The sequence below is a fragment of the Eschscholzia californica genome, unplaced genomic scaffold (assembly GCF_041429995.1).
Source record: "Eschscholzia californica isolate CP2 unplaced genomic scaffold, dmEscCali1.0.p SCAF_6, whole genome shotgun sequence".
Taxonomy (NCBI): domain Eukaryota; kingdom Viridiplantae; phylum Streptophyta; class Magnoliopsida; order Ranunculales; family Papaveraceae; genus Eschscholzia; species Eschscholzia californica.
In genome coordinates, this window is record NW_028238483.1 from 13601238 (window position 1) to 13672812 (window position 71575).

The 71575-nt window shown below is 36.5% G+C and overlaps 4 protein-coding genes, 1 long non-coding RNA gene and 1 pseudogene across 15 annotated transcripts in view; 3 read left to right on the forward strand and 3 right to left on the reverse strand.

The window, feature by feature from the left end:
• The window catches only part of LOC147531839 (ATPase 10, plasma membrane-type-like), a 12890-nt gene extending 8965 nt beyond the window's left edge, over positions 1-3925 (forward strand). For all 4 annotated transcript variants that reach the window (XM_086646174.1, XM_086646175.1, XM_086646176.1 and 1 more), the window contains 6 exons: positions 79-160; positions 838-998; positions 1111-1284; positions 1898-2080; positions 2193-2362; positions 3520-3925. In XM_086646174.1, the coding sequence (XP_086502300.1) occupies positions 79-160; positions 838-998; positions 1111-1284; positions 1898-2080; positions 2193-2362; positions 3520-3616 (867 nt within the window). In that variant the 3' untranslated portion in view covers positions 3617-3925. The remainder of the gene's footprint in view (positions 1-78; positions 161-837; positions 999-1110; positions 1285-1897; positions 2081-2192; positions 2363-3519) is intronic.
• LOC147531840 (alpha/beta-Hydrolases superfamily protein) lies at positions 3869-8004 on the reverse strand. Its single transcript, XM_086646178.1, has 5 exons — positions 7487-8004; positions 6057-6313; positions 5478-5511; positions 4676-5376; positions 3869-4318 (listed from the first exon to the last, which is right to left on the reverse strand). The coding sequence occupies exons 1-5, from the start codon at positions 7884-7886 to the stop codon at positions 4064-4066; spliced, it is 1647 nt and encodes a 548-aa protein (XP_086502304.1). The 5' UTR covers positions 7887-8004; the 3' UTR covers positions 3869-4063.
• Positions 8005-25467: 17463 nt separating this feature from the next.
• LOC147531841 (Tetratricopeptide repeat (TPR)-like superfamily protein) lies at positions 25468-31886 on the forward strand. Of its 5 annotated transcripts, XM_086646183.1 has the most exons (5): positions 25516-25745; positions 25840-26048; positions 26118-28953; positions 30937-31041; positions 31106-31886. In XM_086646183.1, exons 2-3 carry the CDS (start codon positions 25844-25846, stop codon positions 28775-28777), a joined length of 2865 nt encoding a protein of 954 aa, XP_086502309.1. In that variant the 5' UTR covers positions 25516-25745; positions 25840-25843; the 3' UTR covers positions 28778-28953; positions 30937-31041; positions 31106-31886. The 5 variants fall into 5 exon arrangements, with proteins under 5 accessions (XP_086502305.1, XP_086502306.1, XP_086502307.1 ...); XM_086646181.1 differs by having other exon boundaries at positions 25481-25745; positions 25840-28953; XM_086646182.1 differs by having other exon boundaries at positions 25551-26048.
• On the forward strand, positions 28816-31886 carry LOC147531842 (uncharacterized; annotated as a pseudogene). The gene is made up of 3 exons (XR_015227311.1): positions 28816-28953; positions 30937-31041; positions 31106-31886. The product of XR_015227311.1 is annotated as an uncharacterized LOC147531842 (transcript).
• Positions 29090-33448, reverse strand: LOC147531843 (uncharacterized). Its single transcript, XR_015227312.1, has 2 exons — positions 29995-33448; positions 29090-29391 (listed from the first exon to the last, which is right to left on the reverse strand). It is a non-coding gene; the product is annotated as an uncharacterized LOC147531843 (long non-coding RNA).
• Positions 33449-57643: 24195 nt separating this feature from the next.
• Positions 57644-64182, reverse strand: LOC147531844 (DNA-directed RNA polymerase I subunit rpa43-like). Of its 3 annotated transcripts, XM_086649436.1 has the most exons (8): positions 63974-64182; positions 63623-63695; positions 61176-61339; positions 59539-59690; positions 59095-59204; positions 58877-58962; positions 58143-58247; positions 57644-57995 (listed from the first exon to the last, which is right to left on the reverse strand). In XM_086649436.1, the coding sequence occupies exons 3-8, from the start codon at positions 61283-61285 to the stop codon at positions 57869-57871; spliced, it is 690 nt and encodes a 229-aa protein (XP_086505562.1). In that variant the 5' UTR covers positions 61286-61339; positions 63623-63695; positions 63974-64182; the 3' UTR covers positions 57644-57868. The 3 variants fall into 3 exon arrangements, with proteins under 3 accessions (XP_086505562.1, XP_086505560.1, XP_086505563.1); XM_086649434.1 differs by lacking the exon at positions 63623-63695; XM_086649437.1 differs by lacking the exon at positions 61176-61339 and having other exon boundaries at positions 63974-64137.
• Between the last annotated feature and the right edge of the window lie 7393 nt (positions 64183-71575).

Sequence of the window (71575 nt, forward strand, 5' to 3'; positions counted from 1 at the left end):
TTTCTTAGATGGTTATCTACTGAATTTCTTAAAGCTGGTTCGACTATTACTAATTCACTCGGATGATTCTTGATGCAGCTAGGTTTTGTGCTCCTTGCCTTGATATGGGAATACGACTTTCCGCCTTTCATGGTTCTGATAATAGCTATACTTAATGATGGTAATTCTTCTTTTTTTTTGTTTTCTCTTCTACTTTCTCTCTTTCTGAAAAAGCTGAATTACTGGGGATAAAACTTCAATATAGTGTCTTACTGAAGTTAGGACTCCGAGAACATTCTTCTAAGTCATGGTTGCTGATCTTGATCTTTGATTCCACTTTCCTACATCTATGATTTTTTTCCTGGGTCGAGCTGAGATCCATTTTTGTGCTTGTAACACAAGGCTTTCTTCTGCAAAGCATTTCTTGTTCAGCTTTTAATATCTGGAAATGCATCTTTGTTAAATATTCATCCATCTGTATGGAGATTCAGAACTAGAAATCAGCAGGTACACCAACAAAAATCAATGAAGCAAGATAGGAAACATAGAGTTTACCTAGAAAGTTTTCAACTTAGAGTTATCTTCGCAATCTGATGAAAAGACCACTACCCGGAACCTATACAATTATCTACGCGTTATTTCATGCTATTTAGATCACCACTTGGAGCTCATCTAGTCATACAAACAGAAACCAATTGTCTTTCCTCTTGAAAAGTTGTTTTGCCTATTTTGAGTTTGCTCTTTGGTTAAGGGAATTAGGATTACCAATGGCTATCTTGTTCCATAATCGATACTTATTTATTTAGACTTGGCTGGTCTCCTAGACGTGTTATCTAAACTTTTTCTTTCTTTTCACAGGAACCATCATGACTATTTCTAAAGATCGCGTGAAACCATCTCCCCATCCAGACAACTGGAAGCTGAACGAGATATTCGCTACTGGAGTTGTCTTAGGGACTTATCTAGCATTAGTTACTGTCTTATTTTACTGGGCTGTAGCAAGAACAACTTTTTTTGAGGTATCACCATTACAGATTTTATTTTACTTTTCCTATGTGTTTATATGCAAAGGAATCAACCCTTATTTTCCATCCTAAAAGTAGGTGGCTGTATTCTCATATTATTTTCTAGGACCATTTTCACTTGAGAACTCTAAGCTTAAGCAATGGAGAGATCTCGTCTGCCGTATATCTACATGTCAGCATCATCAGCCAGGCTCTTATATTTGTTACTCGAAGTCAAAGTTGGTCATTTGTGGAAAGACCAGGGGTTCTTTTGATGGTTGCATTTGTGGTGGCTCAACTGGTACGATTTGATCTCCATAAACATGTTTATCTGTTTCTCAATTATATCATCGCCAGTTAAAGGACATTTGGTGAGACTAGTTCCATTTTGTGAGGCACGGTATATCTATGGCATCTCTACACATTATTAATTGGTTTTTACTTTTTAGTTGAACGATCACAAACTTACAACTTACTGTGGTATCGTCGTTCGGGAGTTCTATGTGCACAAAAATTTTTGACTTAATTTGTGACTTGCTGACTCACTTTCACTAAAAGACAAAGGGTTCAAAGTTTGACTACAAATCAGACCATTCTTTTAGTGAAAGTGAGTCAGCAAGTCATAAATTAAGTCAAAAGTTTTTGTATCGTAGGACCAAACGAGATAGACCAAACGGTAAAACGTATTCTATGTCCCGCGAAAAAACCTATATTATCCTCAAAGAACACCACACATGAGGAGACATGTGAGAATAGTCCCATATGTACTAAGGGAACTAGCGCTTAGGCCTCCAGACACATTGTCGATCTTTTTCAAGTTGGGTGTCTGTAAACTTACTATGTCGTCCTTGCCTGCACTTAACAAGGAGATGCGTCAACTCATAGATAAATTTTATTTGAATCTTGGTATGTAGGTTGCTACCCTGATTGCAGTCTACGCACATATCAGCTTTGCATCAATTCGTGGGATCGGATGGGGCTGGGCTGGTGTGATATGGCTCTACAGTTTGGTCTTCTACGTACCGCTAGATATCATTAAATTTGTTGTTCGTTATGCATTGAGTGGAGAAGCCTGGAATCTTGTATTCGAAAGAAAGGTCAGTGCAGCAATTCATGGCGACGGTTTAACTTTTTCTTTTTGCCATCTTAGTGTGAAAACACTTGGTTTGGAATGAACCCTGAATCCTAGTTCATCTCTCAATCTTACAGACAGCTTTTACTTCTAAGAAAGACTACGGGAAGGAAGACAGGGAAGCGAAGTGGGTGGTTTCTCAAAGAACTCTACAAGGGATAAACTCCCCAGAGTTGGACTCAACTTTGAGCATCGGGAGATCGTCTCTGATAGCAGAGCAGGCTAGGAGGCGTGCTGAAATAGCTAGGTAACAAAAACATTTCATAATTTATCTGTGTATAACTCCAGCCCAGGTGTGCGGGTTTCTTTTTCTGTGTGTGATGAAACGAGTAGTTACTAGTTGCGATTGCGAGAATAGTCATACATGGATAAAAGGGAGTCGTATGACAAGAAAAGAATATCTAGGACCTCTCCAGTCAAGGCAATTGGTTATGAGTTTGATGTTCACAAACTTAACATGGTATCAGCGTGGTTGAACAAGTTATAGGCCCAATGGTCAGACGTCCTCCAACAACTCCACATCACCCAACTTTTTAGGCTCGAGAATGTCACTTATGAGGGAGCTCTGGTGGTGTCAGAATCCTCAGACTTAGAGCAAGTCCAACCTGGGGTTGGAAATTCAAATTTCCAGCCCCCAGGTCCAACCCCAGCCGACCCTTAATTAAGGGCCGGCTGAAGGCTCCAACAGACAGTTGGGGATGTCTCCAACGGTCATGTTGGGGCAATCCCTAGCCGTTGGATTTTATCCAACGGCTAGGATCTTGTCCTATTTTTTTTTAAAAAAAAATTGATGTAATTTCTTTTTTTCTTTTTTTTTAACTTTAATTAATTTTAATTTTTTAAACTCTAATAAAAAGTCACACATTAATAATTAAATATATCCCACCAACGTGTCAGTCTCCGAATAATTTCCCAACCTTGGAAAAAAAAAATTATTTCGAAAATAGTTCAAACACGTGTCTCGTACATACACAAAATCACACACGTTTTCGTACACCCACAAAAAGCCCACACACGTGTTTCCCACATGCACAAATTTTAGGCCTAAAGAGAGGCTGAGGTTGGAGCTGAATTTTTGGGGCTGAGCTGGGGCTAAAAATTTTGGGTGAAAAAGTGGTTTTTAGGGCCTAAGACAGGTTGAGGTTGGACTTGCTCTAAGAATATAGTATCCAGGATCTCTCATCTCGATTTTGATATGGGTGTCTGACAAATTTATTAGTCTCAGAGACACTGTATTTACCTTCATCTTAGCTAATTACAAGTCAATACTCATGCCTATGATGTGCATTGTTCAACAACTCTCTCCTTTTGAGTTAATTTGTTTTGCTTATTTTTGCAAGTTCAATCTCTTAAGGCGAAATCTCTGAACATAGTAGTAACTTAAACTCCGTTAATACTTCGCAGGTTGGGAGAGTTGCACACACTCCGGGGACATATCGAATCAGTAGTAAGACTGAAGAATTTGGACATAAATACAATTCAAACAGCTCATACAGTCTGAGACTGTAAAGTGGAGATCGATCGGGTCTTTCTCCAAATGAGTTAATATCACTGCAAAATTTCATTACCAAAGGCAGCAGCAGGTCTACCATTTATTTCATAAATAAACCCATGAAAATGGTTTTTCTGGGTAGATATGATCATTAGGTTATTTTTTTTTTCAGTTCAACACACTGAGATAGTGTACCATTTGGCTATAACTTTACTTCTTTTAGTCTTTCCTGCAATTTTGCTAGAGTAAGACATAATCCTGTTTTCAATGTAATGAATAAGTACCATTTCATTTTGAATCATAAATGCTTTATAACAAGCACACCGGATTACTTGCTTGCTTATTAAAATAACGTCGAAATTATAAACATGAAAACTTGCACTCAGTAGTGTGTGCAGTTTTATTCCGGATTGCAGATTGATTGCAGAGCCAGCTCTGTTTTGGAAAAGAATGATCTCAGATGGATGGAGACGATGACGACATTCTTCCAAGTCTGACCGAGTTGACATAGTCCCTGGGGCAGTGATCTGAAACTCCAGGAAGTGCTAATCCCGCCACCCTAGACAAGACGGAAAACCAACCCTCTTTGTACTCTGGTCCGTGTGTATATCCCATTATTAAGCTTCTAATTAACTCCCACATCGCATTCAGATGCTCTGGAATCAAGTATCGCATGCCAAAGAAGTTCCTATTTGGTTCCTCATCGACTTCCTTCAAATTAAGAATAAGCAAAATCAGGTAAGTTGCAACTCCAGGTCAAGCTTTTATATTCTCTTTCGGATATTGTGATCTAAGTTGTGTTTTGCCGATTGTCTGAATCTGACTAGACTGAGTCAGACTTGTCAGAATCAAAGTGGTCCGAGTCTGACATGTTCTTGTCAGGGGAAGAATAGACATTTCATATTATCTTAGTAAATGGATTCTTATTTTATGTCAGACCCAAACGAACTCAAACTCAGCCAGAGTCATAAGTATGAGTTAAATAAACAACAAACATTTGAAAGTCTGACTCTGTTTTCATATCTGAATTTGACAAGAAAAAAGAAAAAAACCTAGTATGGAGTTTACCTCTTCAATGTATAAGCTGTTGTAGTATAGGCAAGGCCCGAAATGCTTATACAAGAAAGTCTTATCGTCGTAGGGCAACCTCGGCACAAGATCGTTGCAATAGACCACCCTGAAATACCTTGGAATCGGATGGTTCAAACGGGTTTCCATGTATTTTCCTAACTTTTCATCTCCTATTCTTGGCTGTCCAAATGTGTAAATACTCAACAACCTCTGAACCATCTCCTTCTCCTCGTGTAATACTAGTACTGTTGGAAATAATATAGCAAGTGCTCCACCTAAACTATGCCCAGTCGCGACGAACTTTGCATTCTTGTGTTCATGAAGCAACTCCTTGAGCTTACTTCTGACGGCATAGTAGGCTGTCATCTCCACCATTTCAGGTAACAATTTCTTCATTCCTGTGGGTTTTTCTTCATCGGCATTGTTAACAGGCTTCGAAGTAGTAGTGTATTTTCCTCCAACTTGAAGGTGGTTATGGAAGGTGGTGACTTTATCTCTGTTGCCTAAACCTAAGGCTTCTAAGAAGCCCATATGAACCTTACCTAGTTCTGGAATTTCATACCAAGAGTAGTCGAAATCGGTACTCCAATCGTCGGCATCAAAAGGCTCAGTTCCTCTGAAGCTTATCAAGATTAAATCAGCATCTGTCGGTTTGTCGCAGAGGATGAAAACTTGAGTGGACTTCTCTTTCTGGAAATCTATAAGAAAAAGATGTCCGAATTTTGAATGCAAAACAGAAAAACAAGTAATTGATACAAGGCTATTGAACAAGAACAGATCGTTCAATATGATTTCTTACCATTCCAACCATTGATGAACTCCACAAAATGCATCTGAAATTTTACAAAAATTCATCGTTACACGTGAAGTAGACCAGAAAAGAAAAAGAAAAATTAACATGTGAAGTCTGTGAAAGTAGTAGCACATTGACCACGAGAGCTCTATTGGACTTGAGTTTAATATCGGGGAGGCATATCGAGTCGGCTGTTTTGAGTTTGATGTACACAAATTTACTTTGGTACCAAAGACTATACCCCACACTTGATAAAGCCACATCACCCAATAAAAATAAATGTATTACACTCAATGAAAGTTACGATAATTGCTTTGAGTTTGATCGATGTACACAAAATTAACATGGTATCAAACCTAAGGCCCCGCACTTGATAAGACTATGTCACCCAATAAAAGTAAACCTATTAGACTCAATGAGAACCACACATGCATAGTGTGAGAGAATAATCCCACAAGGTGTAAAGAGAAACCTCATAATCAACAAAATAATCTAAGTTATCTTTACAGATTGCAAATTGGGTTTGAGTTTCATGAATGTATGCAATAAAAACACAATAATGTTTAATATTGTTGTGGCTACTACCTTCCAATGATGAGTGACTATGTTTTGAACAACTTTGGCATTTTCATAGGCTAACTTAGAAGCCATCATGCAAAGATCCATCAGTACTTTGTCACCGATTTTAAACTCGCTTTTGTTCGTTGTCACCGTTGTCGTCGTTCCATCACCATTACTGCAAGAAGTAGGAGGTTTATGGTGGCAGAGATCGATCCGGCCGTCTAAATGCCCAATTGCACTTATGTATGTCTCTGTGTTCCTCTGCGGCCTTACTACCTTCCCTAGCTCCCATAAATAAATAAAAACAAGATTATTAAACACCCCCCAACCAAACCAAAAGTCTTTATGAAGAAATTTAATAGTCTCCATTTTTTCATATTCTTGTAGTTGGGAACAAAGATGGGATCAGGATGGGCTAACCCCATTACTCCTTATAATTGTACATATATTTACATACATATTTGTACATACATTATATATGAACAATAATAAATTGTTCATTTATAATGGTTGTCGTTTTTACAACCGTCTCTTATACTTCTTTCTCGTCAATAAGATTTCTCTAGAGATCTATATCTTTGAAGTCTGAATATCCTTGAAAGTGGTGGGGGGCATATGGGGATCAATTCGATCAACAACCAACCTCTATCAGATCCACAAACTACCCAGATAGATCGATGAATACCAACTACGTCGATTCAAATTGTTGTATTTGTCATGAGGGGCAAATGCAATGAAGCTATTTATTTTCCAAACGTAACGCGTGTCACATCGAAAATTTGTGAAAAACACCTTATTTCCTTCTAAATGTTGCTAAACTAATTAGTGCCTTAATGATTAAGTTATTTTTCTTTTCATCTTTACTAAAGTTATAATTAGCTAGCATATTTTCCCAACTAGTATAATTTGGTAACAAATTTTTTTTTTTTTTCTTTCTCTTGCACTTCTCAATTCAACCAACTTTCTTGTACTTCAAAGAAAGGAATAAATGCAGAAGTTAAAAATTTTCTCTCTCTAAATCTAGCCCCGCCACCTCACCCAGCCGGGATTCACCCGGGAGAGTAGCCGGGAAGTCTACTATTTTCCTTTAGAATATGTATACTTGCATATTAAAAAGGAAGGCAAGGTTTCTACTATCTCATTATTTTATTTTTAAGTGGCAATTTTGAGAGGGTTTTTTTTAGGTTATTGTTGAATTCAATTAGAGTCCTATCTTACCCTCAAAGATTGATAATACACGTTTCTACCCTAAAATAAGGGATTATCTTATCTCAAGAAGATCAATGTATGGCATGTACATTTTGTACATGTGTAACTTGACCTAATAAGGAAAAACAATCGGAACTATTGATGACACTATCTGTACTTAAAATGTGAGCATATATATTTATATATATATGCGAACAATATATTATTAGAGTAACACGAAATGGTAAAAGAAAGAGTAGTAGTACCTTTGAGAAAGGAATGGAATAAAGAGAAGATAGTTCCACCATTTAAAGAAAGAAGGTTGAGTATAAACTCTACCAAGTATCCACACCATTCCAATGGCTTACCCAACACTCTTATTATCTTCCTCACTATAATTGACACTATTATTACCCATCTATGGTCATCATTATCATCAATTAAGCCTCGATCCACCACATCATCACCACTATTATTATCATCATTATTATGATTGACTAATCCATAATAAATCCCACCACTACCACCAATACCCACACCATCAACCATCAACTTAAAGAGGTCAAATATCCCCACTTTCTCTGGACGAACTATTAGGTATCTCATCCTCATTAGATCATCCTCATCATCATCCTTGTAGCTAGTACTAATACTATTGCTTGTCATTTTCTCTCTCCTCACTTTCTTTCTCTCTCTCTAGAGTATGGAGTAGAGGACAAAGGTCTTCTAGGGCAGCAGTTGGGAGAGTCTAGAGAGAGAAAGATAGGGACCGCGTGTTGGGAATAGGAGGCATGAAGGCACGGGAGGGTGTTTATATAGGGAGGTCACGTGTACGTTGAAGAAAAGGAGAAAAGTGTAGTGGGAAGAAAAGAATCTGAAATCATCCATCCACTCTAACCAAATAAACAAATTTCTGTTATGCTTTGAGGGTATTTTCGTCTTTCTACTATACAACCCTCATTATGGGGTATTCTGATTTTGTTATCCCTTTCCAGCTAAATGGATGAAATACAAACCCTTCCAAGAAAAGGAAGACAAACATCAAGGTGATAAAAAAAAGGGCAGAATGTCAAAGCACATCATTAGATAGTTAGCATGGCTTTGTGATAGAGCACTTCTAATGGGACACTCAAACTTTAAACTTTAGAGCGCTACTTCGAATTGTTAGAGTTTTTGTCGAAATGATCTTAGTATGTGGATTGTCGTACATAGTATAAGGCATGATCGTGGATGGGCCGGTGCGGGCATGGCGTCCGCACTGGGCCTCCCACCGCAAGGGCCCATTAAGTTCTTTATATCTCGTCCAATATAACAGATTTATTGAAGCACGAGTAAAATCAAAGCACAAACTGATACTAGCTCAGTTGGTAAGTTGTATTGTTGGTGTACAATAGGTCTATGGGTTCAACTCCCACTAAAGCATCTTTTCATTATATTTTTAAGTTGTAACAACCAACTCTCTTTTTCGGCCTTTCCTACTTTCAAATCTTCATGTAATCTTTTGTACTTTACAATTTTTCTCTATCACCTTAGTTTTAGATTATGTCAAAAAGAAAAATTGAAACTCTGATTTTTGTTAAGTCTTGAAACAAATTGGGAGACTTTTATTTGGTTAGGACAACCACAGAGAAACGCCATTTATTTGGGTTCATCAATGATTTATTATACTAACGTTTTACAAGTAAACTATTTAAAATTTGTGTTCATTATTTCGTATGTAAAAAAAACTTGTACGTCGAATTTGTATAAATGGGCTCCAATCAAAGTTTGACACTGGGCCCCAAAATTGTCAGCCACGACCCTGGTATAAGAATAAAGAGAGATTAAGGGAAGTAAGAAAGAGATGCACTGACCAACAAAGTTTCAGATATAAATAGACATTTCGAGAAGAAAAAGACGAAAATGGGTAGAGTCTAGTCCACTTTGAAGGAGTTGAAGGAGATGTCCTTCGACCAAGGTGACAATGCGAACAATTTGTCGGATAAGACAATTGATGTGGAAGATCATCAAGTCCGATTGATTTAGGGATCGTAGAGTTGTAGCTAGAGACCAACCACGATCGTCGAATTACGAAGTAATTCGCGACTAACTTCGATCGGATCCTACAACGAGTTACACATAAGAGTGTTAAATTGATCTAGGATATGACTAGTGGGAGTGAGATATAACAATGAGAATGTCCCATAAACATATCTCATAGGCCTAAAGAAGAATTAGGCAAAGATAGTACAAAAGGACCAAAAACAGGATTTTTGGGCCTTAGCCGATTCGGGCACTTCTAGGGCTCGGACTGGGCTGAAATTTTGAGGGGAGATGTCTGACATATCCAGTAGTATGCATGAAAAATTACATGGTGTTTGGACACCTCCTCAGTAGGGAATTGAGAAAATATCAATAGTTGCTATTTTCGACTATTTCCCTAAATCTTATTCTAAAGGGTGTTTTAGGAAACCTAAAAGGAGGTGGATTCTTATTAGGGTTCTATATAAACACTCTTAGGGCAGAGAATAAGGTGTGGAATTTCTCTCTAAGCTTTCTTACTCTACCATATCAAGTAGAGAGGAGAAAGTGAGCTAATTCCCATTAACTATCTATCTAGTCAAGAAGAAAGGAGTTCTTCTTCCAACCACCATTGGTGTGCTAGCTATACAACAAGGTGGGAGATCAAATTGATTGCTCGTGTCCCAAGTAGAGGAGCTACGCTTGAAGCTCTTGGTCTTCTCATAAGCAATTGGAAAGGTTCGAGGGAAAACTGGCGAATAAGGTATTTATCTTTCTAGTTTTAATTAATGATTATTATAGGCTTATGCATGTGATCCTGGAAATACTAGTGCAGACATTAGATGTCTTATTTCCGCTATAAACACTAGTAGAAGGGTGTAAAACCCAACACACTTGTGTATACTTTAGATTAAAAAGTATGAATATTTACTAAATAATAAGCATTTGTAGGAGCATCAATGTGGTGGGGGTTTGTACGGCCCCATTGGGGAAGATTTAGAGAATTAGCCCTCTTATGCAGTAGTACAACCTTATGAAGAGAAGGTTCATTCTAAAGAAAATTAGAGGGTTTTCGACCATTTGAACGTTCAACGCTAAATTTTAATTGACCCAGTAGTACAACAAATATGAACCTGAAAAAAAGAATTGATTCAACCCATTTGAATAAAGTTTAAGGGTACAAAGATAGACCAAAAAATAAGAAGCGACCAACACCCAAAATGTTCATCTCTTCTGCCACATCCCTGGTGTGTGAAGTTCACATGTACTCAAAACGATAGATTACCATCACTTAACCAACACATGTCATAAGACATAACTTACTTTTATATTCGTATATAATTTAAATGTTAGTCCATACTTAACTAACTATTCACCTATCATCAGTCTCGGATTCAGAAATTACTTGCAGATGAGGCTAAAATAAATGAACATTTTTTCGGCGAAATTCATACCTATATAAAGTCTCAAAAAAAATATTTATAGTAAAATACATATAAATGGTAAACTAATATCTTATTTGACACAGAAGAGTTGCATTACCAAAAAATTCTATAACTGAAGTCTTTTAAAAAGAGTTACATAAATAAATTAAAAGACTTGTACTTGTTCATTTCATAATTAATTAAAAGTTTATCTACATTATATGCACGAAAGACTCAAACTTTCACCCTAAACAAGAAGAAGTCCAAAGAAATTGTGCGCTCTACTCTACGACAAAATGTACACCAATAAGATCTTATTTGAGGAATAAGCTGATAAAAATAATTACTAAACGTGTTTATTTTCGTTAATGATTCTTAGTTTTAAATAAAATAAAAACAAGTTCAAAAGATTAATCTAGTAAACAATTTTAGATTATATTATCGTTTATGTAAGTTCAAAAAGGTTGTTTTTTTTTTGGTAAATAAAAATAGTGATTGAAAGTAAGAATTTTTTTTTGTTAAACTAAAAAGTAAGAATTAGGAAGTAAAAAAGTTAGAAGTAAGAAGGAAAAAGTAGTTTTTCCTTTGCTTTTTACATCTTTCTTCGTCTTTTAGTGAAGAAGGGGGAAACAGGTTGTTGGTATGATGGATGTTCTTCGATCTTCATGAAGTTATATTTCTTCCATTTCACCAAATGAAGATGTCTTACAGAAAGGAAAGAGAGATGGCCATCATACAACAACGTTGATTGATTTTTAAACGAAGATTCGTTGATTAATTTTTTAAACGAAGATTTGCTCAAGAAGATAAAAATTATGAAATAACTCAATCTTCATCTTTAAAATCAAATGTCAATGTTTCCGGTAACATTCGAAATTCTCCTCTGAGAAATTTGGTGGTGTTCTTGATTCAACCGTCATTCGTCTCTACTTGGTTCATCCTTCTTAGTTAAGTATAATGACGTTCACGATCTTTAGGGTCTTCTCATTCGTGATCTTTAAGATCTTTTTATTTGTGACCATTAGGGTATTTTATTTTTGCAATATTGTACTCATTTTCCTTCATGTTGTCTTTACTTTTGTAAGTTTCTTGTTGTAATGTACTTTAGTAAATCCATGTTGTAATCAAAGGAGTCAAAACTCTCATACCATGTAATGTATTGGACTGAATTCCTTTGTATGAATGAAAATTCTGGGTTTACTCAAAATAAAAAACAAACAAAAAAGAAGTAAGAAGTAATGTTGGTGAGGTGAAAATCCAACGGGACTTGAACCTAAACAAAGAGATACCTCAATATCCTAACTTCCATCCAATGGGCCAACCGGCCAAGGACTACCTTTAGCTTAACCTCACGAAATGTGATTGTTATTAACGTTCGGGTACGGTTGCCTTTCAAGTATAGACCATTAGGTCATGTTTTGCTCGCGGGAATCACGTGAGAGTGAAATCTAATACCTGAGAATCACAATCCTGATTATTGTTAAGCTCGCCGGAATGCGGGGAGAATCTTATTTTTGGAAGAATAAGATTTCCACTAAATGGGGTAATAGCAAACCCAAGTGGTGGGTGGGTTCGTTATTGAATTTTTTAGTTTAAAGTTCAAAAATAGGGGGTAATTAGTCATATATCCACTCCTAAATCAATAAACACTACAAGACCAAAATAAAACATTGAATGAAAAAAAAATCCAAAAGTATACTTTTGGTGGGTCCCATGCCTCAAGCCATTTATTTTCTCCATTAATGCCCTTTTATAAATATATTTTAACCTATAGTAACCCAAAGGTTTCTTGTGATTGAGTTAATAAATATAATTTTTCCATCAATTTTAAGAGAGAAAATTCATGGTCAAAATTTACTCTCAATATTTATTTCCAAATTTTATAGTTGCCAAGACTAACATACCAAATCAACCTTTATTGTCCTAAAGACGAGATTCCCTTATCTCTCTATGTTCTTAAAATATTTCTATCTCTATAAATTATTTTGTCTTGAAAATCATTATCAAAATTATATATATGTTGATTAAATTTTGAATCTTCTTGAAACATTTATTTAATTCTAACAACTTACTTAAATGTAACACATTTTGTCACTTTTTTTCTTAAGCAAAAAGGTTGAATTTTCGATCATTGCAGTCTTGTTTTCATAAAAACATAATATAAACAGATATTTATTTTGCTGACATTTTCAACATGTTTCTAACATTTCATTGATTTTATTAGCATAATATGCGTAACATATGTTCTGACTTAGTTAGAGTATGTGAATAAAAGTTTGATTATTTATCTATCATCTTATTGATTCTAACAACATTCTTACACATAACAGAATTGTAAAAACTTTTATCATTTTATTTATTTTAAAAACAGAATTTACACTCAAAAAATACTTATGAGTTTTTAAAACAACTTAGGTGATGAATCGACGTACAGACCTCTCTCTCTAGATCTGTTTGAAGGTCGCCGACCGGAAAATTGGTCGGCCCACGACCTTCGCCGGAGAAGATGATGAGTTGGCGATAACGTGAGGTGGCAGAGAGAGGTAATGAGATGGAAGAGAGAGAAATGATGACTGGTTAACGGAAAGTTAACGGTAACTGAAAAAGGGGGCAATATGGGTATTTTTGCTAAAGTAGGGGGCCAGGCAGGAAGCTGGTCACAAAGTTGGGGGTCATTTGGGAAATAACCCTAATAAAAAAAACATTGTCGACATCGTTGTGGTATTTCTAGCAATTCTGTGATATCTTCAAGCATTTTCCATCAACTCTCAACATTTTTACCGTATTCCATGATATTTTAACTAAAACTTGGAGTAATTAAAATTAAGAGAAATCTATTACAACATAATCCACTACAAGAACTAATAACTTAAAGATTTTTTGTCATTTATCCTTCAATTCATCCAGTAACAACTAAGTTAATTCAACCCTCTTGTTTTGCGGTTGTATTGCTAAATCCTTGGCTAACATCCCGTGTGAAAAATGCTTATGGTTATATTCAACCAAAAGTTCATCCACGTGCAAAATCGCATACGTACAACCACAATCTCGTCTGTAAATTTGTAAAATTTATTAATGTTCAAACAAGTGCTTTCAATTCATGGAATGATAAAATATAAAAACGTAAAAAGAATCGAAATGTAAAACTTTACAAAAAATCTGTATAATTCTACTGCCGATAAAGTCATTTTGAGAGTAACGCTGTTATGTTTTTAAAATATGTTATTTTTTGTCAGAGTTTAGAAAATGTTGGTAAAATTTCCACAATTTGTGCAAAATCAAAGAAGTGCTATAGGAAATTTGAGGGCATTGCGGACTAAAAACAAACTCGTTCATTCAAAATTACAAAACGTAAATGATTTTCTGGATAAGTCAAAAAATTATAAACATAAATATGCTGTTAGAGTTAAGAAAATGATTTGAGAATATACAAAAAGTTCGCAAAATATATAATTATTTTTCATGGAATTTTTTTTTTGGAAAAAACAAGATTATAGGAGAGAATAGTGAGACAAGATCTGAAGGATTTTTTTAAGGAAAAGATTGATGTCCTAGCTTTAAGAATAAGACCAACAAAACCATGCACGGTGCAACAATCTATCGTTGAAAAAATAACGAGAATATGGTAAAAGAAGAAATTTAATCCATTGAGCATCATGTTCTTCTAGGTTTTCTCTAAGTGAAACTAAAAAGCTTAGATGAGTTTTCTCCACGATTTCTCTTGGTTTTTTCTCGGTGAACTAAAGAAGAAAGGGTTACGATCGATTTTCTTTTGGTCAAAATATTAGGGAAACATTGCTTTAAACTGAAAAGGCAACTTTTTGTAGAGATAGAAACTTCTTATTGAGGAATTATTCTCTTGAAACTGAAAAGATTATTTGTATCTTCTAATATGGGTAATTTTATTTAACCTGAGTAGGTTAGGTAGTAGTAGAGAAAGAGAGGTTAGACATGTAAATTACTCCTAATGGAGTTATTTTCTATTTAATATTATATTTGGGCTCTAAACCCATTGACCCTGTGATTTTGGACCTAAAACCCATCCTCCCGTTGTTATTCGCATTCTAAGAATGATTTTTTTAAAATATTTATGGACATTCTAAGAATAATTTTTTTTTTTAAATATTTATGGACAAAATTATCCTTAACAAATTAGAATGACTAATATTAAAATCGATCGTCCTTCACATAATATCACAACTAAAAAAAAATAAAAACTTAGCGTTTCAGTCACCACCATAGCATCTCTCTCCCTCGCTCGAACATTATAATATCTCTCTCCCTCTCTAGTTTTTTCCTTCTCCCGTGTTACTTGTTCATTCCAATTGATTTCATAACATTTAAAAAGAAAAAAAAATTAGCCTAGACTTTTATTTATTTTAAATAAAGTTTTGAAAACTACTTAAATTGTTGTATCGCGTTACCAGAAATTGAATTTCTATTCATGGTCAAACCAAACATCATATTAAAATAATTCGATTCCCAGGAATCGCATTATGGGAATGAGTTCCCATATTCCTACGTCCCAAAAATGGCCTTAAGGTCTGTATAGGGGTGAGGGGAGCTTATATTCCCCCTTTCCCCTATGTGGATCTGCCACTGCCTATACTTCGTTTAGTATCTCAAAATTAGATTTATTTTAATTTTAAATCTAATTTTATCTTCAAAGGAAAGAACGTGTCTATATATATATATATATCTGAAGCCATCAGATATAATAGCTTACTAAAAATCTTAATAAACATTCTCAGTCAATGTTAATGCTGTGGGCTTGTGCGCACCCCTGACCACATGCTACTCTTATCTAACTGTTAGAAATGATTTTTGATTAGTTTTCTACTTTAACTTTCAACTCCATTGAAAAAACATACATAACAAGAAGAAGAGAAACTAAAATAATGTTTATACTGTATTCTCTTTACAATGTTTACTACATCATAATAACAAGAAAACAAAGTTGGAGAACAACTAGAAATCGGTCCGACATTTGCCGCGAGGTCTCGAGTTCGAAGAAGTTAGTTGACGCCCGAAGCCTGAAAACAAGTAGTACTTGCTCAGTTGTCGACATACAAAATTTGCGATATATCGCATTCAGAGTCTGCTTGACATACCTAATAGCCAATGCTGAGGTGGCCACTAGAGAATGTGTCGGTGGAAGCCCACCTGGCTTCATCTCCACCCTATTGATATATAGTTTGTACATGTATAAATACTATTAAGTTTGTGGTTATCCAACTCAAAACCAATTGGCAATGAGTGGAGGGGACCTAGACATATTACAACTACTATCCCTCTTTTTCCCGATCCGGTTCTTCCATCACTGCGAACCCCACCTAGATTCAGGTATGATACACTTTTTAATTAGTGGGAGAATCCAAGTACCCTATTTCAGATCCATAAAACATCTCTCAGATATTCTTTTTTCTTTTGGAAGATACAAGAGCATAACAATCGACCTATTAATATTGAAAGACCAAAAGATTCTTCTAATGTATCAAGTCTAATGAAATTCTCTAAAAAAAAAAGCCCAATGAAATTCATAGGTATAAGATGAAGCCCTAACAAATAGAATTTTTTTCTGTCGACCAATTTGTTAATATGATATACAAGAACGTTTTATGTTTCTTCTCAAAATAAGAGAGAGAGAAATTTCCTTCTGGTTTGAAGACAAGAGGACAAATTTTCATTTATTAATTTTTTTTTCTTCTACGGTATTTAGAATTATATTTTAATTCTCAAACTTTATCAAAATTATTTTTTTTGTCAAATTAAGAAATGTTTTTTGCATGTCAAAAGCTTTCGACAAAATAGAGTGATCGTTCATCACTAACATTATGAGGAATCTAGGCTACTCTGATCATTGGATCAACATGATTCACAACTGTATTTCGACTTGTTCGATGGTTATTTTAGTGAACGGGCGCCCTAGCCAGACATTCTTCCCTACCAGAGGTATAAGACAAGGAGGCCTCTTATCCCCGTTCCTATTTACCCTCGCACGGGAAGGGCTCAGCTTCCCGAGTAATAACAACAACTTTGAGATAAATCACCTACTTTTTGCAGATGATTGTATCATTTTTGGACGCAACTCTCTAGAGAACATTGCGCACCTTAAAACCATCCTTAATACCTTCGGAGATGCCTCTGGACAAATGATAAACTACTCGAAATCGAATATATTTTACTCTAAGAACTCTCACCCGAAATTCAAGCGTATGATCATGAGATCCCTTAAGGTAAAATACGCCGTCCACGTCAGAGAAATACCTAGGAGCTCAGCTATTCATAGGTTCCCATAAAACTAGAGTATTCAATGACTTAGTGGATAAAATTAATCAAAAACTCTTGAAATGGAACAACGCGTTCCTTTCCCAAGCTGGTCGAACGGTGGTCATCTCAACGATCGCAGCGACCGTACCCCGATACCAGATGCAATGCTTCGCCTATGACTCTTCAAAAGTCTTTATGGTGGGGTAAGTCAAAAGGCATATGCACTAAATCATGGGATTCTGTTTGCCTCCCAAAAGACTTGGGAGGTCTCGGCATACACAGTCCTGATATTGATAACAAGGCCCTGTTAAGTAAACAAGCATGGAGAATTAAGACAAATCCGGACGCAGCTTGGGTAAAATTCTTAAAACTGAAATACTACCCAAATTCGGATAACCCAGGTCCTACAAAGCAGCACCACTCGTGGATCTGGAAGAATATTTGCAAATCTCACAACCAAATAAACAATTTTAGCATTTGGGAAGTCCACACTGGTGAGGACATCAAGATATGGCACGACATTTGGATTCTGACTACAAACAGTCCAATTACGAATCAACAAAACTCAAATCTTACAAAAGTGTCACAAGTCATCACAAATCACGAATGGAATGAAAATCTCCTGATTGACAATTTCGACGAAAACACTCGAAACCTGATAAAAGCGATTCCCATCCGACAGGACGGAAATGACGAATTGAAATGGGCCCTATCCGATTCCGGAAACTTCACGGTCAAATCGTTGTACAATCATCTCAGAAGGGAAAACCTTGACCCGAACCTCGGCCAATTAAACTGGAATTTCTTATGGGGACTTCCCGTCATCCCAATAATCAAACTATTTTTATGGAAAGTTTTCAATAAGGCGCTCCCAGTGAAAGACCGTCTAGGCAAATACATAGGGAACAACAAGAATTGTCACCTATGCACCAATATCGAGACTATCGAACACGCGCTCCTTCATTGCCCTATAGCCAAAAACGTCTGGTTCCATTTTAATATTATCTCGAAAAACATTGAATCTATTAAAGAGTGGATTTTCTTTTGGCAAAACTCTCCTCATAGATGCAATACAAAAAACAAGACCCATTTTGCTACTATTATGTGGATTATATGGAAAACTAAATGTGAAAGCTGCTTCCAATGCACTAAAGCCGAGACAAAGAATATCATTAACACCATTAAAAGTTTCCCGAAAAAACCCAATGAGAACGTCACGGAAAATCAGATTAGCATTGGAAAATGGATCCCCCTCATCGAACCGTACCTCAAAATTAATGTCGACGCTTCATTTACATCTATTGATGCCTTTATAGGCACGGGGCTAGTAGTTCATAATAAGGAAAAGTTCATAGAAGCTGCTACATTTCGAGCCTATAAACACATCATCATCAAAAGTGACAACTATAAGCTCATCAAGCACATCCAAGATCGAAAGCATATGATCAAATGACAATCAAAGATTCACATCCACAAAATTCGAGATATGATAGGAAATTTCAACATCCTTTTTCAATATACAAAGAGGACGTTAAACTCTCATGCAGACAAGCTGGCAAAGTGGGCAAGAAAGAAGAAAAGAGCCAAGATATGGAAGCACGTGCCTTATCTTTTAATTAAGCAGTATTGTAAAAGTATCTCATTATAATCAATAAAGAACAACTCTTTCAACAAAAATGAAAGAAATGTTTTTTGCGTACTTAAGTATTAATTAATTTGCTGTGGAACACCAAAATGATTCTAACCATTTGACTAAAATTTCGATAAAAAGAATGATAAATAATATGTGGGTGTTGCCTAGCAAACATAGGGTTTTGTTTATCTGTGTCTTCTGGCATAAGGGGGTGATCTCAGGTATTAGCTTTTTGTGTGTATTTCAAACATGACACACTACTCATGGGTCATGGCCCTCCCCATCTTACCCCTTCTTAAGATTTTTTTTTTTTTTTTGATGAAGGAACCCCTTCTTAAGATTGATTAACATTGGTGTTCTTTTCTTTTCCCAAACAATATCATCTTAATTCTCATAGCTAAAGCAATCTTATCCATGACTACCTGTTTTCTTTTCTTGTACTTCTAAGTTTCTTTATCTTATCACTTAATGAAAACAACAAAAATGATGACCATAAATAAATAGAAAGGGTTCCACTCCTTGCTAAATATGATCTCTCTCCCACACTTTATTCCCCGAAAACGTTCTTTACTCTCTAAACTCTCATTCGTACAATAATGTAGGGATTTCAAGTAACTAATGCTGATATGAGCCTCAGGCAAGATGCCGGGAACTACTTGTATGCAAGATGCAACTTATTAGGAGAGTATCTTTATCTTTTATGTGAAGTTAAGTTTTTTCCTTTTCATCCAAAACAAAAATTTAGGTTCTTCTTGTCTGTTTTGCAAATTTTCACATTATATATTTGTGCGTTGATGGTCACAATCGTTAACAGTCAATTTACAGGGTGACGACAGTTTAGTACAATATAATTTCACAAATGGTAGAAGAAATCGGTACAATTTTGCAAGCGCACTATGGGCGAAATTAGCAACCAATAGCAAATTTATAAATATGTCGGTTTAAAGCTCGCCCAAAACAAGTAGTTTTTCCAAATTGTTTTTTCACCATTTTTTTCATCGATTTTTTTCCCTTCTTATGAGTGAAAACCAGAGGTCGTGACCTATTTGTGTGCCAGATGCATTGTAGCTAGTAAAAGATGATACCTTACCCAGCGCCGTGGCTGACAATTTTGGGGCCCAGTGCCAAACTTTAATCGGGGCTCATTATAAAAATTCGAGGTAAAAAATAATTACAAAGCGATGTAATCAATGAGCACAAATTGAAAATAATTTATCTATAAAACATTATAATAAATCATTGATGGACCTAAATGAATGGTGTTACTGATTGTCCTAACCAAATAAAAATCTCTTAATTTGTATATGATTTTACAAAAAGTAGAGTTTGGATCTTTCTTTTTCAAACAATCTGAAATGAAGGTTTGGGAAGATAGATTGATAGAGAAAAATTGTTTAAAAACAAAAATACATAGATATTCGGGAGAGGTCTAGAGAGAGTTGGATGTTCCAGCTTACGAAAAAATGAAAAAAATACTTTAAATGGGAGTTGGTCCTAAGATCTATTAATTTAGTTTTTCATCTGTTTTTATATCTTTATTCTTTTAGTGATGAAGAAGGGGGAAAGAGGTAGTTGGCATGTTGGAAGTTCTTTGATTTTCAGGGGTTCTTTTTCTTCCATTTCACCAAATTGAAAATGTCTTACAGAAAGGAAAGAGAGATGGGCATCATACAACAACGTTGATTGATTTTTAAATGAAGATTCGTTGATATTGATTTTTAAACGGAGATTCGCTCAAGAAGATAAAAGTTATGAAATAACTCAATCTTCATCTTTAAAATCAAATGTCAATGTTTCGGGTGACATTCATAATTTTCCTCCGAGAAACTTGGTGGTGTTCTTGACGCAACCGTCATTCGTCTCTACTTGGTTCATCCTTCTAGTTTTACTCAAAAAATAACATACCATTTGAAGAACAACTAACGGATAAAAAATCGGTTGTTAACTAATGTTATGCATGGCAAGCAGGTTCATGGGTATATTTTACCGAGGTGAAACATGCTTTCACATTTACATTGGTTGAAAACAATGCTTTAATCACCATTTTTATTGGTCTACAAATCAAGAACGGAAGACGACCGCCACTTTTACCGACTTGGTATTTATATGAGATGCACTAATTAATATGTATTCTTATTTTTTAGTTCAATGAGCTGGTTGTTGCATTTTTTGGTTACTGAAAGAAAGATGATATCAGTTTGTTTGGTGTTGGTAAGGGCACAAAAGTGCTTCCTAGATCCTAGTGATAAAGTTACCACTACTCCTAATGTTCTACGCAACATACGAGAGGGTTGGGTAGGCCTTTCTGGAAAACATGATAAGAAGGGGGGGAGGGGGGGAATCGGTTCTGGACGGTTGATACCAGTCTCTAATTTTATCGGACCGGTCAACTCGAACATAAAATATTGGTGACCACCTATTTAATTGGACGTCACATTTAAGAATTGTTTGTCAATTGACCGTCCAAGACCGTTTATTTTGTCGGACCAGTCAGACACCGAACGGTCTCGGTCCGAACTTGCCATTAAAATTTACATAAACTTATAACTTTTTTTATTACCACAAATAAAATTACTCGTACAATTTAAAATTGCAATTTACAAATTGTAAATGAAATTGTTTTACCAAGAAAACACAAGTAATAATAATAAAAAAAGTTGATCATCATTTGGCACGATATAATTAAAACATGCGCTAATCATTGTATCTACTCTCATATTTCCTATAACATACATTGTCTGACACTACAAAGGTCAAGACAAAGTACATCCTTGGACAATATGTTGCTGATTCAAAGTTAGCTCCACAACCATCATATGTCTACAAAATCCGACGGTCTATAACCTCTAAAAACAAAGATGGGTTATTCGGTCACTCGTACCGATCAGTTAGTGGGCGGTCCTTCGAGACAGAATTTTGATCGTGACCGTCAACCAATTCTTTCGGGTCGGTCGGACACTAACCGTTACGACCATCGGGTGCCCATGGACACTTTTTGTCTCGGTCGAACGGATCGGGTAGCGATCTTCCAGATTTTTTTCCACCACTAGGGGGGAGACATAAACTGAACTTAGATACAAGGGATACAGGAAAGAAGATAAAGAAGTGAGAAAGATGCAGGAGCCAATTAAAAGGAGAGCTATCAGATGGGTAGCACCAATAGAGGAAAAACACGAGAAGATGAGGTACAAGAAACATCCTGCAAGGATTACAAAATATAGAGAAAGAAAATAAGAGAGGAAGGAGAAGACCTAACAAGAAAAAAGAAACTAATTAAATTACGATTGAGAGAGACTCGAGAGAGAGAGAAGAAGAAAAAAAATTTAGAGTCCATCAAAGCACCACCAAAACCAGAGCCGGAGAAAAAAACCACCCAACCTAAAGAGAAGACCGAAAAAGAAACCAAGGACCGAAGAAACACCTTTCAACAAAAAAAAAAAAAAGGACCGAAGAAACACATAACACAAAGAAATAGGAACAAAGTTATAAAACTATAAGCTGACTGGTAACAAAGAGAAAAAGAATGAAATGTTTGACAATGAGAAAAAACAAAAGTAAGGTCCAACTAGCAAATGAAACTACAGGTTAATATATTAAGAGGGTCATTGAGAGATTAACATAGAAAGAAGGGAAAATGGTTATTTAGGTCAAAATAATATTAATAATAACTAAAAGAACAAGTATCTTTTTCTATTTACTAAAAGTTATCAAAATATTATGGGTAAAGACACATTAAGCTTAAGATAATATAGATAATTAGGATTCAGGTCATTTTTTATTATTTCTATTCCAAAAATACCCTTATTAAAATTCCCTCTCTCTCTCTACAAACTCCAAAAAAAAAAATTGGGTTTTTATATTCTGCTTCTTCTTCCCGATTTTTGACTTTCGAACCTTCTTCTTCTTCATCTCGAATTCTTCATACTTCTGTCTTTAATTTCCAATCTTCGTTTAAATCCATCTCATTTCATCTCCATTGTTGTTAAGAGATTTAATTCTAATGATGAGAGATTTCATATTGTGTTGAATCGAATGTTGATGCACACCGACCTCATGATGAAGTTTCGTCATGAAAAAATCTTGAATAATCACGATCTTGAATACTCTGGTTCCTGGACAGAGGTTAACAATCTCCTATCATCCATTTCCAAGCTCAAAGAAACCTCTCTCTTGTTTTTGGTGAAGAAAAAGTTTCAAATCAAGAGAAAATTTCAAATCAAATTTAGGTTGACAAACTTTAGTTCCAGATGAAGCTTCTGCTATTTTAGAGCAAGAAGGAAGAGGTTTTAAGAGAGAGAAGATGACTCGGGAAGTAAGTTTCAATTAACAGTGGTTTCCAAAGACATGCCTGGTTCATTTGAAGTTTGGATTAGATTTAGATTTGTATGTTGTTAATGGGTTGTTTTGTTGCTATGGAGTTTGTGGGTATATGAATGATGCTCGAATACTGTTCGAAGAAATGCCTTAAAGAAATTTGATTGTTTGGACCACTACTGTAAGTGGGTATGAACAAAATTTTGATTCAAATGAGGCGTTGGTATTGTTCCATCAAATTTTGATGTATCAGTGAATATAAGTAATTATTGTATTCGCAAAAAATAATTTATTTGGGTATATAATTCTGTATCTCTTATGTCGAAATTCTGGATCCGTCCCTTGATGGAACGATCTTGAATTCTACCTTCTTTAATTTCACAATCTTTGCTCTTGAAGAAAAATGAAGAGAGAAAAGTATTTTGCTAGTTTATATGGAGAGAACAAGGGGTTGTTGCCATGATTGATTATTGGAAGCTGCATTTTGTGTTGTCAAAAAAGGATGAAGTCAAAGTTGAAGGTAGAACTGGTTAGGTAGTGATTGCAAAAAATAATAGATGTCCACCTTCTGTTGTGAAAGTTGTCTGATTCGTGCCTTTGTGGGATCAGAAATTTTTATACTGACTTGATTTTGGATCTTTTGGTATTCATATTCTACCAAATCATCTTGCAACCAAAATAACTGCGACTAGATTTTGGACTTTTGGTAAAGGAAATGTCATACACACATATTCTTAGTTTATATTCTCGATTTGCAAATCGAGCTTGCAAGATATGCAACTCAAGATCATATTTTGCAAAGTTTGCAAATCATGTTTGCAATCTATATTTTGCAAACACAGTTTGCAGTTTACATTATGCAAACACATGTTTGCAGTTTACATTATGCAAACACATGTTTTCATATAAGATTGTTGCAAACACGTTTGCATAACTGATTGTTGCAAACACGTTTGCATAACAGCTGGTTGCAAACACGTTTGCAGAAAAACGTAAAGGAAAAAAACGCCGTTTTTTTCTGAGTTTTTTTTTTTGAAAAAAAGTATTGAAAGTGGATCTTGTTAGAAAGCTAATGAATAATCATTTCTAAATATATAATTTTTATAGAAATCCGACATCTCAAACAAAAGTTATATCGATTTAAAGTTTAAAGAAAAATAAAAGAATTTAGTTACACAAAATGACAAAAAAGGGTACTTTAGTATTTGCACACTTTTTGACCTGAATAATAATTTTCAAATGTTTTGTACTTTTCTACTCATTTTCAATATTATTTTGACCTTTCTAGAAATTACCTCTAGAAAGAATCTAATCCTTTTGGTTTGCTTCGTGTGGTGAATGAGGGAGATAGGATAAGTGGTTAGAAAGACCAAGTTGATACTCAAGAACTAATCATCATTGAGAAACATACGAGGGGTTAAATCAATAACACCCAATGAAGTCGAATCAGGCCATTAAACTAATCATCATTGAGAAACATACGAGGGGTTAAAGCAATAACACCCAATGAAGTCGAATCAGGCCATTAAGAATTAGAAAACACCAAGGGTATGTTTGATAAACACTGGAAAATAGGCAGAGAAAATCCATTTTCTACTGTTTGGTTCGACCAAAGAAGTGAGGAAGTTGATTTCCCTAGTAAAAAAAGGTGTGAAAATCCAATGAAATTTTTTACCACTAGGACATGGGAAAGTCACTTTCTCACCCTCTCATAATTTTGCCCTCTCTCCTCCCGTCAAATTCTCTCTCTCGCACTCTCTCTATCTCGAAACACTCATCGACAACACAACCACCATTAACAATAGTTAAAGCAACAGTTAGTGATGCAAGACTTAGAGAGAGAAAGTCATATTTTGTACAAATCTCTTCATAATTTTGATGCATCCCTGTTAGATCATAGAGTCGAGTCCTCCCTGTTTACAATAGTTGAACCACCGTTAACAATAGCTAAGCCGAGTCCTCCAAGTTACAAGTCGTGATGCATTCCTGTCTCTCTAAAATTCATACAAATCTCTCTCAAGCTAATAAGAACCATCGACGACAAGAAATTATAGACTGAATCAAAATCTCCTATCCAAGTTTTTCTTTATATTTTTGTAATAGAAACCAAGAAGATGGACTTAATCAAATCTCCCATCAAAGTTTATAGCATTAACATCAATTTTTTTTTATCAAAAAAACTCCAGAATTGATACATGTAAATCAATTAGGTTGAGCCAACAACTGATAGCCCAGTTGGTTAGTACATTACTCTGCAATGCAGAGGTCCCACGTACGATCCACTAGAAGTGAAAATTCAGGGAATATTGAACTTGAGTTATTATAAGTATAAATAATATAATAAATTTGTGGGGCTTTAGGCTTCTTTCATCTTGTTGGGCTTCAGGCCTCTTTCATTTCTTAGTTTAAGTTAGGCGGTTATCGTGCTTACCAATGCTTTGTTACGACTATAGTTGATTTCTCGAAAACAAAAAAAAGTCAATTAAGAATTAGATTTGGGAAGAATCGATGATGGTTGGTAGATTTAGGGTTTCAGTTCTTAAAGGCGCCCCTCTTTATTGCAGTTGGCGCCCTTTTTATGTGTAAAAAAAAAGGTGCCGAAACTAATATAATCAGGTGTCTTCAAAATAGAAGTTCCCTCCCATGCCAACCCAAACACAAAGAAATTGATTTTCTGTTTTCTTCCTAGTGGAAGAAAGATTGCTCTAGGTTTCTTCTTGGGGTTTTGATCAATATGCTGGTTGCTTTAGTTTATCATGATCTCAGAAGGTAGATGATGATATTCCAATCTCTATTTGGATTAGGAGGAATCGTTGTGCAGAAGGAAGGTTAGGGTTTCACGAAGAAAGGAGAGGGGGAGCAAAAATCACCCGATGATGTCAGGTGAGAAACTCTCTCTCCTAATAAACCGATGTATCAAAATGTCAAATACCGCATCAAAACCACCATTATTCAGAAGGTTCTTCTGCAATCACAGGGCAATGATCAGTTCTTTCAGCGGATTGAATGACCATTTTGATGATATTGCTACGATTCAGGGAGACTACGAATATGAAGACTTTGCCTCTCGGAAGAAGAAGAAGAAGCCTTTGAATGAATCTGTTTCTGTTACTGTTGAAGATTTTTCTTTTTTGAATGATACCCCCTCTGACAATGTGGAAGGTTTGAAGAAGGGTTTCTGTTCAGGTAAGTACTCGAATGAAGCTATTTTGATATCTAAAGAAATTAGTACTAACATTGATGATGATTTTGAAGGAGATAAAATCCAAAAATTTCTTAGGCAATATAGAGGAAAGTTGAAAGATTCTTTAGTAATAGAAGTTTTGAAGCTCTTGAAGAATAATCCTCAAGTGGGTGTTAAGTTTTTCATCTGGGTAGGAAGGCAAATTGGGTATAGTCACACCTCACCCACGTATGAAGCTCTTTTAGACTTAATGGCTTCCGGGGTTGATGATGATAATAAGAAGAATCTCATGAGTGTTCCTGAAGATTTTTTGAATGAGCTTAGAAATGATGATAAAGTAATTTTGGAGAAGTTACTTAACGTTATGATTCGTAAATGTTGTCGAAATGGGGTCTGGAATGCGGCTTTGGAAGAGTTAGGAAGACTCAAGGATTTGGGGTACAAACCGTCGAAGACCACTTACAATGCTTTAATTCAAGTCCTTCTTAAAGCTGATCGGCTAGATACAGCCTGTCTTATTCATAGGGAAATGTCGAGTTCAGGTGTTACTACGGATGGGTTTACATTGGGTTGTTTTGCTCAATCTCTCTGCAAAGCCGGGAGGTGGGAAGAGGCTCTTAGAATCATAGAGAAAGAAGAGTTTGTTCCTAATGCGGTAATTTATACAAAAATGATAAGTGGGTTGTGTGAAGCTTCACTTTTTGAAGAAGCTATGGATTTTTTGCATAGGATGAGATCGAACTCTTGTGTTCCAAATCTTGTAACGTACGGAACATTGCTTAACGGGTGTTTGAGAAAACGACAGCTCGGTAGGTGTAAGAGAGTCCTTAACATGATGATTACAGAGGGTTGTTACCCAAGTCCACCGATGTTTAAATCTCTCGTTCATGCTTATTGCAGCACGGGAGACTATTCATATGCTTATAAATTGCTCAAGAAGATGGTGAACTGTGGTACTCGGCCGGGTTATGTAGTTTACAATATCTTAATTGGGGGAATTTGTGGAAATGATATGCCAAATTTGCATTCTCTGGAGTTGGCTGAAAAGGCTTACAATGAAATGTTAGATGCTGGGTTTGTTTTAAATAAGGTAAATGTTGCCCACTTTGTTCGTTGTCTTTGTGGGGTTCAAAAGTTTGACAAGGCATTTAAAGTAATTAATGAATTGATGAGTAAAGGTTTTGTACCTGATAATAGTACTTACGCTAAGGTTTTAGGTTTTCTCTGTCAGGCCTCTCAAATGGAAAAGGCCTTTCTTTTGTTCCAAGAAATGAAAGGAAATAATACTGTTCCTGATGTCTATACATATACAGTTATGATTAGTAGTCTTTGTAAAGCAGGTCTCGTTCAACAGGCTAGAAACCTGTTTGATGAAATGATACGAGAAGGTTGTGCCCCTAATGTGGTGACATATACTGCAATTGTACATGCTTACCTGAAAGCAAGGAGGGTATCCGATGCAAATGAACTTTTTCAGAGGATGTTGTCAGCTGGATGCATTCCAAATATTGTAACATACACAGCTTTAGTTGATGGTCTCTGTAAGGCTGGGGATATCAAGAAGGCTTGCCAGATTTATGCAAGAATGATGGGAAATGGGGATATTCCAGATGTCAATATGTACTTTAGTGGTGATGGAGGCAATCCATCAAAACCAAATGTTTTTACGTATGGAGCAGTGGTGGATGGTTTATGTAAAGTCCATAAAGTGGCTGAAGCTCGTGACTTGTTAGATGCTATGTCTGTGGGAGGATGTGAGCCGAATCATGTCGTATATGATGCACTTATTGATGGTTTTTGCAAGGTTGGAAAATTAGATGAAGCACAAGAAGTTTTTGTGAAGATGTCAGAACGTGGGTTCAGTCCAAATGTGTTCACATACAGCTCTTTGATTGATAGACTGTTCAAAGATAAGCGGCTTGATCTAGCTTTAAAGGTTTTATCCAAGATGCTGGAAAATGGTTGCTCTCCTAATGTAATCACATACACGGAGATGATCGACGGACTATGTAAGGTAGGAAAGACTGAGGAAGCCTATAAACTTCTGGTGATGATGGATGATAAAGGGTGTCCTCCCAATGTTGTGACATATACTGCAATAATAGATGGATTTGGAAAAGTGGGTAATGTGAATATGGGCCTTCAGCTCTTCGAACAGATGGGTGCAAAAGGTTGTGCCCCAAATTTTGTCACATATAGGGTGTTAATAAACCATTGTTGCACGGCGGGCCTTTTGGATGAAGCTCACAAACTTCTGAAGGAGATGAGACAGACACACTGGCCAGGACATGTAGCAGGTTACCGTAAGGTGATTGAAGGTTTCAATAAAGAGTTTGTGAACTCATTAGGCCTTTTAGATGTGATGTCAACAAATGGTTCATTGCCCATAGTTCCTGCTTACAGAATTTTGATTCACAGTTTCTGCATGGCTGGAAGATTGGATGAGGCTTTTGAGTTGCATAAAGAGCTCTTGACAGCTTCAAATGGCTTAGTCCTTAGCCACAATCTGTATGCTTCCTTGATTGAAAGTTTCTGTTTAGCATTCAAAATTGAGCAAGCTTTTGAGTTGTACTCTGACATGACAAGGAGGGGTTATATTCCAGACACACCGGTGTTCTTTAACCTCATTAGAGGGCTCATCAAAATCGACAAGTGGAATGAAGCATTTCAGCTTTCAGACAGCATGTGTCAGATGCACATAAATTGGCATAGTCTGGAAGAAAGCATTTGATGGGGTACAGTGTATTATTTCTAACCTTTTCGGTCATTTACCAATGAAAAATCTGATGAGAATTAAAATGAAGGACATCTTGTTATGCAAAGAAGAACCTTCTGTCACGAGCAGCACTTGCTGAGATGGAAAAAAGGCCATGTTGTCCATCTGCTCTCTTGGAAGTCTTCAAGAAGGTATAAATGATTTATTTTCTGTTACCATATCTACATTTTGTTTCACTTATCGTACCCTTCCTATGATTTTGTTAGCAAGCATTTTTTTTGCATTCAGGGGACACATCATCTTATTATTTGAGCTGCATAATCAGTATAGTCTACATGAGATTTGGATATAATTCACTTAACCACCAAAAAACCAAAATAGGAAGCTCAACTAAATGGTGTCTGACTCGTCTAGGTATAGCCCGTGCCTCCGGCACGGTAAATTAAGTGTTGTTCCAAAATTATTTATTTTGCAGTAAACACATTTGGAACGCTACATGTGTATTTGAGAATACTCATTTGGAACACTACACGTGTATTTGAGAATACTCCCATGCCAAAGAAGTAACAGAGAGGCAACTTTTTGTACTACAAGCGGGTGAATGAAAGTGTTGGCTAAACATTATGCACCTGCGAAATACACCTATAAACGTGTTAGCAACTGGGTCATTACGAATGAGATCAATTAGAAAAATGCTAAATTTAATGGCCCGCGCCTCAACAACAACAACCTGATGAGTAACTACAGTAGATAGTTGAACGACAAGAAAAATAAACATAAATACCCAGTTTACAAAGCCAAGGCTGACAATTCTTAGATGTTTGATGTCCAAAATATTGATTGAGGAAGGGTCAGGGGCATGGTTGGTGTTGCCGTGTTGGCAATGGGTTGATATAAGTCACAGTAAAGTTAAACAGTAAAAGCACAACGCATGGTAACAAACATGATCTGCTAAGCTCAAAAGTTGCTGTTGCTATAATAGTGTCTTGCTACACAAAATACCAATAGTTTTTCCAAGTATATAATAGGAAAAAGAGAAATGTAGAGTTGCATATACTTTCTTTACCATTCTAACAACTATAAAAAGGTTAATAACTTCCCTCGATAAGAAAAATCGGATGACAAATTACTTTAAGCATAAACCATTTTAGTTTTGAAAGTCTAATTGATAAATATGAGTCGACTTCTGATATCAATATTAGGATTATGCAAGATCATATATTTATGCTGACCTCATATGAATAGATTACTTATAAATGAACTTGAATCCTTCTAGGTAGTTTCCCCTGAACATACACTCCAAGAAAACTGATTTTGTAATAAACTAACTTCTTGCTTGCCAAATTGGTTCAGCTAACCTCTAGCTTCCCAAACTCGTTCTTCTTGAACTTCGGTAAACTTGGACAAGCTTTGAGTGTCTATCCGTGATCTACCAAACACGAAACCATCAGAAACCAAAAACAAAAATAAGACCACAAATAATTAGTATTCTTAAACAATCTAAATTTGATGAAAGCAGTGGAAGTAGTTGCATATCAATATCTATTTCGTAAAAGCTTTTGTTGACAATAAAAAATACAATTCCAGATGATTCAAGTCTTGTTTAAATATGCTCAGAAACAATTGTAGACCTTTCTTCTATCAAGAACTGTAATATTTTTAACAGGTTTCCATATCTTCCACTTTCCAGTTGTAGTGTTTTTTCCATCCAATCTGTGTGATCTCTCATCTCATCTCATGAATCCTTTGACCTTCTTCATGTTGTTTGGTAGAAACCCAGAACTAAGATCAGAAAAAGCTCACGTCGAACCACCTGTCTCACAAAACTATTCCTCTCTCCTCGGTTCAAAGATTAATGTGCAGTTGTCCATGTGTTTCCGAAGCTCAGAATTGTTTTTGGTTATTTCGATATGTCTCAAGTAACGACTGAATCTATGATCATGCTTACAAATAGTTATGACTGATCAAAATCTGTCTCTAGATTAACACAACAATGGATGGATTAGGTTGTAACATCTATGTTTTAGAATGGACTTATATTTTCTGAAGTTGATTAGCCGCGAGGAGGAGTCTGTTGCTCCAAATGTGACTATTTAACTATTTTCACACGTGTCTTTAACAATGTGCTAAGGACCTAAGTTTCAGTCTAATAGTTCCGAAATCTCCTTTTTCAGGTGGATATAAGGGGTTCGATAAGGTCGTTTGGGATGTAGTTGATCATACTGACAGCGAAAACCCATCAATCACCTTCAAGTACCATAACCATGACAGGGAGGAAGGTACTTTCTTTCACAGATCCTCTTCATGTTAATCGATTAATACTAAAAACTTTCTTAAAAGCAGGTTTTCCTGGAGATGTTTCTGTAACTGCAAAGTACTCGCTCACATCGAGCACAACAATGAGACTCGACATGGAAGCGACGCCTGAGAACAAACCTACTCCAATCAACTTAGCACAACATACGTACTGGAATCTAGCAGGACGCAATTCTGGCAACGTGCTTGAGCATTTTATTCAGATATGGGGAAATCACATCGCACCTGTGGATCAGAACGCAGTCCTCACAGGCGAAATCATGCCAGGTAAAGGTACCCCATTTGATTTCAAATCTGAGAAAAAGATCAGCCTTCAATTCATGAGATAGGCTTGGGATATGACCACAATTACGTGCTTGATTGTGGCGAAGAGAAATCGGGCTTAAAATTAAAGTGCAGCTAAAGTGAAGGATCCGTCAGGTTCAAGAGTATTGAAGCTCTGGACAGATGCCCCTGGCATGCAGTTTTACACGGCCAACTATGTGAACGGTGTCAATGGCAAAGGTGGGGCTGTTTACTGAAAGCATTCAGGGCTGTGTTTGGAGACCCGAGGATTTCCAAATGCCATCAACCAACTGAACTTTCCATCTGTTGTTGTTTAACCAGGTGAGAAATATAAGCACACCATGTTGTTTGAGTTCTCATTCGAGTAAAATCGGGAGATGGATCTTATAGCAAGTAGATAGAGATAAAATAAACTAGTTTTCTCTAAGCCTTTTGGGCTGTATGCTTATCGTTCTATCTATATAAGACTGATCATGATTTGGAACTGTTTTAATAAATCATAGATTTCTATTGCTGATGACAATTGAAACTGTGACCTCTGGGTTGTTAAAGCACAATCTGTTGAGATGTTTTTCTTCCCCCTGTTATTCTGTCTTTCCCTTTCACACTAGTGTCGTTTGGCAACCAAAAGTAGAAGTACTTTTGCTTGTAGTAGAAGTTCTTTTGCTTTAAAAAAGTAAAAAAGTAAAAAAGTTTTAAAAGTATATTTGACAAAAAAGTTACTTATAAGTAAAAAAAATCAAAAAGTTAGTTTGGTAACTCAATTTACTTTTGATAATTTTATTTTTCTTTCTCATAGAGATACTTGATTTTAATTGAATTTATTTATGATTTACACGATTACTCTTGTATACGAAGTAGTGGTGATATTGTTGGTAGTGGCGGTGCCATGAATGTATGGTTATGGGGTGGTGGTGGTGGTGGTAGAGAGGTATAATGGTGGCAACGGCGGTGGTGGAGGTATGATGGTGGCGATGGTGGTGGAAGTATGGTGGTGGTGGAAGTACAGTGGTGGTTGGGACGCGACGGTGGTTGTGGTGGATAATGTATGTGAGTGATAATGACGGAGTTCTGGTGGTGGTGGTATGATGATGGTGGTAAAGGTGGTGGATAAGATATGTAGGTGGTAATGATGGAGGTATGCTGGTGATGATGAAGGTACCATGGTGGAGGTGAAGGTATGGTGGTGGCCGTGGTGGTGAAGGTGGCGGTGGCAGTGGTGGTGGTGGTGGTAGTGAAGGTACGGTGGTGGTGGAGCTACGAGGTGGTTGCTGACGAGGTGTTGTGGTGATGGTGGTGATGGTGGTGGTGGTGGTGGTGGTGGTGGTGGAGCTACGAGGTGGTTGTTGACGAGGTGTGGTGGTGGTACGAATGTGGTGGTTAAGGTGTGGTGGTGGTAGTTGAGGTAGTGTGGTGGGGGAGGTGCAATGATTGTTGTTGTGGTGGTGAGAATAGAATGATATGGTAGAAGTTTAGTTGTGGTAGTGGAGCGGAGATAGGCAAAAAAGAATTCGTCAAGTAAAATTTATGCATATCTCAAACAAAAGTTACTTTAGTCAAAAACTAAAAATTTTAACTTCAAAAAACAGTCAAATTTTAACTTAAATGAAGTCGCTAATTTTTGCGTACCAAACTAACTTACTTAAATAAGCAAAAAAAAGTCAGAACCTTCCCTGCACTTGAGAGCACCGTCCCCAATAGTCACTCACCACACCAACAAAAGAATTGGGCATCATGTTCAAGCTTGAACACCTAGCATGAGTATGCAATGCACCAACATTAAGAAACAAAAGAAAACGCCTCATCCATCATCAAATGTCCCTCAGGCTTTCAATTCCATCTCCTGTCTCTCTAACCCAGATTGGGTTTGTTCCTGAAACCCCAGATTTTGAACAAAATCAAATCCCTCAAGGTCGTGCAATCTCAGATTCTGGGTTCCCCAGAGTCCTGAAAACCCAACATGGTGGGGTATATAGAGACAAAGAAAGTCTCCGTTGGCGAGGACTCCAATGAAATTTGAATGAAATCCATATTCCTTCAACCCCATTTCTCGTGTTCCAGGGGAACTTTAACAAAAGATGAGTTAATCTTTTTATTAAGGTGGGTGATTTGGGATAAGAAAACTATCCGGATAAAATTTTTTAAAGAGAAGATGTAAATTTTGACAAATTTTTCAAGGTGTAAAATTTTAAAAGGAAACAAGTCATCTTCTTCTTCCTCATCTCTTACCACCAACTCCGGCTACCAACCAGTGGCGAAGCCAGAAACTTTTATGAGTGGCGGCACCTCTTTGTTATAGGTAATGAAAGAATTCCACAGTACACGATCAAGCTAGAATGAAAAAGCAAATTCTTAACAAAATTTTATTTATAGTTTAGATATTTCGTGGTAATTTTGATGTATAACAATCAATCTCTAATTTTCTCAATATGGATCAAGGATCTTTCCTCCAACTGGATTCCCAAAATATACTGAAATAAAAAACAAAGGAGGGGATGAAGAGATAATGGTGAAGATTAAGAAGAACGATGCTAGATGATGAAGAGGAAGTGATCGTAATAGAAGAAAAGATGAAGATCAAGTTTTCTTTCTAATAACATGTTTATTAGAGCAAAAGTCTAAAAAAGACAATTTTGAAATTCAAAATACAAGTCACCGAAAAATCAGATAAAATCAAAATTAAGGGGGACGTTTAGAAAACTCATCATCTCTACGAGGTCATTTTATTTAGTTGGTCACTTTGAGGAGGTCAAAATTGAGTTATTCAATTAATAAGAACCAATTTTAAGCCAAGCATGACGTTTATAATGTATTTTTAATAAGTAGTCATCTTAAACCAAACAATGATTTCAACTATAGTAGATATTTTAGAAAAAAAAGTGTAAGTAGTAGAAATTTTCTAGAAAAAAAGAATGTTGTGTGTGGGACTCGATCCGTTGACCTCAAGGTTGAAACATAATCGCTTCAACAACTAAGCTAGGGAAGAACTATGTTTGAAAAACAGAAATATGTATATATAAATAGATATATGTATCTAATATAGCGGCAAATGTCGCATAACATTAACGAGCCACGTTAGGGTCGTGGGCGACATAGCATTAACGAGCCACGTTAGGGTCGTGGGGGCCTGCGACCCCACGGGCTCTATGTGGGCTCGCCCCTGCTACCAACACCAACTCTGGTTACCATCACTAACTTCGGTCACCACCTCTAACTCCGGCCACCATCGTTTTTTCCTTTTCTTCTTATTTTTCTCCCTCTTCTCTCCTAATAAATACTACGACCTCAATTTATCTTTCTTTTCTCTACTCTTCTCTCTTTTTCTCTCTTTTCTCCATTTCCTCTCTCTTTACTTAATCTGGCGACTTGCCGGAAAGCCGATCTAGTTAGGGGAAATCTTTCGTGCCGAAAGCATTCGTTGATGATAATTTTGAACTAGCAACCGATCTTTATACTCAGGCTATTACCGTCAATCTTGTTACGCAAATCTCTTTGCTGATCATGCTGAAGCGAACATGAAGCTTATTTCACTGGTCTCCCTCTCTAACTTTTCTATCTTCATTATAATTCTGACTTTAATTTCTGAAACCAATACTGATTTAGTTAAAAAGATGATTCTTTTGTTTAAAAAGAGTAGTATCCTAATTAGGATTTTTCGTGTTGTATGCTATTTTGAGGGTATTAGTTGAAATTGATTAGTTGGAGTTGACGAGTGAAGTTGTAGTTGTTGTTATTGCAGTCAATCAAATAGTCAAAGAAGCTTGTGATTAGAAATCATACATACAAGATTGATTTGGTGATATTTGCAGTTAGAAAGTTGATTTTTTTTTAATTGCTTCATTCGAGTTTCAGTAGCTAAAAGAAATTAACATAGGAAGTGTGATGAAAGGAACAATCTTGCAAAGAATATTAAGAAAATTAGAAGGGAGCGAAGTATTGTAACTTTTATTGAGTGACTACAACAGAAGCAAAAGCCCTTTTAGGAAACTTAGACATATCGAGAAACATCGAGAAGGATTACAGTAATTAGCATAGTATATTAGAGAAAGAAGGAGAACCCAAAACCAGGTTTTCGCCGAAAAACGGCTAGATAGTAAGGGAAAGAGAGAGGGAAGAGAAAGAAAGAGAATAGAGAGAAGGAGAAGAAAGAAGATAGAAAAATAATTGTCATCAATAATGGTTATTTGTTGGCGAACATTGTCGAAGTAGATTAAAAAATGGTTGTAGCTTCACTCAAAATGGGGTCCCTTCAACAATTAAAGAAAATGAGTTAGTTATAGTCGACCAATTTTTGAGAAAGTCTTTGCATTGCGGATACTTTTCTTGTTTTTCCAAATCACCCGTCTTTTATTAATTACTCCCAATTAAAACCCCTAAATAAGGAGCTAGTGGATTACACAGGTGAATGTTATTCCCAGTAGGGGCAATGGCCAAATAACCATCAGGGACAACATTACCAAAACTATAACAATCGATAAAATATTATAAGGGATGTGGCTGCCCATAAATTTATTGGTTATGCAAGGGGCTTGGGTGTCTTTAATATACCTTTTCTCATCCAAAATTACATCTATAGAAGCCCACCATCCCTATAATACCACCTAGATGTGGTGTCATCTTATGGTAGCTCCATATGAGAAGTGTCACTTTATGGTAGTTCCATATGACAAGTGTCATCTTATGATAGTTCCATATGACAAGTGTTTGTCGTTAAGTGACACGACATCATGCAAGTGACAACACATGGGTTAGGTGTCACCATCCTACTACTTCTCCCACCCTATAAATAGATGTAGACGGTGTAGTGTTTGGAATGAATTTGTAAGTGATGGAAAAGGTTTGAAAAAAATTCTTTTAATAACGTTTGGTTCAAGTTCATCTCTTTTGTTTGAGTATAGCTCATTACCGCTATCTCTTTCCCTTCCTTTAATTCTATTAAGTTGCATGCAAATACTTAGACACATTGGAGAAAATAGACCGACAATTTACAACACATTATCAGCATGAGTCTCTAGCCAGCTGAAACAAGCCGTTACTCTGTTTATTTGGCGACACCAACATCGGTGAAATATCGAACAAAATAAGTCGTTACTTTGCCCAGTGAAAGGTATATATTTCAATTGTTGGTTTTATTATAACCACCATATTTTAATTTCATATTGTAGATTTAGATTTATCCAAGAAGAGATATTGTTACTAATGAACAAGTGGTTGACTACGTTAAATACCTTCCACGCCTTGGTTATAGTCCTGTAGATTTAATACCGAATGTGTTATTTTTTCAAGAATTCTCATGTGCTTACTTGTTTCGTTTGAAACGAACAAAACAACCTGTTGTTGTTACATAACCATGAATCTCGACCCACTAGGTTTGTACTTGTGCCTGAAGCACATACAATATTGTCAAATATTCATGGAAGGGAATAAAATTACATATGGAGAAGTGGTTCTAGAAGAAGCCACCAATGTGTATCTCCCACAAGTAAATGAGAAAGAAATAGTAGTAAAGCCCCTTACCACCAGAAGTGGGAAAAGGGAGAAACTCAATATATAGAGTTGAACCTAAGAATGATAAGGTGAATATACCCAAGGTTCGAAAAGATGCTTGTCACATATGTGGAATGGTTAGTAGTTAATTCCGCACCTGCTGTACGGCAAAATACTTTGTGGATTTATACCAAACATCTTTCAAGCCTGAATCTATAAAGACGAATCTCATGGGCTTGATCCACCATTGAGCATTAGAGATGATCTCCCCGAAGAAGTCAATCAATGTGATCATATATTTAATTTTACTAACTAATATGCTATCATATCTAACTTTGACTTATTTGTTTAATTTTAGTATTGTAAATTATTTACTTTCTTTTGTAATAGTGTTATTTTAATCTTATATTATATTATTTAATTTAATAAAAATGTATGGATTCCAGAAGAAACATATCTAAAGGTGATGAAGATAGCTGTCTAGCAGACAGTGGGACCACAAATTCGATACTTCGAAATACTAAATATTTCTCGACCTTAAAATTATGTGAAGCAAATCCGATTACTATCGCTGGCTCATCAGGCCTTATAGAAGGCTCCGGAAGAGCTACTACAATATTGCCCCGTGGTACGAAAATAATTATTGAGGATGTTTTGTACTCGACCAGATCCCTGAAGAATTTATTGAGTTTCAAAGACATTCGTCTGAATGGGTATCACGTGGAGACTGGGTCTGAGAATAATAAAGAATATATATATATATATCACCTCAAGTATATCATGCCAGAAGCGTGTTCTAGAGAGACTTGAAGCTCTTTCTTCTGGGTTATATCTTACAGAGATTAAAACAGTTGAATCATATGTCGTTGTCAACCTGAAGTTGCACGATTCAAATACTTATAAAATTTGGCATGATCGACTAGGACACCCAGGATTTACCATGATGAGTAGAATAATACAAAACTCTCAGGGACACCCTCTTCGGAACCAAAAGTTTCTGATAGATATGGATTTTACTTGCACTGGTTGCTCATTGGGGAAGTTATTACTCGCCCATCCCTGACAAAAGTACATATCGAATCTCCCAAATTTTTGGAAAGGATTCAAGGTGATATGCGTGGCTCTATACACCCGCAGTGTGGACCATTTAAATATTTTATGGTATTAATAGATGCATCAACTAGATGGTCTCATGTAAATCTGCTTTCGACGCGGAACAGGCGTTTGCAAAGTTATTAGCTCAGATAATTCGTTTACGAGCTCACTTTCGTGATTATCCGATTAAGTCGATTCGTCTAGATGGAGCAGGAGAATTTACATCGAGTACTTTTGATTCCTATTGACTCTTAGTTGGAATTAATGTTGAATATCCTGTAGCTCATTTTCATACTCAGAATGGTCTAGCTGAATCATTCATTAAACATATCCAACTGATTGCGAGACCAATGTTGATGAGGACTAAATTACTGGTTACTGCACGGGGACCTGCAGTTCTTCATGCTTCAACCTTGATAAGGTTACGTCCTACTTCAAATAATTAATTCTCACCTTTGCAATATGTGCAAGGCCAGCAGCCAAACATACTTCATTTGTGTATTTTTGGATGTGTTGTATATGTTCCTATTACAGCCCCACAACGCACAAAGTTTGGGCCTCAGCGCCGACTAGGAATATATATATTGGTTTTAATACACCATCTATTATTCGATATCTCGAACCCCTGACGGGTGAGACTTTCACTGCACGCTTCGTCGATTGTCACTTTGATGAGACAGTTTTTCCGTCATTAGGGGCAGTAAATTTGCCTAAAGCAAATATTATGAAAAAGGAACTTTCTTCGTTTACTCCAAATTTGTCTCACTTTGATCCTCGTACTAATCAATCTGAAGTTGAAATATAAAGGATAATACATCTACAAGAGATTGCTAATAAAATGCCTGACGCATTTAACGACGCAGCGAGAGTGACAAAATCACATATACCCGCTGAGAATGTTCCAGCAAAGATAGATTTCCCAGAAGGACACGATAAAAATATTGCAGCAAATGAATCGTCCAAAATACGTCTGAAACGTGGACGACCAATCGATTCTAAAGATATAATTCCCCGTAAGAGGAAAAACCAACCACAAACAAGTAATGTTCCAGAAGAGACGAAAAATACACCCCTAGAAGTGGGTGAAGCCCTAGAAGAGGCAGAAACTCTTGAAGAGCATGAGTTATCTCCAAATGAAGAGATATCTATAAATTATGCTTGTGATGGTAAAGTATTTAATCGAGATAATATAATCATCGATGATATATTTGCTCTTTCAGTAGCCACTGATATTATCACTGAAAATGATGATTATGAACCACATTCTATTGAACAATGTCGGAAGAGAACTGATTGGGTAAAATGGAAAGAGGCAATTCAGACAGAACTAAATTCTCTTTCAAAACGTAATGTTTTTGAACCTGTAGTCCTCACACCCAAAAATGTAAACCCTGTAGGTTCCAAATGGGTATTCGTTAGAAAACGAAATGAGAATAATGAAGTTGTTCGCTATAAAGCAAGACTTTTGGCACAAGGTTTCCTATAGAAACCAGGATCGATTATGAAGAAACATACTCTCCAGTTATGGATGGAATAACCTTTCGATATTTGATCAGTTTAGCAGTTCTAGAAGAACTCGAGATGAAGTTAATGAATGTGGTCACTGCGTATCTATATGGAAAATTAAATACTGACATTTATATGAAAGTCCCTGAAGGATTTAAATTGCCTGGAGGCAACCCACGTACCATGTATTCACTAAAGCTTAATCGAGCTTTATACAGATTGAAACAAGCTGGACGAATGTGGTACAATCGTCTTAGTGAATATCTGATCAAAGAAGGTTATGTTAATGATCTCGTTTGCCCATGTTTATTTATCAAGAAAGGAAATGTTGGATTCGCGATTCTTGCAGTATATGTTGATGATATCAACCTTATAGGAACTCCAGAAGAGTTCTCTAAAGCAGCAGAATATTTGAAGAAAGAATATGAGATGAAAGATCTCTGGAAAATAAAATTCTGTCTTGGCTTACAAATTGAAAGAAGCACAAGTGGCATACTAAAAGTCTTAAATGCTTTAACATGGAGAATTCTTATCTTCTTAGTACTCCCATGGTTGTTAGGTCTCTCGATGCTTTGAAAGATCCATTTCGACCTAAGGAAGAAGACGAAACACTCCTTGGTCCAGAAGTACCATATATGAGTGCTTTTGGTGCATTATCATACTTAGCTCAATCCACTAGACCGGCCATTGCTTTTGCAGTAAATCTATTGGCCAGATATAGCTCTGCACCAACTAAGAGGCATTGGGTTAGAGTAAAGCAAATTCTAAGATATCTGAGAGGAACAACTGACATGGGATTGTTTTATTCAAAGAACTTATCCGGTGATTCTCAAGTAAAAGGATACACGGATGCCGGTTATATTTCTGATCCGCACAAAGGGATTTCATAGACAGGCTATGTATTCACAAGTGGAGGTACAGCTTTCTCATGGAGATCTTGTAAAAGTATGCCCGCTACCTCATCTAACCATGCAGAAATTATTGCTCTCCATGAAGCAACAAGAGAATGTGTATGGCTTAGATCCATTATTGAACACATTAAAAGCTCAAGTTGTCTTGATTCAATAACAAATTCTCCCACAATCATTCACGAAGATAATTCAGCATGCATCGCTCAGATCAGAGAAGGATACATCAAAGGTGATGAGACATGAAAATGTCCCATCTGAATCTCTTAATTCAGGTTAGTTAGTCCAGTTCGAGCGGTTACTCTGATGATTTGTTTGATTTTCTTTCTCAGGTCTAATTTACGGAGTTCGATGCAAAAACATCGTAATAAAGACATACTTGAGGGGCATTTTGGTCATTTTAATGACAAGGGTATTCTGGTAAATATTAGTGCTCATGTGAAAGTAGAGTCCAACACGAATCTATCGGCGAAAGCGGAAGTCGAATCGGAGTCCGGATAAGCAAGTTAGCTTAAGTCAAAGATTTGGAGCGAAAGAGGGTCGACCTAATCAACCGGATGACACGTGGCGGGAATCGGATGTGGTACGCGGAGCAATCTGGACGTGAGCGGGATTTTCTCTGGACTAAATTCAGGCGCACAAGGGAAATCGTGGCCCGCTGATCCAGTGTGTCGGTTTCGGTTTTCCACGATAGGCCCGTGCAGCCTGGCGGTGGATGTTCCTCCTAGACACGTGGCGTCATCTTTTGATCTTGTTTCATGCTGCTCCCCTAGTCCGTGATACACCCTATCTGGTTCTCTTGACAGCTAACGACCAGCAATTAAGTGGGTAATTTGATCCCAAAAAAATTTGGGAACCATTAATCTTTTTCCTTTTGATTTATCTCGGGACAAAACCGTATCTCTCGCACTTAACAGTAGAGAGAGAGAGAGATACGTGATTAGAGATGGGGAGAAGAGATATTGTAGAGAGAAAGAGAATCAAAACTGATTATTTAGAGAGGGGGATTGAAGAAGATTTTGGTTTAAGGGATACAGAGAGAAAGTGAGTGGAATTTGAATTTAAAAACCGAGAGGAGGAAGGGATAGAGAGGCTGGCGAGTTTATCTCGGAATTGGTTGGGGGAGGATTCGATTTTTTTGTTTGTGGGTCTATAAAGGAGCAGAAGAAGAACAGAGTTGGGGCATCAGCGGTTTATAGAACAAAAGAACAGTAAGAGAGAGAGCAAGAGAAAATCTGATCATCTCGGTTGAGAAGAATGAAGAGAGAGAAGTTGGGAACCTAGGGTTATTCTGTTTTTCTTTTCTTTATTTGATTGTACTCTCTTTATTCGTGAGAGATAGAGAGATTACAGAGGGATTAAGAAGAGAGATAGTGTAGAATGAGAGAGACAACATGTCCGAATCTACCTCCTTGTTAGTGTCTGAGCCGATTATTTTGCCGACCTTAGAGTCACCACTTCCATCGTATGAGTCAAATGCTCCACCACTGAGCTATGGACACACCATAAAAGATGATGATGAATCTTGGCTGCTCAATTTAGTAAATGAGAATGATGACTCGCTTGACTTAGTCAAGGACCTAAAGTTCTTTAAGGACACTAATGACATCATAATCAAACAAATTATAGAGGGTTTATCTAAACCAACTTTGGTAGAGTTTGAGTCTGGTAACCGAGTGATTCCTTTGGAAGAATTCCGTGTACCTGTTTTAGAAACCTCTTGCTTAACTCTGGGTGTCTTTGATAGGTCCTCTAGATCCTCTTGTGTCGTATCCCTCGGGAGCATGTTTAAAAGATTGTGCAATACCTCACTTGGTTTCTCATCCCTACCTAGATCCTTTCTACCAGGACTATACTCTTTCTGGTCCATGGCCAAACTTAACGACTTTATTGTCGTCTAAGTTTGGGGATTCTTACCTGATCACGATAGTCTCAACGGGTACTACAACATATTTACACAAATGTGAGACTATCCTTCACTAAACGCTTCGTGTCTTGGGTAGATCCACAGATGTTTCGCCTATTGGTTTATGGAGCTGTTCTTAAGGTTTGTTGACTCATCTGTATCGTCTGGCTGAAGACGTTAAACTTAGCGCTTTCTGGGAGGCAACCCATGCATAGGACTTCTGAATCTGGTATCATCTTTCCCTAATCCTGTTATTTTGCATAGTCTTCAGAACATTGAGGACAATGTTCGGTTTAAGTTTGGGGATGGGAGATTGAATTTTTAGTCCTTATTTCAAAAATTCAAAAGGGTTCAAAATTTTTAATTTTTGGATTGGAAATGTGAGTCTAGTTGTTTTTGCTTGTTAATAGTTATAGAGTCTAGTTGGTTGTACTATGCTTTTGTTAAAGATTTTTCCACGAATTTCGATTCTTGAGGTTGTCTGTGCACTAGCCATGTGAGTATTAGATAGGTGAAGAGTAGATTTTTCTAAGAGAACTTAATCGATCATTAGTGGAGACTTGACCCATGTGAGATTCTGAGCCTTTCTTTTTGTTTTGAGTGATTTCTTCTGAGCTAATTCTGAGTAGAATGAAGAGCTACTCAACCTCGCAATATTCATTAGAACTCAGTTGATCTCTCGAGTTCAAATTTTACAACCACTAGGGATGTCATCAGGAATGCAAACCTTCTCTTGTAGTCTGAGAAACTTGAAAACAATGTCAACTATAGGAAGGTAGGAACTTCAGAACCCTGGGAATAAGGCATGAAACAAAGTGAATAGAATTTTACCCATGGAAAGAATAATGTGAAGAAAGTATGTATTTTGAGTTTTATTACCAGAGTCAGTATGAAAAAAAAAATGAAAAGAAAAAAGAAAATGTTTGTGTAGTTTTGTTTGAGTGTTTATCCCTTGAATTAGTTCTTGAAGATTTGAAGACGTCGAGTTCTCAGGAGTTCTAGTCACATCCTCATTAGTGTCTATCGACCGCTAGGAAGCATTGTTAGATAGTAGATCAGGTGAGAAGAGTTGGTTAGCGTCCCCATTCCATATTAGTGGTTGTTTCCTTCTTTGAGATCAATCGTCCACAAAATTTTAGTCCGTCTTTTTCATGTGTTGAGTTTTCTTCCATATTCATACTAGCACATTGAGTGAACCATTTCTGAGTGACTTTAATTTTTTGAGTGTATGACCGTGAGGCAGTAGTCGAGGCTAAATGTATCGAGACGGTAAACGAGGTCTTGTCTTTTCTGAACCGAAATGATACTCAAATTGGCTGGTCACGTACACTTTAGGTCTAGATTACTAGTGAAGGGATTTTTAGCATTTGTATGGTCTGGTTGACTTGGATTTCATTTCTATTAACTTTCGAAAATCTACCGGATGAACATTTTTAGTCCACATAATATTTAGACCCTTCTGCATTTTTTGATATTTGAATTTTGTGGGTATATTCACTGCAAACCCTCACGAGACAAAACTCGTCCTCTTTGGTAACCTAGAGGTTTAACGGCATGTTGCACGGGCTAAATGCAATCGTGGGTCCCTACGAAAGTGGTGAAATGGGTTTAGTTTTATTCTCTGTTTTGCTCGAGGACAAGCAAAATCTAAGTTTGGGGATGTTTGATGAGACATGAAAATGTCCCATCTGAATCTCTTAATTCAGGTTAGTTAGTCCAGTTCGAGCGGTTACTCTGATGATTAGTTTGATTTTCTTTCTCAGGTCTCATTTACGGAGTTCGATGCAAAAACATCGTGATAAAGACATACTTGAGGGGAATTTTGGTCATTTTAATGACAAGGGTATTCTGGTAAATATTAGTGCTCATGTGAAAGTAGAGTCCAACACGAATCTATCGGCGAAAGCGGAAGTCGAATCGGAGTCCGGATAAGCAAGTTAGCTTAAGTCAAAGATTTGGAGCGAAAGAGGGTCGACCTAATCAACCGGATGACACGTGGCGGGAATCGGATGTGGTACGCGGAGCAATTTGGACGTGAGCAGGATTTTCTCGGGACTAAATTCAGGCGCACAAGGGAAATCGTGGCCTGCTGATCCAGTGAGTCGGTTTCGATTTTCCACGATAGGCCCGTGCAGCCTGGCGGTGGATGTTCCTCCTAGACACGTGGCGTCATCTTTTGATCTTGTTTCATGCTGCTCCCCTAGTCTGTGATACACCCTATCTGGTTCTCTTGACAGCTAACGACCAGCAATTCAGTGGGAAATTTGATCCCAAACAAATTTGGGAACCATTAATCTTTTTCCTTTTGATTTATCTCGGGACAAAACCGTATCTCTCGCACTTAACAGTAGAGAGAGAGAGAGAGATACGTGATTAGAGATGGGGAGAAGAGATATTGTAGAGAGAAAGAGAATCAAAACTGATTATTTAGAGAGGGGGATGGAAGAAGATTTTTGTTTAAGGGATACAGAGAGAAAGTGAGTGGAATTTGAATTTAAAAACCGAGAGGAGGAGGGGATAGAGAGGCTGGCGAGTTTATCTCGGAATTGGTTGGGGGAGGATTCGATTTTTTTTGTTTGTGGGTCTATAAAGGAGCAGAAGAAGAACAGAGTTGGGGCATCAGCGGTTTATAGAACAAAAGAACAGTAAGAGAGGGAGCAAGAGAAAATCTGATCATCTCGGTTGAGAAGAATGAAGATAGAGAAGTTGGGAGCCTCGGGTTATTCTGTTTTTCTTTTCTTTATTTGATTGTACTCTCTTTATTCGTGAGAGATAGAGAGATTACAGAGGGATTAAGAAGAGAGATATTATAGAATGAGAGAGACAACATGTCCAAATCTACCTCCTTGTTAGTGTCTGAGCCGATTACTTTGCCGACCTTAGAGTCACCACTTCCATCGTATGAGTCAAATGCTCCACCACTGAGCTATGGACATACCATAAAAGATGATGATGAATCTTGGCTGCTCAATTTAGTAAATGAGAATGATGACTCGCTTGACTTAGTCAAGGACCTAAAGTTCTTCAAGGACACTAATGACATCATAATCAAACAAATTATAGAGGGTTTATCTGAACCAACTTTGGTAGAGTTTGAGTCTGGTAACCGAGTGATTCCTTTGGAAGAATTTCGTGTACCTGTTTTAGAAACCTCTTGTTTAACTCTGGGTGTCTTTGATAGGTCCTCTAGATCCTCTTGTGTCGTATCCCTCGGGAACATGTTTAAAAGATTGTGCAATACCTCACTTGGTTTCTCATCCCTACCTAGATCCTTTCTACCAGGACTATACTCTTTCTGGTCCATGGCCAAACTTAACGACTTTACTGTCGTCTAAGTTTGGGGATTCTTACCTGATCACGATAGTCTCACGGGTACTACAACATATTTACACAAATGTGAGACTATCCTTCACTAAACGCTTCGTGTCTTGGGTAGATCCACAGATGTTTCGCCTATTGGTTTATGGACTAGCTGTTCTTAAGGTTTGTTGACTCATCTGTATCGTCTGGCTGAAGACGTTAAACTTAGCGCTTTCTGGGAGGCAACCCATGCATAGGACTTCTGAATCTGGTATCATCTTTCCCTAATCCTGTTATTTTGCATAGTCTTCAGAACATTGAGGACAATGTTCGGTTTAAGTTTGGGGATGGGGGATTGAATTTTTAGTCCTTATTTCAAAAATTCAAAAGGGTTCAAAATTTTTAATTTTTGGATTGGAAATGTGAGTCTAGTTGTTTTTGCTTGTTAATAGTTATAGAGTCTAGTTGGTTGTACTATGCTTTTGTTAAAGATTTTTCCACGAATTTCGAGTCTTGATGTTGTCTGTGCACTAGCCATGTGAGTATAGATAGGTGAAGAGTAGACTTTTCTAAGAGAACTTAATCGATCATTAGTGGGGGACTTGACCCATGTGAGATTCTGAGCCTTTCTTTTTGTTTTGAGTGATTTCTTCTGAGCTAATTCTGAGTAGAATGAAGAGCTACTCAACCTCGCAATATTCATTAGAACTCAATTGATCTCTCGAGTTCAAATTTTACAACCACTAGGGATGTCATCAGGAATGCAAACCTTCTCTTGTAGTCTGAGAAATTTGAAAACAATGTCAACTATAGGAAGATAGGAACTTCAGAACCTTGGGAATAAGGCATGAAGCAAAGTGAATAGAATTTTACCCAAGGAAAGAATAATGTGAAGAAAGTATGTATTTTGAGTTTTATTACCAGAGTCAGTATGAAAAAAAAAAATGAAAAGAAAAAAGAAAATGTTTGTGTAGTTTTGTTTGAGTGTTTATCCCTTGAATTAGTTCTTGAAGATTTGAAGACGTCGAGTTCTCAGGAGTTCTAGTCACATCCTCATTAGTGTCTATCGACCTCTAGGAAGCATTGTTAGATAGTAGATCAGGCGAGAAGAGTTGGTTAGCGTCCCCATTCCATATTAGTGGTTGTTTCCTTCTTTGAGATCAGTCGTCCACAAAATTTTAGTCCGTCTTTTTCATGTGTTGAGTTTTCTTCCATATTCATACTAGCACATTGAGTGAACCATTTCTGAGTGACTTTAATTTTTTGAGTGTATGACCGTGAGGCAGTAGTCGAGGCGAAATGTATCGAGACGGTAAACGAGGTCTTGTCTTTTCTGAACCGAAATGATACTCATATTGGCTGGTCACGTACACTTTAGGTCTAGATTACTAGTGAAGGGATTTTTAGCATTTGTATGGGCTGGTTGACTTGGATTTCATTTCTATTAACTTTCGAAAATCTACCAGATGAATATTTTTAGTCCACATAATATTTAGACCCTTCTGCATTTTTTGATATTTGAATTTTGTGGGTATATTCACTGCAAACCCTCACGAGACAAAACTCGTCCTCTTGGGTAACCTAGAGGTTTAACGGCATGTTGCACGGGCTAAGTGCAATCGTGGGTCCCTACGAAAGTGGTGAAATGGGTTTAGTTTTATTCTCTGTTTTGCTCGAGGACTAGCAAAATCTAAGTTTGGGGATGTTTGATGAGACATGAAAATGTCCCATCTGAATCTCTTAATTTAGGTTAGTTAGTCCAGTTCGAGCGGTTACTCTGATGATTTGTTTGATTTTCTTTCTCAGGTCTCATTTACGGAGTTCGATTCAAAAACATCGTGATAAAGACATACTTGAGGGGCATTTTGGTCATTTTAATGACAAGGGTATTCTGGTAAATATTAGTGCTCATGTGAAAGTAGAGTCCAACACGAATCTATCGGCGAAAGCGGAAGTCGAATCGGAGTCCGGATAAGCAAGTTAGCTTAAGTCAAAGATTTGGAGCGAAAGAGGGTCGACCTAATCAACCGGATGACACGTGGAGGGAATCAGATGTGGTACGCGGAGCAATCTGGACGTGAGCGGGATTTTCTCGGGACTAAATTCATGCGCACAAGGGAAATCGTGGCCTGCTGATCCTGTGTGTCGGTTTCGGTTTTCCACGATAGGCCCGTGCAGCCTGACGGTGGATGTTCCTCCTAGACATGTGGCGTCATCTTTTGATCTTGTTTCATGCTGCTCCCCTAGTCCGAGATACACCCTATCTGGTTCTTTTGACAGCTAACGACCATCAATTAAGTGGGTAATTTGATCCCAAAAAAAGTTGGGAACCATTAATCTTTTTCCTTTTGATTTATCTAGGGACAAAACCGTATCTCTCGCACTTAACAGTACAGAGAGAGAGAGATACGTGATTAGAGATGGGGAGAAGAGATATTGTAGAGAGAAAGAGAATCAAAACTGATTATTTAGAGAGGGGGATTGAAGAAGATTGTTGGTTAAGGGATAGAGAGAGAAAGTGAGTGGAATTTGAATTTAAAAACCTAGAGGAGGAGGGGGATAGAGAGCCTGGCGAGTTTATCTCGGAATTGGTTGGGGGAGGATTCGATTTTTTTGTTTGTGGCTCTATAAAGGAGCAGAAGAAGAACAGAGTTGGGGCATCATCGGTTTAGAGAACAAAAGAACAGTAAGAGAGAGAGAGCAGGAGAAAATCTGATCATCTCGGTTGAGAAGAAAGAAGAGAGAGAAGTTGGGAGCCTCGGGTTATTCTGTTTTTCTTTTCTTTATTTGATTGTACTCTCTTTATTCGTGAGAGATAGAGAGATTACAGAGGGATTAAGAAGAGAGATATTGTAGAGAGAGAGAGAAACAGAACAGAGAGACTCGGTTTTGAGTTTTGAAAATCAATTATCATCTCGGTTTTATTCTTGTTTCTTTCTTTCTTGTTTCCTGTTTCTTAGTGAGAGAGAAGTTGAGAACAGAGAGAGAGAGAGATTACAGAAAGTTAGAGAGAGAAAGAAAGTTGAAGAAGATGAGAAAATAGTTTTCTCACGGAGAATCCATTTCCGGGAAGACGAGAAAATCGTTTTCCCAGAGGGTGCGTTTGGCAGAATTCTTGGAAAAACAGAAGGAAATCACTTCCTTAAGGCTCTGTTTGGCTGCAAAATCAGTAAGAAACTCAATTTTTCTACTTTTTCTCCCATATTTTATGTAGTTAAACGTCTATCTATCATTATGAGAAACTAATTCTTCCATCTAGGGTTTAGATGAAGTCTATAACGAGAATTTTATCAATTCGATTTATATGCAAGTCAATTTTTAGATTTAATCTTCATATCTTTTAAAGTTCTTATTGCTTTTAATGACAATATCTTCCGGATTCTAGAACGTTTATGTGATAGAACCCGAGTAAAACAAAGAACTTAGTTGACTAAGGCAAATACATCGTCTTTAGGATTATCATGTGGACGGATTCGAAAACCCTAGGTTCCTCCTTTCTGAATATCAACTTATTTGTTTTCTTTTGAGTTATATTTGCTATTCTTTTTATTTGAATCATATTGCCAATCAAACCACTTTTGAAAATCACAATAGTTTTAAGATTAAATTGAGTTTGACTTAGTCTCTGAGGAACGAACCGGTCTTACCGAGAAATTACAACTTGACACCCGTGCACTTGCGGGTGTAGACCTATTTAGGGTAACCTTTTAGGCCCATCAAAAAGCAATAGAACTAAGCACATATCTCCAAAATTATTTTACTCACATCACCTCCAGAAGAATAATGAGATTAATATCTAGAAGATACAATCATGTGAGAATTATGCTGACTTGTTCACCCAGTCTCTGCTTGCTACAATGTTCAGAAAACTGGTAGATAGCATCGGAATGCGACGCTTGAATAGCCTGATGATGTAAGACTACATCGGTCCTAGATACGGTATTCATCAGGGGGAGTCTATTATCATGTGCAGATTCATGTATCGCTATCTACACTCTGTATTCTTTTTCCTTCATCCAGTTTTTGTCCCAATGGATTTTTCTAGCAAGGTTTTAACGAGGCAGTATTTAGCGTATCCAGCGTCACTCGGAATCTATTATTTGTACTCTTTTCCTTCATCAGATTTTATCTCACTGGGTTTTTCTGAGAAGGTTTTTAATGAGGCAATTATTTCAAGTGATGGTCATCCAAGTGGAGTGTTATAAGGGATGTGGCTGCCCATAAAATCATTGGTTATGCAAGGGGCTTGGGTGCCTTTCATATACCTTTTTTGATCCAAACTTATATCTAAGCCCACCATCCCTATAATACCACCTAGATGTGGTGTCATCTTATGGTAGCTCCATATGAGAAGTGTCACCTTATGGTAGCTCCATATGAGAAGTGTCATCTTATGATAGTTCCATATGACAAGTGTTTGTCGTTAAGTGACACCACATCATGCAAGTGACAACACATGGGTTAGGTGTCACCATCCTACTACTTCTCTCACCCTATAAATAGATGTAGATGGTGTAGTGTTTGGAATGAATTTGTAAGTGATGGAAAAGGTTTGAAAAGAATTCTTCTAATAAAGTTTGGTTCAAGTTCATCTCTTTTGTTTTAGTATAGCTCATTACCTCTATCTCTTTCCCTTCCTTTAATTCCATTAAGTTGCATGCAAATATCTATACACATTGGAGAAAATAGACCGACAATTTACAACTTAAAAAAAGTTGTTATTATACCCTGGTCCTTATTAAGTTATTATCCATATAACGTTTTTATACTTTTTTTTCTTTTATTATTGTGTTTTTTAACTTTTACGGTTTTCTATTTGCAATTTTTTCGTTTTCTTAATCGTTATTTTTGTTGTTTTTCTGCCTCTTTTAAAGTTTTTTACTATTACTTTTGTTGTTTCTTTATTCCAGAAATATTCATTTACTGTTTTCTTTTTGCAGTTTTCAAAAGCGTTTTTTCGCTTTCTTAAACGTTATTTTTGTTGTTTTTTTATGTCTTTTTTAAAACTTATTACTGTTACTTTTTCTGTTTCTTTAATTCAGAAATATTTTTTTTAATGTTTTATTAGATTGTTTTTTTCTAAATCCTTTGTTTTTCGCCCTTATTTTTTATGTTTCTTTTTTTGTTTGTGGATTTTTTTCCCATCTTTTTGTTTTCGCATTTATGACCCTTGTTTACAAAATGTTGTACAAAAAAACTAAATTTTCAAATAGACACGAACACCGCCTGTCTATATCACAAACGTTTGTTTTTTTCCATAAAAATAGTTATTAATTAAATTTGCTGGAGCTTTTTCCTTTATTTTTTTTTTTCAAAAAATACAAGCAATAATTTGTAAACAACAAACATCACTTTAAGGTGATTTAATCAATCATTTCGATCATCTTTTTTGAATCAAACACCACTGATCGACCAAATTCCACAAAGAAATAATTTTCTTTTAACTTTTTCTTCCTATCTTTTTTTTCTCTTTCTTTTGATCTCAATTTTTTCCTCTCTCTTATACCCCTCTCTTCGGCGAAGGGTATGAGCCCCTTCGCCACAGGTCTGGTATCCAAACAACTCTTCTTTTGGATCTGGAACCCTAGATCTAGAGAAAAGTCTAGTAAACCAGATAACTATTCATCTGGTCCAGACGACGGTCTGTTAAAACTAGACCTCCGCCGAGGAGGCTCCTCCTCTTTGCCAGAGAGAGAAAAAGAAATAATTTTTCTTTTAGCAGTAAAGGTCGATGACCAGAGGTTGTCGGTGGGTGACATTCTGTCGAAGAAGAAGGGTGAGGTGAAAATAGGGAGAACTGAAGTGCAGGAGAGATAACATGAAGTGGAAGATAGAATAAGAGATGATGTGGAATTAATGATTTATTTATATTGTTGGGATGAACTCCATTTTCCCCCTAAGGGTATTTCAAGAAAAAGTTGAAATAATTTTGGCCTTTGGAGGCTAAATCGAACTGCCATCCCGTTATGGGAGGTAAAACGATGAGTTCGCCACAATTGAGGGCAAATGGAGTGAACCCTAATCTAAAATAGGGTTAATCCCATTTTGGCCCCCAATTTGTGACTAACTCGTTGTTTTCCCCTATGAGAATTTGACAGTTCGATTCGACCCCAAAGCACAAAATAATTTCAACTTTTTCAAAAAATACCCTTAGTCGACAATATAAAATTAATCCCAAAAAATCTTAACACATTAATTCCATGTCATCTCCCCTTCTTTCTTCCAATACTTCATCCCATCTCTCCTCCACTTCATATCCCCCTTGTCTCCACTCAACCTTCTTCTTCGGCAGAAGGCCGCCGAAAAGCAAACTGAAGTCGCCAAACAGGTAAGGAAGCTCTTAGTTTCAAGAGTCATTAGAGAAACTCATTATCCAAAATGGCTAACTAATGTGGTGCTAGTGCATAAAAGAGCAACACGTGGACAATGTCTGTTGACTATATTGACCTAAACAAAGCTTGTCTGAAGGATGGCTTTCCTTTACCATCAGTAGGTTCTTTGGTCGACTCGACAGAGTCGGGAATGCCCTACTTAGCTTTATTGAGGCCTTTGTCGGCTATCACCAGAGAATAATGCATCATGCGAGTCAAGAACACACAACTTTCTGGACCGATGGGGGGTTGTAATGCTCCAAATATCACTTATCAGATTCTGTTATGGAGTAATCGCCAACAATTTTTCTGAGGAATTGGCCATGATGTATCCGATCCATGCATAATATCATGAATAATATATACATATTTTTTTTTAATGCTATTTAGTATCGGCAATAGGTCTTATAAATACCAACAAATGTCATTCGCCTTTAGGAGTACTGGGGCAACTTACCAAAGGCTAGTTATTCAGATTTTCCAGGAGCAAATTGGAAAGTCCATGGAGTGTTATATGAATCACATGATTGTGTAGAGCAAGGTAAGGGAATAGCACATCCCAAATCTCTAAACAACCTTTGACGAGCTTGAAGCCTATAATATGAAGCTAAACCCAGATAAATGCGCTTTTGGAGTCACCTATGGTAAATTCTTGGGTTTCATGGTGAGTTGAAGCCAAACATACCTACCCCGAGAAAGTCGAGAGAGGTACAGTGCCTGACAAACATACTAGCTTCCTTTTCTCAATTACTGAGCAATATGTGACACAAAGCTCTCCCATTTTGCAAGATTTTGAGTAAAATATCTAAGTTTGAAGGGACGGTTGAAGAAGAAAATGCATTTCAAGACCTAAAGGAACATCTGATGATTCCCCTTTGCTAATGAGTGTTAGAGAAGAAACGAGTTGATAATCTACTTGTCTGCTTCAAAAATTGCTAATGAGTGTTAGGGAAGAAACGAGCTGATAATCTACTTGTCTGCTTCAGCAAAAGTCGTGTCCACTATCATAATCAAATCAATTGAGAGAGCGTTTTATCATTATGTAAGCAAAGTAATTCTCTACAGCCGAACACCATTATCCAATAATAAAGAAACTTGTCTAAACTCTGATTTTGACCAGAAGAAAACTGAGTATTGTACCATGATCTCGCAGGTTTGTTTAGGCCTGTTGGAAAGACCAAACACCATCTTGACCAATTTGTGGTGTTCAAGCTCATGAGCGAGACATAATACCAAAGGAACATACCTAGGTCTCCCGAGTCATCGTAGTTTTTCAAGTAAGGACAGTTGAAATTTTTGGGCTTTTGTGCCTCGAGTATCTCAGAGCTTAGCGGAGGCGGGGACTATTTCTACCTTTATCGACGTATTTGTCTCTGGGTTTCTCCTTGTGAGCTCTGCCAACTGATGTATGACCAAATCACTTATCAGGAGGTCGTCTTGGTCCCTTAACGTTGGGGAATGCAGTACTACTTCCGCCTCATCGTTTTCAGCCAAGGGGGTGCTTTCTCTAAGGGGCCCTTAAGTTCTCGATCAGGGACTGCATATTTTTCCTTCTTTCGTTCCTTTGACTGAGCAATATCTCCCTAGCTTCGAAGCTACTATTGCAATCAAGGCGTGGTGCAAGTGCTTTAGCGAGGGTCGAGAATAGCTTTCTCGATAGAGTTTTTAGCGATTTTGTTCATTTTTTAGCCTCTCTAGCCCCTTTCAAGGAAGTCGCTTCCTCCTGAACTTTCGAGAGGCTTGCTTGTAAAGCTTGCATATTTTCATATCCCTCAATTTCTCTGCTTTGAGGCTTTCAACCTCTGCAGCTAGTTCTCTGCTTTGAGGCTTTCAACCTCTGCAGCTAGTTCTCTACTTTGAGGTAATCGGCTACAGCAGCTAACTCTTTGTTCGAACAGTGGTGATTTTGCTGGAGTCAGCCTTCCTTCTAGCCCCAATTTGCTAATGAAAAATTGTCTTTCTGGAATCAGTGAAGGGGTTTAGACTGCTACGTTGAATCTCGTTTTGCTCCTGTCGATCTGGGGACGAAACCTGCAAGGAACTCGAAAACCTCTCCGACACTCAAGACAATCAGATTGCCCATGTAGTTAAAATATTGAGTATTGAGTGATCTTGAGTTTAGGAATTGGACGTTGGTTGATCGTCAAGCTTGAGGGCTTAGCTTGTGATGATGGTATGAGCTTTGTGCCTTCTTCAGGCGATTTCATTACCATTTATAGGCTTCTTTAGCCGACTGTCGATAGACAGTGTCGATGAGGAAGTTGAGATTCACCCTGTTGTATCGAAACAACTAATTCGTAGTTGTGAGATATTAGGATTCCTCTTTGGGATATCCTGTATGTTTGATATTTAAAAGTTACCTTATTCAAGGATACTTGATAGATTGTGTTTCCGAGCTTGTAGATCTTTTTAGGAGAAGTTTCCTCCTTTCAGGACTCTTAAACCCAAGTTTTACAAATACTTAAGATCCTCACTAATTGGGCTTTTTGGTAGGATTCAGGATTAAGTCGGTAAAGCACACGCTTTTACCACCCCCCATGTTTCAAGATTGAGGTATCGGCCCCACTTAAGGGGACCCATAATCTTCTCTTAAATCTTAGGGGCAGACCTAATCGTATATGAGTAAGGGCAGAGCTTTAGGTGCCTAAGACTATCGTACTGACACCCTAATTTTGGGCTTGAGTGGAAGACATACCTCTTTCGGATTCAACCTCCATGTTGACTTGATATGGGTTGTCCTGTTAAGCTTTTGGGCTTTGTTGACTTATTGGCCATAGTCAACTCATGACCATTTTTTGGATCATCAAGGACATCACTCTCGCTTGGGCTAAACCAATAATCAGAGGGACATAAGATGGTTCTTCAAGCCTTTGAGAGCGTCTTCTGATTCTTATGACCATTCAAATTTATTCGCTTTACGAAGGGTTTTGAAGAATGTAGTGCCTTGCCCCCCATATTACTGAGGAAATGACTGTTGGGTTATGTCGTGGTTTAGTTTCTAAGCGGAATCTCAGACCTCTAACGTCTAACACTAACTATCCAGGATCACATGCGCAGATATAATAGTGAGTTAGTAAAAGCACAAATCATGAAGGAGCTGCATTTTCATTTACCGCTGAAGCTGCAAAAACTGTTATTGGTGCTGCTAATGCAACTGAAGTCTCAAGGTAAAGCTAACATTTATTCCAGTCTAATATGCCTTTTGCTCTACTACAACTGTGTTCCACGGAAAAAGATGTGTTAAAAGTTATGATTCCTTTGCCTGATGTGTTGAAGTTTATTAGTTCATTAGGTACTCGTCGGAAATTTGAGGCATTGTTTGTTGACCGTGGTGGTGTTCACAAAGTTCTTACAATGCCAAGATCTAGTCATTCCTTTTTGTGACATGTCATCATGCTTATTCACTATCGGATCTCTTTAGGTCAAAGTTTGGTGTTCAAGTTGATAGTTTACTCCTATTATCACGGTTATATGGTTTCACTCAAGGTTCACACCACCGGGGAATGTTTCGCGAATCTCAATGAATATTTCTCCCCATAATTCACAAACTAGCTTCTTATCATTGTTTTGAGAAGTAGAAGGTACTCTATCCGGTTTCGTAGATGAAAATTCTGCAAGTGGAATGAACAAATGATTATATGCAATAGAAATATGAAAAACTGCTCAAGACATTAAAAGGAATGTTATGAGCATTTCGGAAAATGTTTAGAAGTAGTTGAAAATGTCAAAGACATTAAAATTCAAAACCAATCCCGAATATGAAGAGCAAAAATATACATTTAACAATTGAGAAGTATGCTAGTAACAAAAGAGAAAGTGTCGGTATTTTGAGAATAATGTTTCCTGCATTTTAACAAATGTTTCATCCACTACTTTAAATGTTTACACAATGGAGGAGTGTCCTGACCAAAACGAGTAGTTCTAGGAATAATTTTCAAAACTTGTACGAAAGACACCAAATGTTACAGAAACAAAGGATTTTGTTTAAAACACTTCAAATAATGTTTACGTAAACATGATTGTGTATGTATAACACCAAAAAAACTAAAGCATTGTTAAATGAAAATTTTGGAATATAAATGGGTCTACATTTGTAAAAATGTTCTTTGCATGACGTAGAATGTTTACATAAACTGTAGAGTGTTGTAAACAAAAGGAGAAGTTGTAGAAAAAAATTAACAAAAGTTGAACGAAATAACAAAAAAATTATTCTCAACAAAAAGGATGAACAACATCAAGAATCTCAAAATCTCCCAGAAAGGATGAAGGACATATAAAAGGAAAACCAAAAAATAGAAACATTACCTGAACTTATCGGTGAAGAAGATGATAAAATCGAGATGTTTAGAGAGAGAAGATGATGAATCTCAATCTTTTGGATGAAACAGAGATTAAGATAAAAACTGAACAAACGAAGAAGATGAAGCTTTTGAAGGTCTACAAACGAAGATAATGAAGAAACTTTTTAAGGTCTAAAAACGAAGAAGATGATGACTAAAGATAATGAAAGTCGCTCAAACAAGTTTCAGTTTCTTCAAAAACGAAGGAAGATGATGAAAAGATACGAGGTTTCTTTCCAAAACGAGAAAGAGATACGAAGAGGGGTAGGAAATGTAATGAGAGATAAAACTGGAAAAGATTTTAGAGAGAAAGAGATATGAAATTCAGTTTATGGAGAGAGTCGATTTTATAAATAGAGAGTGGAAAGTTGTTGAGTATATATATAGAAGGGTAAAAGAGGGAATATGTAGCTATAGGTAGGGATGTCAATGGGGCGGGTTTGGGACGGTTCATCCCCTTCCCAATTCCGTCCCGTTAGTAAACGGGTTTTACCATAACCGTCCCAATAATTAATCGGGGTGGATATTCAATTACCATAACCGTCCCAATTAAAAATTGCTAAACCATTACCGACCCGCCCCGTTTAATATAAAACGAGTCGGGTCGGGTCGGGTTCAAAGTATTTTGTTTCACAAAAGTTATTTTAGTTTGAAGTAACATAACAATTGTTATCAAAATTTTGTAACACTTTGAGTTTATCAATCATAAACACTACAACTACTTAATAATATAAAATATATAATAATTAAATTGATAATATAAGATTAAAGTTTTAGAAACATAACCTTAAATAAAACAAATATTTAATATATAACATACTAATCGGTTCGGGGCGGAGTTTACTATCTAATACCAAACCCGCCCCGAACCCGATTAGTTTTTTTAACTTCATACCAAATCCGAACCGTTTAATTAACGGGGCGGTAAAACCCGTCCCATTAGGGGCGGGTTTGGGAAAAAACCCGCCGATTCGGGCCAAATTGCCACCCCTAGCTATAGGAGGTCTTAGAGATGCGTTTTTGGAAGGAATGGTACCTAGAGATCCGCATTTGGGTTTGATTCAGTACAATATTTGAGTATTAGGTTTTAGGGTTATTATTTCGGGCTAGGTTTTATTTCCTATTTGAGCCCAAAAAAAAAATTCAGAAATTCATATATTCAATAACAAACATCTGAAATCTAAATTTCGTATCTGAAAAGATTAAAAAACAAACAGCAACTAAGTTGTAAAAGTTTTAAGCCAATTAAGATTTAGCCAATTCAGGTTCAGACATTAAAAAAACACAACCTACTGCTGAACCATTCCCGTCTTACATCAATTCTGGCACCAATGCATCGTAAAAAGATATGGCTGGAGTTCAAAACATAATGAAATTAAGATTATATCGTTATCGCCTTCACTCTTTTTGTATTTGAATATTTCTTAACGGTCTGGGTAAACATCAAGATAAAGATCTCACCACATGGTAGCTTTCTAGATCAAATTAGATTAAGAAAACCTACATTGGTTTGGTTAAGTTTCAAGACACAACGAGGTGATAATCAAGTTTTGGAAAGAAAAACCAAAACTTTATAGCTTTGGGACTCTTCTTCAGTTCTTCAGTCTTTTCGACTTCTTGTAACGATGATGACTGTTATTTGCATTTTCACCCTCATCAGATTTTTTAAAATCATGACCTGTCTTTCCCTTTCCGCTTTCTCTTTCTCTCTTCATGCTCCTGCATATGTTTCTATTCAAAATTAGGATAGTGCTTGTGTTGTTCAAGAGAATTTCAATGTCCCCATTTTCACCAAATTTGGGAGAAAATTGGATTGGAAAATTTAGAAATCAATTTGACAGGTAAAGAGAGAAGAATGGTTCAAACCTTTCGAGATGTGAGACTTCATCTGTATGTTTATCTAACCACTCAATTTCTCCAGTGTTGGATGGCATTAGAGATCCTGAAATGTGTAGTATTTCTTCATCCAAACTACAAGCAGAATACGACTCATATCAATCAGTATTAGAAAGATAGCCACATACATTACGTTCAAAAAAGATGAGGGAGAATCACGTCGCTTCAATCAAAACATGAATGCTCTACTATATTTAGGTAGATTAAATGACTCTTATTTGCCGTTCACGTCTCATATGAGCACAACTGGTGTCTATTAGAAAGGGTCAACCCAGGTTATGATAGCGTAGTTGGGATGGCACCGAAGCCGCCTGGACATGGCCCTTTTTGGCAATGACCAATACACTGAAAACAGCCGAAGACCCGGCAGGAAACCGGCAAAGAACGATTCATTCAATAGACCTCCTGCCCTGACTCAAGGGGGCACTGGCCGTCGGGAACATTTGACCTAAATACCCCTTCAATTATCTCTCATATGGCAAAGTGGGATATTTCAGTAAAAAAGTTTTTTTGAAACTTTGAATGAATATATTGAAGAAAGAAAAATATGTACAAGGGGAGGGCTAGGAAAGTGGAATCCTCACGAAATCCACGCCTACCAATTATTATAGACAATAAGTTAATATACACAACAAGTTAAATATTATACTATTCAAAGAGGTATAAGACCCCTCAATTAGCAAAACTAACAAATACTTTGTTACCTCTTAACTATGAAACGAATTGTGCTCCCAACTTTGATCACATGTCGCTTATTAGATTTACTAGCAAATACTTCCTCCCCGTGTTTCTGAAAATCAATAGGCCGGACATAAGAGAACTACAAATTCGGGATTTCATACACAACTGCTGATATAGTAGATAAACCATTTTCAAAATAATATAAACTCTGAAATGGGCAGAGGTTACAAGAAGTCCTCACGATTTTGTATTTGAAGTCTTCCCGAATATCTTCCTCCATGATAGCAGCAGAAGAAAAGGCAAGGACAATAATATGTATTGATTCTTTTCCAAGTTTCACCACCTTCCCCTCTGAATTCACAATAATGGAAAATATTCAATCAAGTACAGAAAAAACTTATCAAAGTACAGCAAAAGCATTTCGCTTCAAATATGCAAGCTCACAAATTGAGAATCCCAAATGTTGTGGTTCAAAGAACAAGGTAAAATGATAAGCTGATCTTCATTTTTGGTTATAAGTTATAACACCATCATATTAATGACTAGTGAAATCCGAGAGTAAAATAAATAAACTAACAAATTCATGGACTAATAGATGTTAACTAGTCCTTCATCCAATTTAAAGTGATGCAATCTTTGCTCCAGATGCAATACAAATAACTTCATTGGGCAGTAGAATAATTACCTAAGAGCATGTCTGGTTTTGGAGAAAAAAGCAAGAATTTAGCTTTTAGATTTACACCAAAAAAGGGATGAACTCCAGAAAGGATCTTAGCATTTTTGTTCGGAATAGCCACATCGTAAGCCAAGACAGCACCATCAAATATTTCGTTAAACCTGCAAGATCAGAAAAGGAAATACCTTAGCATGAGTCATGATTGTCAATCTACGAAGATAACTTACTAACAGAATAACTGGGACGGAGTTACTAGGTTTTGATGTAATCAGCCGAGTGAAATTGAGTTGTCACTCAATAGTTTGGGAAAAAAAAGTAACGTTAATTTTGGTAGATACTATGATATAGTTAAGATACAATAAACAGGACAATACATGCAAAATCAGAGTTACTTTTATGTAAAAGATTGATATTTGATGTGGCTGTCATTGTAATAGATGACTCTAGCAAAGCGTTCCAGATTCGCTATAACTGTTCTCCAAAAACATTTTGATGATATTGTTTATTATTTCAAAAAAAAAAATTCTACTGACTTTCTGCAAAATTCTGCAATCTGCACGTCTTGACAATTTTGAGCAAATCGTGTAGACAAATGAACGTCTAACAAACTAATCTAGCTGAGATATTGAGCCTTGTCCCGTTGGAATGTACAAATTTTGTGCATTAAAAAGTTGGTTGCAACATCTCAGCATGAAATAGATGACACATGTCGTAAGACCAGCCATATTGTCCTTGATTTAGGCACCACCTAAGCTCATTAGCCTACTTCAAGATTTTCACTGGGCATTCACCTGTCTTAAACCACCCTAGGCTTCTCGCAAGTTCGATCTTTAAAAAAAGCGGTTGGGACTTAGTCTTAAAGTGCACCAGCCGCACCTTAACTCCTAAGGTAGTTCAATCGCTTTTCTCCTCAAGCCATACACACCTGAAGGCTCAAACTTACGCACTTCAGTTGCAAGGCATAGGCCCCATAATCGAGAAACAATTTGTATATAAAAACAAAAAGTGGGTGTCACAGTAATAAATTTCCTTCTACAACTTAGGGAAAGATAAAAAGAGAATATGAAGCATTATGTTATACTCGTGCATGTTTATGTATAACATTTGTAAAAGAAAGTTTGTCAAACAAGGTAAGAAAATAATAATTATGGCACGTTCTCATCCTATGCAAGTTAATGTCGTTCTTCTTTTGAAGCCAATTTACGCCTTTTTTTAACATTACCCGGGTCTAGAAGGTCATCAATGTGGGACTAAGTTCCTACCACATGAAATTCTTGTTTTCTATCAGGTATAGACATACAGTAAACTGACTCAACAGTACCATCTTACTATCTGTTTTCTACACAAACCATTGACTGAGGACAAACTTTCATAAAATTATGTTTCTTGCTATTGGAAGTCACAAGATACTCAGAACTCAATAATCACCCAAGAACGTGCATCATGTCTCCTAAATCCAACGTAAAAGAACTGTATTTAGTGAAATTGTAGTTAAGCAACTCCTACTTGTCTTCTATACTTTGTTTATGTTAATAAAGCTGATAATTTCAAACATTGATGTTTCAGTTTTAGAAAATTTCATAACAAAATCTAGCCAAAATATATGAAGAGGGAGAGAGAGAGAGAGGGAGAAAGAGAGAAAGTACTTGAAGAGCAGGAAGCTGAGCTCGCGAAGGATTGCCTCACGAACCTTATTGGCTCTGGAAGGATGTATATAAACCATCAAATTTGCATCTGAAACTTTCAACCCCTCCATTTGATATTGTAACCTAGCGTTGTAACTAGCTTCCGATAATATTTAGGGTTTTTCCTGTTCAAAGTGACAAGGAATGAACTTGAGAGAATTTAATGCATCCACTATTGGACTATGGTGTCGGATTTTTACTACTCATACATAAATCCCCACATTTTGAAAACGTCTTTACACAAATCCCCACCTTTTTTTAATAATTACATTTTCCACCACCTACGGTTACATTTAACTTTAAACTTTTCAATATTATTTTCTTGTCCATTTACATATTACACCATGTTTTACTAATGCATTTACAAATTACACCGTGTTTTCAAAATCAAGGGACAAGATCAATCGAAATTCCAAAATGTATTCAAAATCAAGGGACATGATCAATCCAAAATGTAGCCGTTTTTTTGGCCGTTTTCCCCCTTAAGTTCCCTATTTAAACCCATCAAACCACCCTAAAAACTCCACTTCAACCTTCTCTTCGCCACTACCATCAACAAGCTTAACTTAGCCTTTATTTAATGACTTCTTCAACTTCATCAAATGTTCATCATGATCATGTATGCAAATAAACATCCTCACACAAGAATAAAACATACATTTTGTTTATCGAGCTCGTAATGTCGTCGCGCACCCGTATTTGAACATCAACTAATGAATAGTGATGGTAATTACTTCCTTAATGGAGTTAAATACTGGAAGATGAGAGTCTACAGTACCAAAACTTCATCACATATGACAGCCGAGAGTACCAAAATTTCATCCAATACTAGTATATAATGGATGGAGTATATAATTTCTGAGTATAAAATTTCATCAAATACGACAGTTGACAGTACCAAAATTTCATCAAATACGACAGTTGACAGTACCAAAATTTCATCAAATGTTAAGCGACAGTACCAAAACTATAGGGGAGAAATACTGAAACCCCCGTGTTTTGAAAAGCTCTTTACAAAAATCCCCATGTTTCATGTATAATTATATATATCCCTATGTTTTGTTAGATTTAACTTTAATTTTTTTAATATTACTTTGTTGCCCCTTTGCATTTTACGCCACCATTTACTAACTCATTTACATTTTACACCAGGTTTTCAAAATGAAGGGTCAAGATCAAACTAGAATATATCCGTCTTTTAACCGTTTTTTTCATCCTTTTTAGCTTTTCATTTCCTATTTAAACCCATGAACCCACCTTAAAAACTCCACTTCTACCTTATCTTCACCACTACCATTAACAACCATAACTTGAAATTTATTTAATGGCTTCTTCAAGTTTATCAAATGTGTATCAAAATGCAAAACCACAACAAGAGGTAGATTTTTTTACTTTAGATCTTTTAATTTATTATGTGATTATGATATTTTCAATTTTCACCACATTATTAAAAAATGTTGTTTAGGTTATTTGTCAACTTTGCAATCAATACAGACATTCGGTGCTTGATTGTTCATGGATGCATTTAAGATGCACAAACGGCAATTGTAATGGAATTAGGAAAGCAATGGTATCCGGCAACCTAATTCACTAGGTATAAAATTTCTTAATTGCCAATTTCCCGAATGCGGTGGATTTTGGTGGTTCGAGAATGAAGTTAAGTAGCTTCGTCTTCGTCAAAAGAATCGATTTTTCAAAGTGGTTGTCATGGTTGTGGACAACAAAACACTTTCTCAAGAATTGTCCTTGGAATTTATATCCATGTGATAAAAAAGGAAGTAAAGGTAAGATGAAGTTGTTGATTTCACAGATATTTCCCAATGATGGCACCCCATTTTTGAAATGTCTAGAATGTGATAAATTTCTTTGGTTGTCTGATGTTATAGCGAAGAAAAACAAATCAAAATTAAGTATCATGTTAGATGATATACGCGAAGGAGTTGCACAAAAACTTAAAATTTAGGTCTTAATGTTAAGGCGTGTCATGTCTATTGTAGTTGTTATGTTTCTAGTATTTGTAATTCTCATTTTATGTTTCTAGTACTTGTAGTTCTTATGTTTATGTGCGTTTTTTTTCTTTTTTTTTTTTTTGAAAAATTTGAATTAATATTAAGAAGAAATAATACATCAGGGGAGGATCATAACGAATTTGTTACTTCATTATGTCCTCCCAATTAGAGATAAAATCGTAATACGACAGATTATTCGCCCATCGTAATACGACAGATTATGTGCGTTTTTTTTTCAAAAAGAAGATGTTTCATAAAGATCAATTAATAACATTTCAACCATTCGTTTACGACTACCCTTACCCCCAATTGCGGCCCTGTTAGTCATGTATGCAAATAAACATCCATGAACAAGAATAAAACATACATTTCCTTACACAAATCAATGACGAAACTTACATTTTGTTTATCGAGCTCATGTATGCAAATTTCGAAGTATCAAGTTCATTAAGAGATGAGAGAGATAGAGGCCCTGGTAGGGGAACATAAATAAGCTTAACTCAATATGAATCAAATTTCAGAGTATCAAAATTTCAGAGAATTTTAGTGGAAATGAACTCGAATTACTCTTAACTCAATATGAACTCGAATTATAATGAACTCAATATTTAATTAATGAAATTAATATGAACCCTAGTTCCATTTGAACTTCAAATATGAATTCAATATAAACTTCAAATTACCCATTATAAAACCCTAGCTCGAAATTTAATCGTTTCAATGGAGTACGAAGAGAGAGGGAGAGAGTACCTGGACACGAGACAACAGAAGGGGAGACGAGAGATGACAACCCAATATGAACCCTAGTTCGATTTGTTTCACACTTCGAATGGAAACTCAAGCTACTTGTTCATGGAACCTAGAATTTCGATTTGGGTATTTCAGAGGGAGGAATCAAAACACGGCTTCTGTCTGGTTTGGGAGCAAGGGAGGTGGGTTTATGTTATTCTCCCATCCCCATTTTGTTGCAGGCGCCCATGTTTTGGTGTTGTTTTAGAAAGTGTTTATTTAGCAAATGGGCTTATTTGTAATTACACTTCAACTTAACCATGATTTTCTGTTAAATTTAAGAGCAACTCTAGTCCCAGTCTTTCTTAGACCGAAAAAAACACTTTTTCACCTAAAATTTTCAGCCTCAGTTCAGCGTCAAAAATTCAGCTTCAGCCTCAGCCTCTCTAAAGGCCGAAAATTTGAATTTCCCTCTTTTCTAACCATCCAACCACCATATTAAATATCTCATATTTCTCTATAAATATATCTCCCTTTCTCTACAAACTCATCAAACTTCATCTTCTTTTTTCTCTACAAACTTCATCTTCTTTTTTCTCCACCATAGATCCTTTGAATCCCATGAATCCTTTGAATCCCATGAATCTCAATTTTACTTTATTAAACTTGATGCTTGAAGAAGATGAATGGGCTCGAAAAAGAGATGATGATGATCTTAGAATGTTAAAAGAAATGGAAAAGAACGTTACAAGAAAACGTTCTCGTTATGTTGGTTTTGTTTCGGGTCGCCAAACGATAGATCGTAATAGGCAACTCGGTTATGAAAACATTATGAGAGTTATTTCAATGAAACTCGAACTTATGATGATATAATATTTCGCTCACGCTACAGGATGAATCGTGGTTGGTGGGACGTAAAGACCATGAATGATATTATGAAGGCATGTATCATAATGCATAACATGATTATTGAAGACGAAGGTCCTAATGCTACAATCAATGTTGAGGGATGTGAAATGGGTCCCCGATAGATCGTGGAGAAAATTTATCGGACGAAGTGCTTGAACGTGGAGGTCTAGTTAGAAGCCATGAAATTCATTCTCGGTTGAAGGCAGATCTTGTTGAACACTTACGGAATACGAGATCTAACGATGACAATGAATAGATTTTGGTCGTTAAATTTATTAGTAATGTATTTTGGATCGTTGGATTATTAGTAATGTGTTTTGATCGTCGGATTATTAATGCAAAAGTCGGTTTGTATTAATATATATTTTTATTATTAATGTTAGTTTTAATTTTTAAGTTATTTTAATTTACAAAAATAAAGATATGGTCGTTGGATAATCCAAAGGCCAAGATCATCCCCAACATGATCGTGGGGAGCCCCTAACGGTCCTGTTGGGGACCCTTCAGTCGTCCCTAATGTTAGGGATGACTGAAGGAGTCGGTTGGGGCTCCGCCCGACTGTGAGTGGATTAAGGGGTTGAGGCCAAAATTTTAAAATTTTGGCCTTAGCACGACCCACACTGGAGTTGCTCTAGCAAAACATGAGGATATATGTAATTATAAATGAAACATGGGGATTTATGTAAAGAGTTTTTTTCAAAACATGGGGATTTTAGTTGTTTACCCAAACTAAAGAGATGTCTTTTGAATTGAGGAGAAAAGAGAATCTCAATTCAATTAGTCAAACTAAAAATTTACCCCCATTTTCTGACCAACTAAAAAAATTTCCCCCATATATGTCCAATATTCAAATTTCACCCTCAAGATCATGATTCCGTTAGTTAAACTTAATAATCAATAATTTCTTTTCTTTTTTACCCTTCTTTTTAGAACAGTTTCCTTCCACGTTGTTTCTCTTTCTTGCTCATCGGATAAGTTTGTGGAATCGGTCACCGACAACGATTGGTCATCCATTTCCGACACCTTCAACAAAAACAATTACAATGTCTTTTTTCATCTTCCCCACACCATGCCATCACCACTATCACCATAAGCACGACTACCATGATTATCATCTCCTTTCTCTAAGCCTCCACTAAAGCTTCAATGGGAGCTTCGATTTGAAGCTTTGGTCGTAAGCTTTTTTTCATCTCTCTAAGCTTCCATTGAAACTTCAAATCGAAACTTCGATTTGAAGCTTCTCTAATTAAAGCTTCAAGCTTCGGAGCGAAGCTTCGATTAGTAGTTATCAAAGAATCTTAAAACTTCAAGCCATGAATCAAAGCTTTGATCTGAAACTTCAATTGAAGAAGCTTCTGTTGAAGATTAAAATCGAAGCTTCAATAGACAGGGGAAAGAGAGTGGGAGGGAGAGAGAGAGAAAAAAAAAGTGATGATGATGATTTTGGTGGAGGTAGTGGTGGTGAGACGAAGAAGACAGAGATCATAATTTTTTTTATAGGGTCGTCGGGATAGCTGGTTGTTGTCAACGACTCTATCGCAACCAACTTATATGAGAACTATGAAAGCGAAAGAACGTGGAGGGACACTTTTTGAGAAGAAGGTTTAATAAAGGAAAAAAATTATTGAATATTAAATTTAACTACTAGAATCATCGTATTGTGACCAAATTGAAGCTTTAAGCAAATATGAAGGCTAAAATACCTAATTGCCACAAATGGGGCCAGATTAAAATTAAACCTAAAGATAATGATAGTTAACGGTAATTCAACGGTCAAGCATGTGTTATTAATAAATAAATAGAGACAAAAATAACTCATGCATAATGCATACCCTTCTTTGGTATTATTTAAATAGGACTGAAACCCTAGGCATTACAGATACAATTACCCTTTAGTATGCATTTAAAAACATAATATATAAGAGTAGATTGGGGCTTTTTCTCCCAATCTCCCTTTAGTTTAAAGTTACCTTAATTGTTATTCTGTTTCAATAGTTTTTTTTTTTTTGTTGAAATAGGATGCTATATATTAACTAAAGTAAAATATTCTTACAGTACTTTTTAATAAGAAAATAAGGCACTTGCTTCCATATCTTTCCTTTTTTCTTCATCCTTGCCCACTTTGCTAAAGAATCTGCTTGAGAGTTCATCAGTCTTTTTGTATATTGGAAGGAAACATCCTCGAAGCTTCTTGTCATATCTCTAATGTGCTGGATGTGGGTCTTTGATTGCCATCTTATCGAATGCTTTCGATCTTTAATGTGTTGTATGAGATTGTAGCTGTCACTTTCGATGATAATGTGCTTGTATTCTCTTTGTATTGCCCATTCCATACCTTTGCAAATGGCTATAGCTTCGCTTTCTTCACTGTTTCTAGCTCTAGTGCAATCAGCCGCAGCTTCAATGAAAGTAGCCTTGTGATCGTGGATAATTAGACCCGTGCCTATGAGCTCATCGATCGTCTTGAAGGAGGCATCCACATTGATTTTCAAGAACGGTTCTGTTGGTGGGGACCATTTTCCAGTATCTATAATCTTTTCCTTTATGATCTCGTTATTATCAGACGGGTAGTAATGTATAGCATTTATGATGCTGACTGTCTCGGTTTTGGTACCTTGGAAACAACCATTGCATCTAGTTTTCCATAGAATCCACAGTATAGTCGCAAATTGTGTTCTGTTTGGATTGTTGCATCTATAAGTAGAATTGTTCCAAGAGAAAATCCATTCTTTGATAGAGACTATGTTTTCTGAAATGATGTTAAAGTGGAACCAGATATTCCTAGCAATCGGACAATGAAGAAGTGCGTGTTCCATTGTCTCTGTTTCATTGCATATGTGGCAGTTCATATTGTTTCCTATGTATTTTCCTATTCTGCCTTTTACCGGCAGCGCCTCGTTACAAATTTTCCAGAGAAAGATCTTTATTCTGGGGATAACCGGCAGACTCCACAGAAACTTCCAATTTTTTTGGTCGGGATTCGGGTCGATATTTCCTCTTCTCAGATGATTGTATAACGATTTGACCGTAAAGTTTCCAGGTTCAGTTAAAGTCCATTTCAGTTCATCTTTACCTTCTTGGTTGATTGGAATAGTTCGTATCAAGTTTTTGGTAGCTTCATCAAAAATGTCTCGTATTATATTCTCGTTCCATCTGTTATTTTCTATAAGTTGAGAAACTTTTGTTAGTTGTGAGTTTTGTTGATTTGTGATTGGACGGTTTGTATTTGGGATCCAAACATCCTTCCAAATATTTATATTTTCGCCATTGTTTACCTCCCATATGCTCAAGGTGTTTATTTGGTTTAGCGATTTGCATAAAGTTTTCCAAATCCAGGAGTGGTGATTCTTTACTGGACCAGGATTTTCGATATTTGGATAGTATTTGGCTTTCAAGAATTTTACCCATGCTGCTTCCGGATTAGTCTTTATTTTCCAGGCTTGTTTGCTTAACATAGCTATGTTATCAATCTCAGGACTATGAATGCCCAAGCCTCCCATATCTTTTGGGAGGCAGATCGACTTCCAAGATTTTGTACATATACCTTTTGACTTACCCCACCAGAAAGACTTTTGAATAGTCATAATGCGTTTGCTTACGCCCTTTGGAATGGCGAAACATTGCATCTGATATCGGGGTACGGCTGCTGCGATCGCAGTGATGACCACTGTTCGCCCGGCCTGAGAGAGGAACGCATTGTTCCATTTCGAGAGTTTTTGACTAATTCTATCTACCAGATCATTGAAAACTTTAGTTTTATTCGGACCAATGAAAAGTTGAGCGCCCAGGTATTTCTCCGAAGTGGAGGCATATTTGACTTTAAGAGCCCTCATAATTATTCGCTTGAATTTTGGGTGAGAGTTTTTAGAGTAAAATATATTCTGTTTCAATAGTTACTCATTTTATAATTAGATCGTGATTTTCTCATGACTTCTCACTTCTTATGTTTTGATTCTTCCAAACACTACTCACCTCTTATGTTTTGATTTTCTTCCACCATCTTCCTTCTCACCAAGAATGCATTTAATAACGATTTAAAAACGTTAGTTAGATTAAACAGTGAAAAAAGGGGTTATTTCCCTAATAGCCTCCAACTTTGTGACCGGTTTCCTGCCTAGCCCCTACTTTGTCAAAAATACACAGATGGGCCCCTTTTTTCGGATTCCGTTATGACACCGTTAACTAGTCATCACCTCTCTCTCATCCAACTCATCGCCTCTCTCTGCCACCTCATCTTCTCGCCACCTCATCATCTTCACAGGCGAAGGTCGCCGGCCAGCCAATTTTCTGGTCGGCGACCTTCAAACATTAAAAAAAAAATTAAACTCTCCTCTTTCTTTATAATTTTTTTTTTAATCTCTCTCTAGATCTGGTTCAGGTCTACGAGCAGGCCATTAAAGGTCTGCGAACATACCTAGATCTTCACCAGATCTAGAGAGAGAGACTTTTTTTTTTAAAGAGAGAGAGAGGAGAGTTAAAATTTTTTTTTTTTAATGTTTGAAGGTTGCCGGCCGGAAAATCTGAAAAAGGAGGTCATCTGGATATTTTTGATAAAGTAGGGGCCTGGGCATGAAACAGGTCACAAACTTGGGTGCTATTAGAGAAATAACCCAAACATAAATTTATTTATGTCAATCAACATACTTTAAACATTACACTACAAACAATTACCTTTGTATGTGCAGATCTACATGACAATTTAACAACCATTGGATTTGGAAAAAAAAAAGTTATAATCTTGTACGACAATTAGATCCAATAGATCACTGTTGGTCACGTATATATGCAAAATTTTGACCATATTCATAAGTTTGTACATATAGAATGGTGGAATTTTTCGTACTTAAAAACCAATAGCTTTAACCGTGGTTCTTAATTTTGTTATAAGAATATTTACAAGAAAATTTGAAATTTTGTGGAAATGAAGGAGAGAAAAAAAAATTGAAAACCAAAATCTTCTCTTTCTCTTCTGTATTAGAATCAAGAATCCTAATAAGTTCGGAAAATACTAATTTCTCTAATTATGTGAAGTACTTAATTAAGAAACGTCCTAATCGTGAACCTCGTATCAATATCCATTTTTTCATACCAAAATTTATTATTTTACAGAGTGTCACATGGTCATTGAATATGTAAGACTTCTCAAATGTAAAGAGAACGTAAATAGTGATTGCTACAAAGACGTGAGTATGTAAAATAACTAGTCACTGGAGAGGAAAAACGGGAAGTCGTAGCTGACTCAATCGATCTTTCTCTCAATCTATTTGGTTTTACGGTTGTGATTTAGAGGGTTGAAATAGTTTCAAGATTTATGGTTTTAAGGTTTCAAGGTTTCTATCGGCTTACATTTATGGTTTCTACTGATCAATCCATTTATTATTTGCAATCCATTAATGGTTTGAGATTTTTGGTTTTATCGTATATGATTTGTAAAATCGACTATCATCAATTGAGTTTCAACTAATGGTTTGTAATGGTCTGTGAAATCGACCATCATCAGCTGATATACGGTTTTATGGTTGTTTGTTGCATAAACCCTGAAAAACTAGTACTTTAGTTTCAGTCGTTCGAATTTGTCATTTTATTTAACTATTTCAATTTAAGCATTTCGATATCATATTGTTCTTTAGGTTCAACAACCAACCCTGAAACTCTAAGTTGTTAATGTTGTTTTTATTTCAATTTTGATTTTGTTGTGTTTGTTTAAGCATTTTGATTTCATGTTCTTTAGATTTCTGCAAGCCAACCCTGAAACCATAAGTTGTTGTTTATAAAATGTATTCTTGCTTAAACCCTGAGGAACCCGGTACTCTTTCTTACTTAATGGGTTTATTTCCATTTGTCCGTACTTAAGGTTTCTTCCTTAATATTTGTTATTATTTTTATTGATTGACTGCTAATGCAGCTTAATATTTGTTGTTGTTCATTTTTCGCATTAAATTAAGCTTACTGAATCTTGCATTTTCATTTTGGGGTTAGGTTTTGTTCGAACAAATCCCTGAGCTTACATTTTGTTCGAACAAACCTTGAGCTTACTTTTTGTTCGAACAAACTGTAAGATTATTAAATTTTGCGTTTGTAATCGCTGAGTCTTGTGTTTGTGATTAGGTGCTCTCACTCATCGGCTCAACTTAGTGTTTATTCAAACAATATTACGGAATGGATTTATTAAAGAAAAAAATTCCTTCAAAAGTACTCATTGGGGGTTCAAAGTCCATCTTAGGAAAGTTCAACAATTTAATATCTTATAAAATATTTTTGGGAGTTTGTTCCAGGGTTTGTAAATCAAATTTTGCTAAACAAAAATCGATTTTTCTTATATGTTAACTTAATGTTCTAGGTTACATCTGTTTTCACATTTGATAGGATTGTCTGTGTCTGACAAGCACGGGTTAAACCCTCGTATATTTACAAGGATGAAGATTATACGACCATGGTTGTGGAAAGAATCAATGAAGGTTTGTCACAGTAAAGTCGAGCAATATATTCATCAAGGAAAGAACTTCTTCCAAAAGATCGTATGGTTTTGGTTGTGGAAGCGACAAACGAGATTCGTACGAATTGTATATTTTAATTTGGAATTTTAAGTTGTTTGAACTGATTAGTTATAGATTACTTTCACATTGTAGCTTTCATTTTGAATTTCAGTTAGAGTTTACTTTGTGCTACTCGATTTTTGTGAGTTATTTGTGGGTTAGTAAATCGCATTTTGTT

Coding starts and splice junctions, on each gene's coding strand:
- LOC147531841 (XM_086646179.1), top strand. CDS start 25,736: ATGATGTCAGGTGAGAAACTCTCTCTCCTAATAAACCGATGTATCAAA.
- LOC147531840 (XM_086646178.1), bottom strand. CDS start 7,886: ATGACAAGCAATAGTATTAGTACTAGCTACAAGGATGATGATGAGGAT. Junction 5,512..6,056: donor TAGTCACTCATCATTGGAAG/GTAGTAGCCACA, acceptor GTAAAATTTCAG/ATGCATTTTGTGGAGTTCAT. Junction 5,377..5,477: donor GTTCATCAATGGTTGGAATG/GTAAGAAATCAT, acceptor TTTTTCTTATAG/ATTTCCAGAAAGAGAAGTCC.
- LOC147531844 (XM_086649434.1), bottom strand. CDS start 61,285: ATGGAGGGGTTGAAAGTTTCAGATGCAAATTTGATGGTTTATATACAT. Junction 58,963..59,094: donor AAGACTTCAAATACAAAATC/GTGAGGACTTCT, acceptor ATTGATTTTCAG/AAACACGGGGAGGAAGTATT. Junction 57,996..58,142: donor GAAGTCTCACATCTCGAAAG/GTTTGAACCATT, acceptor AAACATATGCAG/GAGCATGAAGAGAGAAAGAG.